The sequence below is a fragment of the Trichomycterus rosablanca genome, chromosome 14, assembly GCF_030014385.1.
Source record: "Trichomycterus rosablanca isolate fTriRos1 chromosome 14, fTriRos1.hap1, whole genome shotgun sequence".
Classification (NCBI taxonomy): domain Eukaryota; kingdom Metazoa; phylum Chordata; class Actinopteri; order Siluriformes; family Trichomycteridae; genus Trichomycterus; species Trichomycterus rosablanca.
Window position 1 is genome coordinate 2,100,865 of NC_086001.1, and position 71,730 is coordinate 2,172,594.

The 71,730-nt window shown below is 41.0% G+C and overlaps 3 protein-coding genes across 3 annotated transcripts; all 3 read right to left on the reverse strand.

The window, feature by feature from the left end:
* Positions 1-6,785: 6,785 nt before the first annotated feature.
* On the reverse strand, positions 6,786-11,367 carry LOC134327072 (integumentary mucin A.1-like). Its single transcript, XM_063009157.1, has 5 exons — positions 11,322-11,367; positions 10,192-10,695; positions 8,171-8,409; positions 7,941-8,005; positions 6,786-6,789 (listed from the first exon to the last, which is right to left on the reverse strand). Exons 1-5 carry the CDS (start codon positions 11,365-11,367, stop codon positions 6,786-6,788), a joined length of 858 nt encoding a protein of 285 aa, XP_062865227.1.
* Positions 11,368-13,996: 2,629 nt separating this feature from the next.
* Positions 13,997-16,910, reverse strand: LOC134327073 (mucin-2-like; the record flags this gene model as incomplete). The annotated part of the gene is made up of 4 exons (XM_063009158.1): positions 13,997-14,043; positions 15,259-15,632; positions 15,885-16,350; positions 16,511-16,910. Coding segments are annotated over 4 exons (1,287 nt in total), but the record flags the coding sequence as incomplete, so codon positions are not given.
* A 5-nt stretch (positions 16,911-16,915) lies between these two features.
* LOC134327074 (mucin-2-like) lies at positions 16,916-28,237 on the reverse strand (the record flags this gene model as incomplete). Its single annotated transcript, XM_063009159.1, has 5 exons — positions 28,204-28,237; positions 27,600-27,993; positions 26,278-27,344; positions 20,719-22,494; positions 16,916-18,672 (listed from the first exon to the last, which is right to left on the reverse strand). Coding segments are annotated over exons 1-5 (5,028 nt in total), but the record flags the coding sequence as incomplete, so codon positions are not given.
* Positions 28,238-71,730: the final 43,493 nt, after the last annotated feature.

Consider the following 71,730-nt stretch of genomic DNA (forward strand, 5'->3'; position numbering starts at 1 on the left):
CTCTTATGGTACGATATAGTGCTGGGCGGAATGCCGGTACGTTCAGTAAAATAATATGGGGAAGGGATTCCCATACTGCATACTGTACACCACCGTGGTCGTGTTAGTCTTATACTGGATGTTCGCCTGACGTCCCAAGGTTCTTTCGTCTCGTTTTCAGCCAATAAACGTCCAAAAATCAATAGAATTGCACAAACTGGTTCTGATTGAACAAACAACAATCAAATAGATTTTAAAATGATCTTTGTTCGCTTTTAGTTAACGTTATTTCTTAAATGCGAAGTTCATGAGGAAGAAAACGGTTTAAGGATGTGATTTCTTTATAGACAGTCGAGAAAAAAGGTTAGAAAAGCGGATTCGCTTTTATCGGATCGAGAAATAGTGTTTTTCGCACGTTATACCAACAACGCCAAAGTAAGCTGGAAGCGGAGCTCTATACAATCGCCCACTTTCCAACAACAGATCTGTGGTCACGTTGTACAAAAGAGCAACACCTCAGTATAACAGTATAACAATTGTACTGGGAAAACTAAGGGAATTGTTTAATACTTTGGCATCAACGTTTTGTTTTACTACGTTGCAGTTTGCACGATAAAAAGTCATTATGTACTCTTGAAAAAAGCATAAGCCAAAGACCTATATAAAATCCCAGTAATACAAAAAAACCTACCGTGAAACCGTCAGAATTTTGAAAAATACATTGATACAAATTTTTGGCCATACCGCCCAGCCCTAGAATGAAATGTCTCTGATCTGCACTAATCAGCTTTAACAAATAACACAGTAAGAAACCACGGGTGTCTAAACTTATGTCTAGTCCTCTCTCTCCCTCGTCACGGGTTGCCACAGTGGATCATTTGTCCACATATTTAATTATCTGGCATGCCGAATGCCCTTCCTGACACAACCCTTCTGTTAATCCAAGCTCAGAACCAGAACTAAGGACTGTACCCAGGGATTCGAACACTGGATCCCAGTGCTAGTGGGCTCACGTTATTTACCACTGTGCCACCCGAGCACCAAAATGACAGAAATTAGCGAATTAGTGAAATTAATAAATAAATAAGCGACTGGATGAGAAATGTAGGTCAGTGTTTCTAAACCACGTCCATGAAATGAATCCAAAATGTTTTCCCCATTTGATCTGAATAAAAATCCCAGTCAGTCTCCAATAGCGTGAATACACTGACATGAGCGTGACATGGTTGAGATCAGAGCTCTGTGTAAAGCAGCTGTAGGTCTTTTGCACACAGCTAGTCAAACCATGTCTGTATAGAAGGGCATAATCATACTGAAAGAGGAAAGGGACTTCCCCAAACTAAGAACTAAGGACACTAAGGACTGTACCCAGGGATTCGAACACTGGATCCCAGTGCTAGTGCGCTCACGTTATTTACCGCTGTGCCACCCGAGCTAGGGTTGCCAAGCGTCCCGTAAAATACGGAATCGTTCCTTATTTGGAAACTGAACGTGGTGTTCCGTATTGAACTGATACGGGACGCTCTTAGTTCCGTATTTTTATCAGTGGGAGAGAAATACAGCAGATTAGACTGAGACAGGCCGATATGTATGAAACAGAAGGAAACTGCTGCTACCGCGGGAATTAGAAAGCGTTTGGTTATTATTGTAAGTAGTTTTCACTTATAGGCTCAGTAACGCCGTGTGTGCGCAGGTACAGTCATGTGAAAAAGTTAGGACACCCCATGAGAACCTTTGTCTTTTTGAACATATTTAAACAAATGAACATTTGTGCTTCATTTGAACAGTATTGAGAGATGGAGCTTATAGAACTAAACAAATGAAACTGAAAAAATTACTTTTAAACACAAGTTGTAAAATGTAATAAACAAAAAAGAAAATTTATTGTGAGGAAAAAGTTAGGACACCCTATGCCCTAACAGCTGGTGTTTCCCCCTTTGGCTGAAATAACCTCAGTTAGACGTTTCCTATAACCATCTACCGTCTCTGACATAAACTGGAAGAAAGTTTTCCCCACTCCTCCATGCAGAATTTCTTCAGCTGTGTGAGGTTTGAGGGGTTTCTTGCATGTACAGCCCGTTTCAAATCACCCCACAGCATCTCAATAGGATTAAGATCCGGGCTTTTACTTGGCCATTCCAGAACTCTCCATTTCTTTCTTTTGAGCCATTCCTTGGTGGATTTACTGGGATGTTTTGTGTTGTTGGCATGTTGCATGGTCCACCTCCGCTTCAGCTTCAGTTTTTGGACAGATGGTCTTACATTTTTCTCAAGCACCCTCTGATACAGTGAAGAATTCATTGTGGGTTCTATAATGGAGAGCTTGCCAGGCCGTGCTGCTGCAAAACAGCCCCAAACCATGACATTTCCACCTCCATGCTTCACAGTTGGTATGAGGTTCTTGTTCCCAAATGCTGTGTTGGGTTTGCGCCAAACATGTCTTCTGTTATTGTGCCCAAATAATTCAGCTTTGGATTCATCTGTCCAAAGCACATTGTTCCAGAAGTCCTGGTCTTTGTCTAGGTGTTCTCTGGTAAACTTTAGTCTTGCCCTGATGTTTTTTTCACAGCAAGGGTTTCCTCCTTGCTCACCTCCCATGAAAATCAAACTTGTGCAGTCTCTTTCTGATGGTAGATGCATGAACCTTGACATCAACTGTGGCAAGAGCTAGCTGTAGGTCCCGTGATGACATTGTAGGATTATTGGAAATTTCTTTACGCATCTTGCTGTCTGCTCTTGGGCTGAACTTGCTAGGACGGCCTGACCTGGCCATGTTGGCAGTTGTTTTAAATGTTCTCCACTTGTAAATGATTTTCCGGACAGTGGAACGGCTGATTTCTAATTGTTTTAAGATCTTTTTAAATCCCTTCCCAGACTCATATGCATCTACAACCTTCTGTCTGAAGGCCTCAGAAAGCTCTTTAGATCTCACCATGGTGATATCACTTACTTCAACAATCAAGAGCAAACCAAACTAATGTCTGAGGTTTAAATAAAGCTCCAACGTCCTCTAACGATGCTCTAATCATTGCAGCTGATGTGGTGCACCGGATTTTAAACTAAAGTAACACAAGCAGGGCCGGCGCTATGGGGGCGCTATGGGGGCGCTATGGGGGCGCTGGGGTGGGCATTGCCCCTCCAGATTTTCCTACTGCTCCCTAAGTAACGCAGTCCTGAACCGGGGGTCCAGAAATGTCAGTGTGAAGATGGATTATGTAAAAATTTTATTTGCACTATTGAGAAAAAAGTTACATGATGTTCTTTATGTTGTTGTTGTTATTTTAAAATATGGTTCTGATTTATTATTATAAAGAATGAAAATAATAAATGTTAAACAGCCTAAATCAAACATTTTGATAATATTCCTATGACGGTGTAAGACCCGTTATATTTTTTATAGGTGCAACCCTAACCGCCTACGCCCCCCTCCCGCTCAGGTAAACACCCGCCATCCCACCCCCCACCATATGCCTTTCGCCAACCCACCAGCCCAGGGTGTTCCTTATTTCCAGTTCTGAAAGTTCTGGCAACCCTAACCCGAGCACCAAATCCAACTCAATAACTCAATAACTTATATATTACGCAATAAAAAGGCAGTAATGTGTATTTTTATCACTTTATTTGAAAGAGAAGGTCTATAATAAATATCTAATGTTACACTAAATGTTATAATGTTATAATGACATAGCAAATCCACTATGTATGTTACACAGCACTAGTAAATATATTAATTCCTTTTGTTTTACAAACATGTCAAACTAAAACTAGATACCCACTACAGTAAATATTTCATATAAATAGATTACAGGATACATGAAAGAAAATTAAATTAATAGGATTTTTTTATATATAAAGTGCATACGTCCCTGCTAGAATAGTGTGAAATAACACTATTAGTTAATGTTCTTTACATTAATACTTTCATTGTGTTAGCTATGTGTGCCACTCAGATCTAATGAGTGATTGTGGTGATGGGTAGCATGCCAATGCATGCATGGTAGACAGACTGGTAATTAATATTGGCATTTTTGCACATAACCATTTTTAGCTTTTTAATAAAAACTAACATAATCATAAGCAAAAACCAGCATATTTTTGGTACAGCACATTAAAACTAAAGGCGAGATGTCCAAAAATGATGTCTGAATGTCAGAATGCAAGGCAGTGTGATACCAGAATAAATGCCGGGGGATTACTGGGTAGACGAAATAATATGGTGCAAAATTGGCGCTTCTATTGCCTCAATTTTAGTAACTAACAGGGAATTTACAGGATTACCAGTAAGGCACCATTCCAACATCTTCACCTTTTTAAGGTTGACGTTCTGACATTCTATTTTTTGCGCCATTTGTCCTTGTTTGTGTATATATGAGAAAAAGAGGCAGTAATTTTATACATGAACTTAGCACATTTAGCCCTGAGTTTAAACTGGTTCACATGAAACTTACAGTAACTTCATTGTATTTATGCTAATAATGGACATTGTGATTATTGAATCAGTTCCTACAGTAAACTACAATGCTAAAAATTTGCCTTTACTATTCGAATACTATTTAACACTATTAAATTACTATTTACATACTATTTAATTTAATTTAATTTAACACACAGCTCAATCACATAAACAGGATTATTACTCATCAGTGTTCACATGCTTATTTCTGATTATCATTAATTAAATATCGAAAGAACAAGAGTGATTTCAAGACAGATAAAGTCATGATTAAAGAAGCTAGAGACACTTATCCATATATAGTAACTCCATATCGTAGTCTCATATAAAGCATCTGTGTAAAAACATCTGTGTTGATTAGTCAGCTTGTCAGATGCTTGCTTAAGATCCAGAGTCCAGGGCCTGATGAAGTCTTTCATTCTAAATGAAGTTTGTGGTTATTGTGAGTTGAACCACGTCATCAGAAGTGACAGAAGCACCGTGAAGCACAACATGGAGGCGTTTATCTGGTTGCTGACTCCTCCTGATATTGCTGCAGAAATAAAATAGGAATAAAGATGAATAAAAATATTTTAAGCGATAATTCAGTTACATTTACGACTATATTTTGTTTATGCATTTTCTCCCGACATTTTTTAGCGCGTCCAATTGCTCGAGTGCGTCACGCTTCCTCTCCACCAATGCCGATCCCCGAAGCTAACCCACGCCCCCTCCGACACGTGGGCAGCAGCCGTATGCATCTTGTCATCCACACTTTGACGAGTGCAGAGCGGATCAGCGTTGTGTAAGGAGACACACACCCTGACAGCACTCTTTTCCCGTCTCTGTGCAGGCACCATTAATCAGCCAGCAGAGATCGTAACTGCATTAGTTATGAGAGAGTTCCTATCCGGCTTAATATCCCACCCCTATATGAACAACAGGCCAACCGTTGTTCATGTGGCTGTTCGATACGATGTATTCGAGATCCCAGCTCTGGTTCCAGCGTGTGTTTTTACCGCTGCGCCACCTGAGCGGCCTAGAAACAATAACTTTAAGTAAACATTTCCTGTAGGAGTTTATTAGTCTCTTGTCTTGGAGATATTTCCGTTCACTCTTCTTGACAACATTGCTTCAGTTCACTGATATTTAAGGGCAATCGTTTATGCTTGACTTAGATTAAGCGATTCGAACCCTGTTTTTGGATGCTGATTTGCTGGTGCACTTTTTCATTTGTATTAGTTTTTCATTTGTAAACCATTTTAATTACTGAATTACTCGTAATGACTTTCAAGTTGTTTGGATATGGCCTTAAATCCCATTCCAATGCCTGCTTCACTGAGGTCATGGCTGATGTCCTTTCCTCTTGGCTAAACTAACAACATTTTTTGCTTTGATAGAGTCACACATCTTGCTGATAATATTGTCTTGTGCATTTGAGTAGTTCAGGGGAAATGGAACACAGTATAGTACAATTCTTTACTTGCCTAAAAGTCTCTGCATGGCAGAGTCTGGGATTAAATCCACAACCATCGAGTTGGAAACCCACAGCTCTTCCCACTAGGCTACCACTTTTTCTAACACCTTGTTTCAGCAGTAACTGCTAATCCTTTACTCAATGATTGTTGAACGGTGTACATAATTTGCCTGGTGTCTAAGTGTTGGTGTACTTTTACCTTGAGCTTATTTAAAACCATATAGTGCTGTAGCAAATTTTGTTGCTTTTAGTTTGAAAGAATATTTGTAGGTCAGGCACTGATGTTAGAACGAGAAGGTGTTTCATTTCATCCCAAAAATGTTCAATGGCAGTGAGTTTAGGGTCAGGGCTTCACACCCAATGTATCTAATTATTATGTCCTAATGGACTTTGCTTTGCGTACAGGGGAATAGTCTTATTGGAACTGAAAACCACGAATCTGGAAGCATATGATTCACCTGTTAGCGATGGGTGTGGCTGAAACACCTGAACTAATTATATTAACTTTGGCTATATAGTGATTTTACTTCCTTTATAATACTGTATATAAATGAAATACTTACGTGTGCCATTTACGATGATATCATTGAGGAAGATTTTGAATTTCAGACTGACAGTTTTTGCTGCTCTAAGAAGAGTTTCTCCAATCGCTTGGTCAGTGGGACGTGTTTTATTCACTGTAACAAACACCAGATTCACCGCGGTAAAGATCCTCTTTTCATTAGTAGCGCTGGTATTTCCATCTCTGGAGGAGAAAACATGGTTAGAAAAGAGAAAACAGACTGACGTGGATGTGACTGGATTATGATGTAAATAGATGCAAAGAAGGTCCTTACTTAAACTCAGTCAAGGTCAAGGTACTGAACACTCCAGGATAGTCGGTAAGGAAAAATTGCTCTAGCTGCAAAGAAATAAAAGGCGGTTAAAAAAAGTAACACAAACAAATATTTTATAGGTAACACAGCATGAGCTAATGTCACACTTACCTCATTTTTAATCAGCGATGCTCTGTTCTTGTATACAGCTGAAGTGTTGTCCCTGAGAGCCAATGAAAAAGTGCCGTTTGTTAGGAACGTCACAGGGACCTTCTGTGGCTCATCTAGAAAGATAAACAGGGTTAGACAGGGATTTAAATGTAGTGTTTAAAACATTATGGGTTGGTTTCACAGATAGGGATTAAGCCTAGTCCTAGACTACACAGCATTTTGAATGGAGATTCTCCATTTAAAAGCAAAATGTAGTCCTGGACTAGCCTTAACCCCTGTTTGGGAAACCAACCCTATAGGTTAAAGTTGATTTTATTCAGTTCTCTTGTAAAGGAGAACCATAACTCCCAAACAAAACAACATACTGAGTTATAAAATGTATTTCAGTAAGAAGGTTATCTCAGGCAGTAGGGCCACATTGGCATAGCTTTGTTGTTAAGGTTTAACTCACTAAGAACTTTGATGGATGAGGCGATCAGTGGCACTTCGAGACTTGTATTTGTTGCAGCTACTTTCAAAGCATCCAATACTTCTGGACTGGGTGGAATTGTTTCTGTGTTGTTTTCGTTGAATGTGAGGCGGAAATCTGCTTCGACATTCTGATCTGCTGCACGTGTACGAGCAATAGGTCTAAAGAAACAAACAACAAACAAACAACAAAAATACTTTTAATCATGAACAATAATCATTTTGAGCTTCAGTGTTTTAAACAAGTTATTAATCCAACATGGGTGAGGATTACAATAATATTGCCCGCGAGACAAAAAGACACTGGTTCACAGGTTGATGTCGATTAATTTTTCTCACACAAACATGACACAGTTGTTTTCCAAACTAACAGAGAGAAATTCTTGAAAGTTGTAAAACTTAAATTGTTTGATTGTCTCACAAGAGTAAGCAATTAAGCAAACAATATCCTCTCAAATAAAAAATAGTGTTAATACAGGTATATTCTGGTTTGCAAACATGATTCACAAACAACAGAGGAGTATTAACGCCATTTTAACACCCATTGAAATGTTTAAGAAATGAAAGTGAACATGCTGTTTTAGGTACTGATACTTACCTGAAGGCGAGAACAATGGCCTTGACAAAACGAACACCATACATTGCTTTGTAGATCCATTCTAACTGCAGGGATATAAGAGGGAGGTTACTGTAATTTACTATATCTAAAATAGTTCATTTTTTCTCATACTGCATAAAGTATGGAGCACTGAGTAATTTTGAATAGTATTGAATCTTACACAATATTCCAATAATTGTAAATCATTTAAAGGATGATCTCACACTTACCATTTTGACAAATCTGTCAGCCAATACTTTGAATTCTGTAGATGTGGGGTCCGCAAGTTGTGGCGTGTACACTACCACGATAACAACCACTAGGTCAAGAGTTGGGGGAGGACGTAAAGGAGTTGGTGCTGTGGTTGTAGTAGTTGTGGTTTTAGTAGTTGTTGTGGTGGTAGGAGTCGTAGTAGTAGTTGTTTTGCGAGTTGTGGTTGTAGTTGTTGTGGTGGTAGCGATGGGTGTGGCTGAAACAACCGAAACTAATTATATTAACTTTGGCTATATAGTGATTTTACTTTCTTTATAATACTGTATATAAATGAGATACTTACGTGTGCCATTTACGATGATATCATTGAGGAAGATTTTGAATTTCAGACTGACAGTTTTTGCTGCTCTAAGAAGAGTTTCTCCAATCACTTGGTCAGTGGGACGTGTTTTATTCACTGTAACAAACACCAGATTCACCGCGGTAAAGATCCTCTTTTCATTAGTAGCGCTGGTATTTCCATCTCTGGAGGAGAAAACATGGTTAGAAAAGAGAAAACAGACTGACATGGATGTGACTGGATTATGATGTAAATAGATGCAAAGAAGGTCCTTACTTAAACTCAGTCAAGGTCAAGGTACTGAACACTCCGGGATAGTCGTTAAGGAAAAATGGCTCTAGCTGCAAAGAAATAAAAGGCGGTTAAAAAAAGTAACACAAACAAATATTTTATAGGTAACTCAGCGTGAGCTAACGTCACACTTACCTCATTTTTAATCAGCGATGCTCTGTTCTTGTATACATCTGAAGTGTTGTTCTCAAGGGCAGATGAAAAAGTGCCGTTTGTTAGGAACGTCACAGGGACCTTCTGTGGCTCATCTAGAAAGATAAATGCAAAGTTTTAAATATAGTGTTTAAAACATTATAGGTTAAAGTTGATTTTATTCAGTTCTCTTGTAAAGGAGAACCATAACTTCTAAAGAAAACAACATACTGAGTTATAAAATGTATTTCAGTAAGAAGGTTATCTCAGGCAGTAGGGCCACATTGGCATAGCTTTGTTGTTAAGGTTTAACTCACTAAGAACTTTGATGGATGAGGCGACCAGTGGCACTTCAAGACTTGTATTTGTTGCAGCTACTTTCAAAGCATCCAATACTTCTGGACTGGGTGGAATTGTTTCTGTGTTGTTTTCGTTGAATGTGAGGCGGAAATCTGCTTCGACATTCTGATCTGCTGCACGTGTACGAGCAATAGGTCTAAAGAAACAAACAACAAACAAACAACAAAAATACTTTTAATCATGAACAATAATCATTTTGAGCTTCAGTGTTTTAAACAAGTTATTAATCCAACATGGGTGAGGATTACAATAATATTGCCCGCGAGACAAAAAGACACTGGTTCACAGGTTGATGTCGATTAATTTTTCTCACACAAACATGACACAGTTGTTTTCCAAACTAACAGAGAGAAATTCTTGAAAGTTGTAAAACTTAAATTGTTTGATTGTCTCACAAGAGTAAGCAATTAAGCAAACAATATCCTCTCAAATAAAAAATAGTGTTAATACAGGTATATTCTGGTTTGCAAACATGATTCACAAACAACAGAGGAGTATTAACGCCATTTTAACACCCATTAAAATGTTCAAGAAATGAAAGTGAACATGCTGTTTTAGGTACTGATACTTACCTGAAGGCGAGAACAATGGCCTTGACAAAACGAACACCATACATTGCTTTGTAGATCCTTTCTAACTGCAGGGATATAAGAGGGAGGTTACTGTAATTTACTATATCTAAAATAGTTCATTTTTTCTCATACTGCATAAAGTATGGAGCACTGAGTAATTTTGAATAGTATTGAATCTTACACAATATTCCAATAATTGTAAATCATTTAAAGGATGATCTCACACTTACCATTTTGACAAATCTGTCAGCCAATACTTTGAATTCTGTAGATGTGGGGTCCGCAAGTTGTGGCGTGTACACTACCACGATAACAACCACTAGGTCAAGAGTTGGGGGAGGACGTAAAGGAGTTGGTGCTGTGGTTGTAGTAGTTGTGGTTTTAGTAGTTGTTGTGGTGGTAGGAGTTGTAGTAGTAGTTGTTGGAGTAGTTGTTGTGGTGGTGGGAGTTGTAGTAGTAGTAGTTGTTGGAGTAGTTGTGGTGGTAGGAGTTGTTGTAGTAGTTGTTGTGGTAGAAGTTGTAGTAGTTGTTGTGTGAGTTGTGGGAGGGTGTGCTGAAGTTGTTTTAGCTGTGGTTGTTGTTTCTGTGGTAGTAGGAAGAGTAGTACTTGTCTGAGTGGGTGTAGTTGAAGCAGTGGTTGTTATAGCAGTAATAGAGGTGGTTAGTTGCTCTGGAGTTTTAGTTGTTGTTGGAGCAGTAGTTGAAATAGTTGTTGATGGCTCAGTAGTTGAAGCAATGGTTGTTGAAGCAGTGGTTGTTGAAGCAGTGGTTTCTGGAGCAGTAGTTGTTGAAGCAGTGGTTGTTGAAGCAGTGGTTTCTGGAGCAGTAGTTGTTGAAGCAGTGGTTTCTGGAGCAGTAGTTGTTGAAGCAGTGGTTTCTGGAGCAGTAGTTGTTGAAGTTGTGGTTGTTGGAGCAGTGGTAGAGGATGTTAGTTGCTCTGTAGTTTTTTGCTCTTTAGTTGTTGGAGCAGAAGTTGAAATAGTTGTTGTTGGAGCAGTAGTTAAAGTTGTTAATTGTTCTGTAGTTTTTTGCTTTGTGGTTGTTGGTTCAGTAGTTGAAGTTGTTGTTTGCTCTGTTGTTCTTGGCTCAGAAGTTATTGGAGCAGTAGTTGAAGTTATGACATGCTCTGTAGTTGATTGTTCTGTAGTTGATTGCTTAGTAGTTGTTAAAACAGTAGAAAAGACAGAAGTTGAGGAGACTGTTGACTCAGTAGTTGTTAAAAGATTATTTGAAGCAGTATTTACTGGACCAACTGTTTGCTCAGGAATTGTTGAAACAGAAGTAGAAGCAGTGGTTGCTGAAGCAGTAGTTGTTGAAGCAGTGGTTGCTGAAGCAGTAGTTGTTGAAGCAGTGGTTGCTGAAGCAGTAGTTGTTGAATCAGTGGTTGCTGGAGCAGTAGTAAAGGTAGCAAGTTGCTCTGTAGTTTTTTGCTCTTTAATTGTTGAAGCAGTAGTTGAAATAGTTGTTCTTTGCTCTGTTGTTGCTGGCGCTGTAGTTGAAGCAGTAGTTGTTGAAGCATTGGTTATTGGAACAGTAGTTGAAGTTGTTGGCTTTGTGGTTGGTTCAATAATTGGAACAGTTGTAGTTGAAGCAGTAGTTGTTAAAGCATTAATTATTGGAACAAAAGCTGAAGTTGTTTGCTCTGTAGTTGTTCGTTCAGTAGTTGAAACAGTTGTTGCTGGAGCAGTAGTTGTTGTTTGCTCTGTAGTTGTAGTTGTTGTTTGCTCTGTAGTTGTAGTTGTAGTTGTTGTTTGCTCTGTAGTTGTAGTTGTTGTTGGCTCTGTAGTTGTAGTTGTTGTTGGCTCTGTTGTAGTTGTTGTTGGCTCTGTTGTAGTTGTTGTTGGCTCTGTAGTTGTTGTTGTTGGCTCTGCAGTTGTAGTTGTAATTGGCTCTGTAGTTGTAGTTGTTGGCGGCTCTGTGGTTGTAGTTGTTGGCTCTGTAGTTGTAGTGGTTGTTGGCTCTGCAGTTGTGATTGTTGGCTCTGTAATTGTAGTTGTTGTTGGCTCTGTGGTTGTAGTTGTTGGCTCTGTAGTTGTAGTTGTTGTTGGCTCTGTGGTTGTAGTTGTTGGCTCTGTAGTTGTAGTTGGCTCTGTAGTTGTGATTGTTGGCTCTGTAGTTGTAGTTGTTGGCTCTGTAGTTGTAGTTTGCTCTGTAGTTGTAGTTGTTGGCTCTATTGTTGTAGTTGTTGTTGGCTCTGTAGTTGTAGTTTTTGGCTCTGTAGTTGTTGTTGGCTCTGTAGTTGTAGTTGTTGGCTCTGTTGTTGTAGTTGTTGTTGGCTCTGTAGTTGTAGTTGTTGTTGGCTCTGTAGTTGTGAATGTTGGCTCTGTAGTTGTAGTTGTTGTTGGCTCTGTAGTTGTGATTGTTGGCTCTGTAGTTGTAGTTGTTGTTGGCTCTTTTGTAGTTGTTGTTGGCTCTGTAGTTGTAGTTGTTGTTGGCTCTGCAGTTGTAGTTGTAATTGGCTCTGTAGTTGTAGGCGGCTCTGTGGTTGTAGTTGTTGGCTCTGTAGTTGTAGTGGTTGTTGGCTCTGTGGTTGTAGTTGTTGGCTCTGTAGTTGTTGTTGCCTCTGTGGTTGTAGTTGTTGGCTCTGTAGTTGTAGTTGTTGGCTCTTTAGTTGTAGTTGTTGTTGGCTCTGTAGTTGTGATTGTTGGCTCTGTAGTTGTAGTTGTTGGCTCTGTAGTTGTAGTTTGCTCTGTAGTTGTAGTTGTTGGCTCTGTTGTTGTTGGCTCTGTAGTTGTAGTTGTTGTTTGCTCTGTAGTTGTAGTTGTTGTTTGCTCTGTAGTTGTAGTTGTTGTTGGCTCTGTAGTTGTAGTTGTTGTTGGCTCTGTTGTAGTTGTTGTTGGCTCTGTTGTAGTTGTTGTTGGCTCTGTAGTTGTAGTTGGCTCTGCAGTTGTAGTTGTAATTGGCTCTGTAGTTGTAGTTGTTGGCGGCTCTGTGGTTGTAGTTGTTGGCTCTGTAGTTGTAGTGGTTGTTGGCTCTGCAGTTGTGATTGTTGGCTCTGTAATTGTAGTTGTTGTTGGCTCTGTGGTTGTAGTTGTTGGCTCTGTAGTTGTAGTTGTTGGCTCTGTGGTTGTAGTTGTTGGCTCTGTAGTTGTAGTTGGCTCTGTAGTTGTGATTGTTGGCTCTGTAGTTGTAGTTGTTGGCTCTGTAGTTGTAGTTGTTGTTTGCTCTGTAGTTGTAGTTGTTGGCTCTATTGTTGTAGTTGTTGTTGGCTCTGTAGTTGTAGTTTTTGGCTCTGTAGTCGTTGTTGGCTCTGTAGTTGTAGTTGTTGTTGGCTCTGTAGTTGTAGTTGTTGGCTCTGTTGTTGTAGTTGTTGTTGGCTCTGTAGTTGTAGTTGTTGTTGGCTCTGTAGTTGTGAATGTTGGCTCTGTAGTTGTAGTTGTTGTTGGCTCTGTAGTTATGATTGTTGGCTCTGTAGTTGTAGTTGTTGTTGGCTCTGTTGTAGTTGTTGTTGGCTCTGCAGTTGTAGTTGTTGTCTCTGTAGTTGTAATTGGCTCTGTAGTTGTAGGCGGCTCTGTGGTTGTAGTTGTTGGCTCTGTAGTTGTAGTGGTTGTTGGCTCTGTGGTTGTAGTTGTTGGCTCTGTAGTTGTTGTTGGCTCTGTGGTTGTAGTTGTTAGCTCTGTAGTTGTAGTTGTTGGCTCTGTAGTTGTAGTTGTTGTTGGCTCTGTAGTTGTGATTGTTGGCTCTGTAGTTGTAGTTGTTGGCTCTGTAGTTGTAGTTGTTGTTTGCTCTGTAGTTGTAGTTGTTGGCTCTGTTGTTGTTGGCTCTGTAGTTGTAGTTTTTGGCTCTGTAGTTGTAGTTGTTGTTTGCTCTGTAGTTGTAGTTGTTGGCTCTGTTGTTGTAGTTGTTGTTGGCTCTGTAGTTGTAGTTGTTGTTTGCTCTGTAGTTGTTGGTTCAGTAGTTGAAACAGTTGTTGCTGGAGCAGTAGTTGTTGTTTGCTCTGTTGTTGGTTTTGTAGTTGTTGGTTCAGTAGTTAAAACAGTTGCTGCAGTAGTTGAAGTTGTTATTTCAGAAGTTATTGTTGGTTTTGAAGTTGAAACAGTAGTTGTGAAAACAGTGGTTGTTGGCTCTGTAGTTGTTGTTGGCTCTGTAGTTGTAGTAGTTGGCTCTGTAGTTGTAGTTGTTGTTTGCTCTGTAGTTGTAGTTGTTGTTGGCTCTGTAGTTGTAGTTGTTGTTGGCTCTGTTGTAGTTGTTGTTGGCTCTGTTGTAGTTGTTGTTGGCTCTGTAGTTGTAGTTGGCTCTGCAGTTGTAGTTGTAATTGGCTCTGTAGTTGTAGTTGTTGGCGGCTCTGTGGTTGTAGTTGTTGGCTCTGTAGTTGTAGTGGTTGTTGGCTCTGCAGTTGTGATTGTTGGCTCTGTAATTGTAGTTGTTGTTGGCTCTGTGGTTGTAGTTGTTGGCTCTGTAGTTGTAGTTGTTGTTGGCTCTGTGGTTGTAGTTGTTGGCTCTGTAGTTGTAGTTGGCTCTGTAGTTGTGATTGTTGGCTCTGTAGTTGTAGTTGTTGGCTCTGTAGTTGTAGTTGTTGTTTGCTCTGTAGTTGTAGTTGTTGGCTCTATTGTTGTAGTTGTTGTTGGCTCTGTAGTTGTAGTTTTTGGCTCTGTAGTCGTTGTTGGCTCTGTAGTTGTAGTTGTTGTTGGCTCTGTAGTTGTAGTTGTTGGCTCTGTTGTTGTAGTTGTTGGCTCTGTAGTTGTAGTTGTTGTTGGCTCTGTAGTTGTGAATGTTGGCTCTGTAGTTGTAGTTGTTGTTGGCTCTGTAGTTGTGATTGTTGGCTTTGTAGTTGTTGTTGGCTCTGTAGTTGTAGTTGTTGTTGGCTCTGTTGTAGTTGTTGTTGGCTCTGTAGTTGTAGTTGTTGTTGGCTCTGCAGTTGTAGTTGTAATTGGCTCTGTAGTTGTAGGCGGCTCTGTGGTTGTAGTTGTTGGCTCTGTAGTTGTAGTGGTTGTTGGCTCTGTGGTTGTAGTTGTTGGCTCTGTAGTTGTTGTTGCCTCTGTGGTTGTAGTTGTTGGCTCTGTAGTTGTAGTTGTTGGCTCTGTAGTTGTAGTTGTTGTTGGCTCTGTAGTTGTGATTGTTGGCTCTGTAGTTGTAGTTGTTGGCTCTGTAGTTGTAGTTGTTGGCTCTGTTGTTGTTGGCTCTGTAGTTGTAGTTGTTGTTTGCTCTGTAGTTGTAGTTGTTGTTTGCTCTGTAGTTGTAGTTGTTGGCTCTGTTGTTGTAGTTGTTGTTTGCTCTGTAGTTGTAGTTGTTGTTGGCTCTGTAGTTGTGAATGTTGGCTCTGTAGTTGTAGTTGTAGTTGGCTCTGTAGTTGTGATTGTTGGCTCTGTAGTTGTAGTTGTTGTTGGCTCTGTTGTAGTTGTTGTTGGCTCTGCAGTTGTAGTTGTTGTCTCTGTAGTTGTAATTGGCTCTGTAGTTGTAGGCGGCTCTGTGGTTGTAGTTGTTGGCTCTGTAGTTGTAGTGGTTGTTGGCTCTGTGGTTGTAGTTGTTGGCTCTGTAGTTGTTGTTGGCTCTGTGGTTGTAGTTGTTGGCTCTGTAGTTGTAGTTGTTGGCTCTGTAGTTGTAGTTGTTGTTGGCTCTGTAGTTGTGATTGTTGGCTCTGTAGTTGTAGTTGTTGGCTCTGTAGTTGTAGTTGTTGTTTGCTCTGTAGTTGTAGTTGTTGGCTCTGTTGTTGTTTGCTCTGTAGTTGTAGTTTTTGGCTCTGTAGTTGTAGTTGTTGTTTGCTCTGTAGTTGTAGTTGTTGGCTCTGTTGTTGTAGTTGTTGTTGGCTCTGTAGTTGTAGTTGTTGTTGGCTCTGTAGTTGTGAATGTTGGCTCTGTAGTTGTAGTTGTTGTTGGCTCTGTAGTTGTGATTGTTGGCTCTGTAGTTGTAGTTGTTGTTGGCTCTGTTGTAGTTGTTGTTGGCTCTGCAGTTGTAGTTGTTTTTGGCTCTGTAGTTGTAATTGGCTCTGTAGTTGTAGGCGGCTCTGTGGTTGTAGTTGTTGGCTCTGTAGTTGTATTGGTTGTTGGCTCTGTAGTTGTGATTGTTGGCTCTGTAATTGTAGTTGTTGTTGGCTCTGTGGTTGTAGTTGTTGGCTCTGTAGTTGTTGTTGGCTCTGTAGTTGTAGTTGGCTCTGTGGTTATAGTTGTTGGCTCTGTGGTTGTAGTTGTTGGCTCTGTAGTTGTAGTTGTTGTTGGCTCTGTAGTTGTAGTTGTTTTTGGCTCTGTAGTTGTAGTAGTTGGCTCTGTAGTTGTAGTTGTTGTTGGCTCTGTATTTGTTGTAGTAGTTGGCTCTGTAGTTGTAGTAGTTGTTGGCTCTGTAGTTGTAGTAGTTGGCTCTGTAGTTGTAGTAGTTGGCTCTGTAGTTGTAGTTGTTGTTGGCTCTGTAGTTGTAGTAGTTGGCTCTGTAGTTGTAGTTGTTGTTGGCTCTGTAGTTGTAGTTGTTGTTGGCTCTGTAGTTGTAGTTGTTGTTGGCTCTGTAGTTGTGATTGTTGTCTCTGTAGTTGTTGTTGTTGGCTCTGTAGTTGTAGTTGTCTCTGTAGTTGTAGTTGTTGTTGGCTCTGCAGTTTTGATTGTTGGCTCTGTAGTTGTAGTGGTTGTTGGCTCTGTTGTTGTAGTTGTTGTTGGCTCTGCAGTTGTAGTTGTTGTTGTCTCTGTAGTTGTAATTGGCTCTGTAGTTGTAGTTGTTGGCTCTGTAGTTGTAGTGGTTGTTGGCTCTGTAGTTGTGATTGTTGGCTCTGTAATTGTAGTTGTTGTTGGCTCTGTGGTTGTAGTTGTTGGCTCTGTAGTTGTAGTTGTTGGCTCTGTGGTTGTAGTTGTTGGCTCTGTAGTTGTAGTTGGTTCTGTAGTTGTAGTTGTTGTTTGCTCTGTAGTTGTTGTGGGCTCTGTTGTAGTTCTTGTGGGCTCTGTAGTTGTAGTTGTTGGCTCTGTAGTTGAAGTTGTTGTTGGCTCTGTAGTTGTAGTTGTTGTGGGCTCTGTAGTTGTAGTTGTTGTGGGCTCTGTAGTTGTAGTGGTTGTTGGCTCTGTAGTTGTAGTTGGCTCTGTAGGTGTTGATGTAGTAGTCGGTATGGGGGTTGTAGTTGCAGTAGTTGTTGGGGTGGATGTAGTGGTTGGAGGAGGTGTTGATGTAGTAGTAGGGATGGGGGTTGTAGTTGCAGTAGTTGTTGGGGTGGATGTAGTGGTTGGAGGGGGTGTTGATGTAGTAGTCGGGATGGGGGTTGTAGTTGCAGTAGTTGTTGGGGTGGATGTAGTGGTTGGAGGGGGTGTTGATGTAGTAGTAGGGATGGGAGTTGTAGTTGCAGTAGTTGTTGGGGTGGTTGTAGTGGTTGGAGGGGGTGTTGATGTAGTAATAGGGATGGGGGTTGTAGTCGCAGTAGTTGTTGGGGTGGATGTAGTGGTTGGAGGTGTTGATGTAGTAGTCGGGATGGGGGTTGTAGTTGCAGTAGTTGTTGGGGTGGATGTAGTGGTTGGAGGGGGTGTTGATGTAGTAGTAGGGATGGGAGTTGTAGTTGCAGTAGTTGTTGGGGTGGATGTAGTGGTTGGAGGGGGTGTTGATGTAGTAATAGGGATGGGGGTTGTAGTTGCAGAAGTTGTTGGGGTGGATGTAGTGGTTGGAGGGGGTGTTGATGTAGTAGTAGGGATGGGGGTTGTAGTTGCAGAAGTTGTTGGGGTGGATGTAGTGGTTGGAGGGGTTGTTGATGTAGTAATAGGGATGGGGGTTGTAGTTTCAGTAGTTGTTGGGGTGGATGTAGTGGTTGGAGGGGGTGTTGATGTAGTAGTAGGGATGGGGGTTGTAGTTGCAGAAGTTGTTGGGGTGGATGTAGTGGTTGGAGGAGGTGTTGATGTAGTAGTAGGGATGGGGGTTGTAGTTGCAGAAGTTGTTGGGGTGGATGTAGTGGTTGGAGCGGGTGTTGATGTAGTAGTAGGGATGGGGGTTGTAGTTGCAGTAGTTGTTGGGGTGGATGTAGTGGTTGGAGGGGGTGTTGATGTAGTAGTAAGGATGGGGGTTGTAGTTGCAGTAGTTGTTGGGGTGGATGTAGTGGTTGGAGCGGGTGTTGATGTAGTAGTAGGGATGGGGGTTGTAGTTGCAGAAGTTGTTGGGGTCGATGTAGTGGTTGGAGGGGGTGTTGATGTAGTAGTAGGGATGGGGGTTGTAGTTGCAGCAGTTGTTGGGGTGGATGTAGTGGTTGGAGGGGGTGTTGATGTAGTAGTAGGGATGGGGGTTGTAGTTGCAGTAGTTGTTGGGGTGGATGTAGTGGTTGGAGGGGGTGTTGATGTAGTAGTAGGGATGGGGGTTGTAGTTGCAGTAGTTGTTGGGGTGGATGTAGTGGTTGGAGCGGGTGTTGATGTAGTAGTAGGGATGGGGGTTGTAGTTGTAGAAGTTGTTGGGGTCGATGTAGTGGTTGGAGGTGGTGTTGATGTAGTAGTAGGGATGGGGGTTGTAGTTGCAGTAGTTGTTGGGGTGGATGTAGTGGTTGGAGCGGGTGTTGATGTAGTAGTAGGGATGGGGGTTGTAGTTGCAGTAGTTGTTGGGGTGGATGTAGTGGTTGGAGGGGGTGTTGATGTAGTAGTAAGGATGGGGGTTGTAGTCGCAGTAGTTGTTGGGGTGGATGTAGTGGTTGGAGGTGCTGATGTAGTAGTAGGGATGGGGGTTGTAGTCGCAGTAGTTGTTGGGGTGGATGTAGTGGTTGGAGCGGGTGTTGATGAAGTAGGAGGGATGGAGGTTGTAGTTTCAGTAGTTGTTGGGGTGGATGTAGTGGTTGGAGGTGTTGATGTAGTAGTAGTGATGGAGGTTGTAGTCGCAGTAGTTGTTGGAACAGTTGGGGTGTAAGTTGTAGTTGGATTTGAGGTTGTTGTTGATGGTGTAACTTTAAAAACAAAAAGAACATTTGATGAAATGAATGTGAATAATGATGTTTGTTTTCTGATGAAATGAATGTTTTGGTGAGTTTTACATAATAAATCACTTTTACTGTGAACACAAGAGCAGCATTTTACATTTAGTTCTGAATGTTTTAACAGCTGTTAAATCTTTATTTTGCATGAGGTTTAAATCAACTTCTGTTCTTTCTACTTACCATAAATGTCTGTAATGTTGAGATTTTGTGCAGCCTTCATAGCTAACATAACATCAGTTACATTTGGAACTTCTCCTAATTTCGAAGATAAATCTATCTGTACATCTGTAGCATTTGATCCAGAACTAGACAACAAAAACAGATTGGAACATTTATTAGTTATTACTTATTTATTTATTATCGTAATCGTGCCAGTGCCTCAACCAGTTAGGTGTCGCTGTTGCAATGAAAGGACAGTGACTCTTAATTTGGGATTCTGAGATTCTAAGATTCCAGTTTTTACTCTCCAGGGCCAGTGCAGGGCCAGTGCATCAAACTGCAGCACCACCCAAATTTGGATAAAACTAACAAAATGTGCAGGTTCATTACCCACCTGAAATGAAGCACAAGCAGAATTGTAAAGGATTTGAAGTCTATTTGAAGAAAAACTTCAAGCTGCAACAAACAAGTAGAAACATTAGGTCCAACATTCAACCTCCCACACAAGTCACATGCAGCTTTAGTTCACAGTGAATAACATGGATTATTGTTCATGTTCATTTAAGAGCTTAACACATGACTAAAATATATTTAATGCTGAGTTCTAATCTGATCATTTTAGTTCCTAAAACAATGCATTTTTACAAACTTCATTTTCACAATAAAACAAGAATCAAAGAAAAATGTTAAAACTGTGTTAAGTGACAACGGTTTTCTGAAGTACTTCCAAAGTCCAAGTGTCATCCCACATCCATCAGTGGTTTCTGCCCTTGTCTTACATGGACTGAGATTTGAGATTGATGGTAGATGGTTGAATTCTTAATTTATTGCATTATTATGTTAAGAAATGTTTTGTTTGCACTGATTGACAGTCACAAAGTTTGGCACACAGTGGTGAGCCATGACCCATCTTTGTCTGCAATGACTTGGTAGATCATGATGATACCCTCACCTGTTATCAGTTTACCTGCTTATTATGAAATGATTCAAAACGATGTAACGTGAATACTGTGCAAACCTGTCACTTGTTATTTTGCCTCTGTCCCAACTTTTTTTTTTTAAGTTTGTTTAGGTATCTTATTAGATTTTGATTTACTTCTGACATTTAGCAGCCACTTTTATCCAAAAAAACTAATGTGTCAGTATTTTTTTATATATGGTTGAGGGGCTTGACCAACAGTGCCAACCTGGCAGAGTTGGGGCTTGAACCAGCGACCTTTCGATTACTAGTCCAGTACCTTAACCACTAAGCTACAACTACCCTGCAGGTTGTTCCTGCCTTGTGCCCAGTGTCTATGAATGAACCTGACCCACCTGTGACCCTGACCAGTATAAAGAGGCTGATCAGATTTGGTTGGTTAGCTCAAACAATAAAAAAATATATTTAATTCTTTCTCATATAAATACAGAGTCAACAGGATTATCCAATCACACATTGTATTGCATTTTTGAAAATTTGGGTTTGTACAGTGCATTAGATGGTTTTCATTAGCTGCATAATTATGGGGAATCAAATAGATTTTATTAAACCCATAAAAGTAATGAATTAATAATTGTTATTTTCTGTAATAAATCCAACATACCTGTGTTTTGTCGAAGGGTGCACTGGTGCTTATAAAGGTAATCCTGTAACTGATAGTTGTGGCTTCTGTTGTTGTGTCAGCTAGGAATCATGACAATAAAAAGTTTATATAAAAAGCAATAAAATGTAATAAATATCAATTATACAGCCACATGGGGTGTATAAATAATTAGCTTTGTTTTGAGTATATTTTGATCGATAGTTTGTGATTGCAGTATAATAATCATTAATTAAGCTGAGGAACTTATTTGGTTAGATTTTTATGTGATCGTTACCTGAAGTAGTTGTTGTAGTACTTTGCATTCGGGTAGTTGCTGAAGTTTCAGATGTAGCTGGTACAGTAGTTGTAGTTTCAGTAGTTGTTGGGGTGGATGTAGTGGTTGGTGCAGGTGTTGATGTAGTAGTAGGGATTGGGGTTGTAGTTGCAGTAGTTGTTGGGGTGGATGTAGTGGTTGGAGGGGGTGTTGATGTAGTAGTAGGGATGGGGGTTGTAGTTTCAGTAGTTGTTGGGGTGGATGTAGTGGTTGGAGCGGGTGTTGATGTAGTAGTAGGGATGGGGGTTGTAGTTGCAGTAGTGGTTGGGGTGGATGTAGTGGTTGGAGCGGGTGTTGATGTAGTAGTAGGGATGGAGGTTGTAGTTGCAGTAGTTGTTGGAGTGGATGTAGTGGTTGGTGCAGGTGTTGATGTAGTAGTAGGGATGGGGGTTGTAGTTTCAGTAGTTGTTGGGGTGGATGTAGTGGTTGGAGGAGGTGTTGATGTAGTAGTAGGGATGGGGGTTGTAGTTGCAGTAGTTGTTGGGGTGGATGTAGTGGTTGTAGGAGGTGTTGATGTAGTAGTAGGGATGGAGGTTGTAGTTGTAGTAGTTGTTGGGGTGGATGTAGTGGTTGGAGGTGCTGATGTAGTAGTAGGGATGGGGGTTGTAGTCGCAGTAGTTGTTGGGGTGGATGTAGTGGTTGGAGGTGTTGATGTAGTAGTAGGGATGGGGGTTGTAGTCGCAGTAGTTGTTGGGGTGGATGTAGTGGTTGGAGGTGCTGATGTAGTAGTAGGGATGGGGGTTGTAGTCGCAGTAGTTGTTGGGGTGGATGTAGTGGTTGGAGGTGTTGATGTAGTAGTAGGGATGGGGGTTGTAGTCGCAGTAGTTGTTGGGGTGGATGTAGTGGTTGGAGGTGCTGATGTAGTAGTAGGGATGGGGGTTGTAGTCGCAGTAGTTGTTGGGGTGGATGTAGTGGTTGGAGGTGCTGATGTAGTAGTAGGGATGGGGGTTGTAGTCGCAGTAGTTGTTGGGGTGGATGTAGTGGTTGGAGGTGCTGATGTAGTAGTAGGGATGGGGGTTGTAGTCGCAGTAGTTGTTGGGGTGGATGTAGTGGTTGGTGCAGGTCTTCTAGTAGTAGGGATGGGGGTTGTAGTCGCAGTAGTTGTTGGGGTGGATGTAGTGGTTGGTGCAGGTGTTGATGTAGTAGTAGGGATTGGGGTTGTAGTTGCAGTGGTTGTCGGGGTGGATGTAGTGGTTGGAGCGGGTGTTGATGTAGTAGTAGGGATGGAGGTTGTAGTCGCAGCAGTTGTTGGGGTGGATGTAGTGGTTGGAGCAGGTGTTGGTGTAGTAGTAGGGATGGAGGTTGTAGTTGCAGTAGTTGTTGGGGTGGATGTAGTGGTTGGAGCGGGTGTTGATGTAGTAGTAGGGATGGAGGTTGTAGTCGCAGCAGTTGTTGGGGTGGATGTAGTGGTTGGAGCAGGTGTTGGTGTAGTAGTAGGGATGGAGGTTGTAGTTTCAGTAGTTGTTGGGGTGGATGTAGTGGTTGGAGCAGGTGTTGGTGTAGTAGTAGGGATGGGGGTTGTAGTTGTAGTAGTTGTTGGGGTGGATGTAGTGGTTGTAGGAGGTGTTGATGTAGTAGTAGGGATGGAGGTTGTAGTTTCAGTAGTTGTTGGGGTGGATGTAGTGGTTGGAGCAGGTGTTGGTGTAGTAGTAGGGATGGAGGTTGTAGTTGCAGTAGTTGTTGGAACAGTTGGGGTGTAAGTTGTAGTTGGATTTGAGGTTGTTGTTGATGGTGTAACTTTAAAAACAAAAAGAACATTTGATGAAATGAATGTGAATAATGATGTTTGTTTTCTGATGAAATGAATGTTTTGGTGAGTTTTACATAATAAATCACTTTTACTGTGAACACAAGAGCAGCATTTTACATTTAGTTCTGAATGTTTTAACAGCTGTTACATATTTATTTTGCATGAGGTTTAAATCAACTTCTGTTCTTTCTACTTACCATAAGTGTCTGTAATGTTGAGATCTTCTGTCGTGTTCATAGCTGCAATAACATCAGATTCGTTTGGAGGCTCTGTATATTCTGACTGTGTTTCTGCACAAGTTGATCCAGGCCTAGACGACAAAAACAGATTTGAACATTTATTAAAGTTACACAAAACTGACGTCATCAGTGGGCGTGTCATAGTGTAGAGGTTTGGGTGCTTTCACATGAGAAGCTAGGAAACTGCTGGTGTCTCATATGGATAGGGTGACCATATTTTGGTTTTTAAAAAAGAGGACGCCTGGTTCGGGGAAGGGGGGTGGTGGTTATTTCATGTCGTTGGTGACACCATGGCAGTGTGTATGGGGTCGAGGTTTAAATAGTTGACAAATGAGTCAATAACCATCCAGCTGTGTTACTGAACTTTAATAAATGTACAGCTGCTCTTTAACACGGGCCTTTATGGTCAGATAATCTTATTCCTTCACATTCAGCGTTAAGCCCTAAACAATAATAACAACAAATTAAAAAACAGTTGTCACCTATGAATAAAAATCCCTTTATTTTGTAGTTTCTTTGATGTATTGTACAATCGTATCAGCCGACTTATTAGGAGTGTTTTTAACTTTAATTTGATTCACTTTAATTACTCGCTCCCATCAGTAGAAACCCAGCAGTAAGATGTGTCTTCTAGTGCTTGCTGAGCAATTTCCACAGAATGCAGGGCCATCACGGTGTTAACAAGAGCCTCTGTGTTAGTACGTGCACGTGAAAATCAGACTTATTTTAACAAAACAGATGCACTCCTATAAAGACCTAAAAACAAACCAACGCAAAAACATACACACAGAATAGCGAGTGCAGACTAGAAAAGCCGAATCCCGGACATTTTTGGTGATTTAAAAAAACCCGGCCGGAAGCATTTTTTAGGTCTCAAAAAGAGGACATGTCCGGGAAAAAGAGGACGTATGGTCACCCTACATATGGAGCTTGATGCTGCACTTCTATCTTTTAAAGTTCACCTGATTGAATTTTGATCCATATGACGCAGTAAAAGCGATCCGGACAGTACGAACATGAAGTTCTTAACGTGAAAAATAAAGCGTAACATGGCTTGATATAGTAAAACATCGACCGATGAATTTGGGCAGTACAGAGCACTAATAATCAGTAATAACGTAGAGAAATGTGGTGTTCCTATGTCAGACTTTTAGTGCATTCAGCCACGTTACACTTTATTTTTACGTGAAGCTTTTTTGACTCTCCTGAGAAGCAGATTCAGAACCCTATTCTGCAGAATCACCACACGTGAAATAAATACAGGTAAACGTAGATCTATGTATTTTCCTTTAGACTGGGTTTGATGGTTATTTCACACAGATGGAGGTTTGTCATCGAACTTTAGTGATGTTTCAGCTGAGTGCTGAGCAAATTGGCTATTTGCACAGAGGGTCGCGGTGAGAGCAAAGCGCTTCTCCCGTCAACACACTAAAGAAAGCAACAATGGCGACAACCACGTTTACGTCTTGATGCTTTTTGCATAAAAACGAACATCTGTAACAAAAGCACAAATGCTCACAGGTAATCTACACACTCCACCATCATGTTACTATTCTTTACTTTCATTGCGCAACGCCCACCGATGATAGAGCAGGCTTGGTTCCCAAAAGCTGGTGGAAACGCTGGTCGGTTCTCTAAAAAACACCAAGGTTCGAAAAAACCTGAACAGAACAGGTTCAAGAACCAGGGTTATTTTGGTGGAAAAGTGCTAATAGAGGAACATTTTAGACTCTTTGTATTACATCAAGAATCGTGCCAGTGCCTCGACCAGTTAGAAGTTGTCGCTGTTGCAATGGCAGGACGGTGACACCTAATTTGGGCCTCCATTCATCAGAGTGGGCTGGCTAACTGTGGAGTCCCTAACCAGTCCAGCAGCACCTCTGAGATTCCAGCTTTGACTCTGAGGTTCTTCGTGGTGCAGGGCTAGTGTATTAAACTGCTGCACCACCCACATTTAGATTTTTTTTTACTTTCTGTGGCTATCATTTTCCTGACCAGTAACCACACTTTTCACATTTAACTGTTTAACTGTGTAAATAACTTATAAAATTAACAGAATGTGCAGGTTCATTACCCACCTGAAACGCAGCACAAATAGTCGTAGAAAGAACGTGAAATGCTTCCGAAGAACAGCTTCAAGCTGCAACAAACAAGTAGAAACATTAGGTCCAAGATTCAACCTTCCACACAAGTCACATGCAGCTTTAGTTCACAGTGAATAACATGGATTATTGTTCATGTTCATTTACGAGCTTTACACATGACTAAAATGTATTTAATGCTGAGTTCTAATCTGATCATTTGGGTTCCTAAAACAATGCATTTTTACAAACCCCATTTTCACAATAAAACAAGAATCAAAGAAAAGTGTTAAAACTGTGTTAAGTGACAACGGTTTTCTGAAGTACTTCCAAAGTCCAAGTGTCTATACTCCTCATAGTCACAGGACGGTTTTTCATGCAGTGCTGTCTGACAGCTTGAAGGTCACCCACATCCATCAGTGGTTTCTGCCCTTGTCTTACATGGAGTGAGATTTGAGATTGATGGTAGATGGTTGAATTCCTAATTTAATTGCAATATTGTGTTAAGAATTGACAATCACAAAGTTTGGCACAAAGTGGCGAGCCATGACCCATCTTTGTTTGCAACGACTGAACCTTTGGTGGATCGTCCTCTTTTATCCGGTCACAATGGACTGAAGGGGAGATGGCCAAAACCTTGTGATGGATTTGCTTCCTCTCCAGGTTATTCCTGCCGTGTGCCCAGTGTCATGAACCCGACCCACCGTGACCCTGGTCAGTATAAATAGGTTGATAAGAAAACTAACAATTTGTTTGGTTAGCTAAAACATTAAATGATATTTTTGTCAATTCTTTTGCAGATGAATAGAGAGTAAATATGATTAACCAATCACACATTTGCAAACATTTCTTGGATATTTTTTCTGGATATTTGGGTTTGTACGATGCATTAGATTCTTTTCATTAAATGCGTGAACATACTGTATCATTATATTAAATAAATGTTATTAAATCCTTAAAGTAATGAGTTTACAGGGGTAACTTTTTACTTTTTATTTAATAAATCAAACATACCTTTTCTTTATAGAGAGCAGCTCGATTTATGTAGGTGTTGGAAGAACTGTTTCGTAGCTCCTCATCAAATGCAGTGAAGCTTTTAACAGTAATGTATAAGCAGTGAGGTTTGGATGCAGCAACTGTGAAGAATAAGAATAAAGAAATTATATTAAAAAGTAATTAATTTATGTATTAAATTACAGCTCTATAGCCAGATGTGGTGTTTCAATAATGAACTTTGTTTTTAGTATAATTTAATCTATAATTTTACCTGAAGTAGTTGTTGTAGTTGTAGTAGTTGTTGGGGTGGTTGTAGTGGTTGGAGGGGGTGTTGATGTAGTAGTAGGGATGGGGGTTGTAGTTGTAGTAGTTGTTGGGGTGGATGTAGTGGTTGGAGCAGGTGTTGATGTAGTAGTAGGGATGGGGGTTGTAGTTGTAGTAGTACATCTACTACAAGTTGTTGGTGTGGATGTAGTGGTTGTAGGGGGTGTTGATGTAGTAGTAGGGATGGGGGTTGTAGTTGTTGGGGTGGATGTAGTGGTTGGTGCAGGTGTTGATGTAGTAGTAGGGATGGGGGTTGTAGTTGTAGTAGTTGTTGGGGTGGATGTAGTGGTTGGAGCAGGTGTTGATGTAGTAGTAGGGATGGGGGTTGTAGTTGTAGTAGTACATCTACTACAAGTTGTTGGTGTGGATGTAGTGGTTGTAGGGGGTGTTGATGTAGTAGTAGGGATGGGGGTTGTAGTTGTAGTTGTTGGGGTGGATGTAGTGGTTGGTGCAGGTGTTGATGTAGTAGTAGGGATGGGGGTTGTAGTTGTAGTAGTTGTTGGGGTGGATGTAGTGGTTGGTGCAGGTGTTGATGTAGTAGTAGGGATGGGGGTTGTAGTTGTAGTAGTACATCTACTACAAGTTGTTGGTGTGGATGTAGTGGTTGTAGGGGGTGTTGATGTAGTAGTAGGGATGGGGGTTGTAGTTGTAGTAGTTGTTGGGGTGGATGTAGTGGTTGGAGCGGGTGTTGATGTAGTAGTAGGGATGGGGGTTGTAGTTGCAGCAGTTGTTGGGGTGGATGTAGTGGTTGGAGCGGGTGTTGATGTAGTAGTAGGGATGGGGGTTGTAGTTGTAGTAGTTGTTGGGGTGGATGTAGTGGTTGGAGCAGGTGTTGATGTAGTAGTAGGGATGGGGGTTGTAGTTGTAGTTGTTGGGGTGGATGTAGTGGTTGGTGCAGGTGTTGATGTAGTAGTAGGGATGGGGGTTGTAGTTGTAGTAGTTGTTGGGGTGGATGTAGTGGTTGGAGCAGGTGTTGATGTAGTAGTAGGGATGGGGGTTGTAGTGGCAGTAGTTGTTGGGGTGGATGTAGTTGTTGGTGCGGGTGTTGATGTAGTAGTAGGGATGGGGGTTGTAGTTGTAGTAGTTGGGGTGGATGTAGTTGTTGGAGCGGGTGTTGATGTAGTAGTAGGGATGGGGGTTGTAGTTGTAGTAGTTGTTGGGGTGGATGTAGTGGTTGGAGCGGGTGTTGATGTAGTAGTAGGGATGGGGGTTGTAGTTGTAGCAGTTGTTGAGGTGGATGTAGTGGTTGGAGCAGGTGTTGATGTAGTAGTAGGGATGTGGGTTGTAGTGGCAGTAGTTGTTGGGGTGAATGTAGTTGTTGGTGCGGGTGTTGATGTAGTAGTAGGGATGGGGGTTGTAGTTGTAGTAGTTGGGGTGGATGTAGTTGTTGGAGCGGGTGTTGATGTAGTAGTAGGGATGGAGGTTGTAGTTTCAGTAGTTGTTGGGGTGGATGTAGTGGTTGGTGCAGGTGTTGATGTAGTAGGGATGGGGGTTGTAGTTGTAGTAGTTGGGGTGGGTGTAGTTGTTGTTGGAGGTGTTGATGTAGTAGTAGGGATGGGGGTTGTAGTTGTAGTAGTTGGGGTGGGTGTAGTTGTTGTTGGAGGTGTTGATGAAGTAGGAGGGATGGAGGTTGTAGTTGCAGTAGTTGTTGGGGTGGATGTAGTGGTTGTAGGAGGTGTTGATGTAGTAGTAGGGATTGGGGTTGTAGTTGCAGTAGTTGTTGGGGTGGATGTAGTGGTTGGAGGTGTTGATGTAGTAGTAGGGATGGAGGTTGTAGTTGCAGCAGTTGTTGGAACAGTTGGGGTGTAAGTTGTAGTTGGATTTGAGGTTGTTGTTGATGGTGTAACTTTAAAAACAAAAAGAATATTTGATGAAATGAATGTGAATAATGATGTTTGTTTTCTGATGAAATGAATGTTTTGGTGAGTTTTACATAATAAATCACTTTTACTGTGAACACAAGAGCAGCATTTTACATTTAGTTCTGAATGTTTTAACAGCTGTTAAATCTTTATTTTGCATGAGGTTTAAATCAACTTCTGTTCTTTCTACTTACCATAAGTGTCTGTAATGTTGAGACCTTCTGTCATTTTCATAGCTGCAATAACTTCAGTTGCGTTTGGAGGCTCTGTATAGTCTGACTGTGTTTCTACAAGAGTTGATCCAAGCCTAAACAACAACAACAGATTGGAACATTTATTAAAGTTACACAAAACTGACGTCATCAGTGGGCGTGTCATAGTGTAGAGGTTTGAGTGCTTTCACATGAGAAGCTGTAAAACTGCTGGTGTCTCATATGGAGCTTGATGCTGCACTTCTATCTTTTAAAGTTCACCTGGTTGAATTTTGATCCATATGACACAGTAAAAGCGTTCCGGACAGTACGAACATGAAGTGTTTAACGTGAAAAATAAAGCGTAACATGGCTTGTTATACTAAAACATCGACAGATGAATTTGGGCAGTACAGAGCACTAATAATCAGTAATAACGTAGAGAAATGTGGTGTTCCTATGTCGTATTTTAAGTCAATTCAGCCACGTTACGCTTTATTTTTACATCCTCTGTAACAAAAGCACAAATGCTCACAGGTAATCTACACACTCCACCATCATGTTACTACTCTTTACTTTCATTGTGCAACGCCCACCGTCGATGGAGCAGGCTTGGTTCCCAAAAGCTGGTGGAAACGCTGGTCGGTTCTCCAAAAAACACCAAGGTTCGAAGAAACCAGAACAGAACAGGTTTAAGAACCAGAGTTATTTTGGTGGAGAAGTGCTAATAGAGGAACATTCCAGGTTCTTTGTATTACATCAAGAGTCATGCCAGTGCCTCAACCAGTTAGAAGTTGTCGCTGTTGCAATGGCAGGACGGTGACACCTAATTTGTGCCTCCATTCATCAGAGCGAGCTGGCTAACTGTGGAGTCCCTAACCAGTCCAGCAGCACCTCTGAGATTCCAGCTTTGACTCTGAGGTTCTTCATGGTGCAGGGCTAGTGTATTAAACTGCAGCACCACCCATCTTTAGATTTTTTTTTTACTTTCTGTACCTGTAATTTTCTTAACCAGTAACCACACTTTTCACATTTAACTGTTTAACTGTGTAAATAACTTAAAAATTAACAGAATGTGCAGGTTCATTACCCACCTGAAACGCAGCACAAATAGTCGTAGAAAGAACGTGAAATGCTTCCGAAGAACAGCTTCAAGCTGTAACAGACAAGTAGAAACATTAGGTCCAAGATTCAACCTTCCACACAAGTCACATGCAGCTTTAGTTCACAGTGAATAACATGGATTATTGTTCATGTTCATTTACGAGCTTAACACATGACTAAAATGTATTTAATGCTGAGTTCTAATCTGATCATTTGGGTTCCTAAAACAATGCATTTTTACAAACTCCATTTTCACAATAAAACAGCAATATTTGATTTGTTAATTCTCTTAAATCTTTATTTCACTGACGAAAGTACAAATAAAAGTGTTAAAACTGTGTTAAGTGAAAACGGTTTTCTGAAGTACTTCCAAAGTCCAAGTGTCTATACTCCTCATAGTCACAGGATGGTTTTTCATGCAGTGCTGTCTGACAGCTTGAAGGTCACCCACATCCATCAGTGGTTTCTGCCCTTGTCTTACATGGACTGAGATTTGTGATTGATGGTAGATGGTTGAATTCTTAATTTATTGCATTATTATGTTAAGAAATGTTCTGTTTGCACTGATTGACGTTTGGCACACAGTGGTGAGCCATGACCCATCTTTGTCTGCAATGACTTGGTAGATCATGATGATACCCTCACCTGTTATCAGTTTACCTGCTTATTATGAAATGATTCAAAACGATGTAAAGTGAATACTGTGCAAACCTGTCACTGTTATTTTGAGTTTGTTTTGGTGTCAGATTTTAAATGACTTTATGTTTCCAAAACACAATCTGGTTGGCACTGAGGTTACACTAGTCCACCACCACTTTGATCTGCGTTCTCTGCAGTGCTATTGGTCAGCCGAGCGTCTACACAGACTTGATTGGCTCTGTCTGAAGGGGAGATGGCCAAAGCCTTGTGATGGATTTGCTTCCTCTCCAGGTTATTCCTGCCATGTGCCCAGTGTCATGAACCCGACCCACCATGACCCTGGTCAGTATAAATAGGCTGATAAAAAAAACTAACAATTTGGTTGGTTAGCTAAAACATTAAACGTTCTTTTGCAGATAAATACAGAGTCAATATGATTAACCATTCACACATTTGCAAACATTTCTTGGATATTTTTTCTGGATATTTGGGTTTGTACGATGCATTAGATTCTTTTCATTAAAGGCATGAACATACTGTATCATTATATTAAATAGATTTTACTAAACCCTTAAAGTAATTAGTTTACAGGGGTAATTTTTTGCTTTATTTAATAAATCAAACATACCTTTGTTTTAAAGAGAGCAGCTCGAGTTTTGTGTGTGTCTGAAGAACTGTTTCGTAGATCATCATCAAATGGAGTGAAGCTTTTAACAGTAATGTATAAGCAGTGAGGTTTGGGTGCTTTTGTAGTAGCAGCTGTGAAGAATAAGAATAAAGAAATTATATTAAAAAGTAATTAGTTTAACATTTATTAAATATCAGCTCTATAGCCACATGTGGTGTTTCAATAATGAACTTTGTTTTTAGTATAATTTAATCTATAATTTTACCTGAAGTAGTTGTTGTAGTTGTAGTAGTTGTTGTGGTTGTAGTTGTTGGGGTGGATGTAGTGGTTGTAGGGGGTGTTGATGTAGTAGTAGGGATGGGGGTTGTAGTTGTAGTAGTTGTTGGTGTGGTTGTAGTGGTTGGTGGAGGTGTTGATGTAGTAGTAGGGATGGGGGTTGTAGTCGTAGTAGTTGTTGGTGTGGATGTAGTGGTTGTAGGAGGTGTTGATGTAGTAGTAGGGATGGGGGTTGTAGTTGTAGTAGTTGTTGGTGTGGTTGTAGTGGTTGGTGGAGGTGTTGATGTAGTAGTAGGGATGGGGGTTGTAGTTGCAGTAGTTGTTGTGGTGGATGTAGTGGTTGTAGGAGGTGTTGATGTAGTAGTAGGGATGGGGGTTGTAGTCGTAGTAGTTGTTGGTGTGGATGTAGTGGTTGTAGGAGGTGTTGATGTAGTAGTAGGGATGGGGGTTGTAGTTGTAGTAGTTGTTGGTGTGGTTGTAGTGGTTGGTGGAGGTGTTGATGTAGTAGTAGGGATGGGGGTTGTAGTTGCAGTAGTTGTTGTGGTGGATGTAGTGGTTGTAGGAGGTGTTGATGTAGTAGTAGGGATGGGGGTTGTAGTCGTAGTAGTTGTTGGGGTGGATGTAGAGGTTGGAGGGGGTGTTGATGTAGTAGTTGGGATGGGGGTTGTAGTCGTAGTAGTTGTTGGGGTGGATGTAGAGGTTGGAGGGGGTGTTGATGTAGTAGTTGGGATGGGGGTTGTAGTCGTAGTAGTTGTTGGGGTGGATGTAGAGGTTGGAGGGGGTGTTGATGTAGTAGTTGGGGTTGGTTGAGCAGTGGTTGTTGGAGTTGGTTGAGCAGTGGTTGTTGGGATTGGGGTTGTTTGAGCAGTAGTTGTTGGGGTTGGGGTTGGTTGAGCAGTGGTTGTTGGGGTTGGGGTTGGTTGAGCAGTGGTTGTTGGGGTTGGGGTTGGTTGAGCAGTGGTTGTTGGGATTGTGGTTGGTTGAGCAGTGGTTGTTGGGGTTGGTTGAGCAGTAGTTGTTGGGGTTGGGGTTGGTTGAGCAGTGGTTGTTGGGGTTGGGGTTGGTTGAGCAGTGGTTGTTGGGGTTGGGGTTGGTTGAGCAGTGGTTGTTGGGGTTGGTTGAGCAGTGGTTGTTGTGGTTGGTTGAGCAGTAGTTGTTGGGATTGGGGTTGGCTGAGCAGTGGTTGTTGGGGTTGGTTGAGTAGTGGCTGTTGGGGTTGGTTGAGTAGTGGTTGTTGGGGTTGGTTGAGTAGTGGTTGTTGGGGTTGGGGTTGGCTGAGCAGTGGTTGTTGGTGTTGGTTGAGTAGTGGCTGTTTGGGTTGGTTGAGCAGTGGTTGTTGGGGTTGGGGTTGGTTGAGCAGTAGTTGTTGGGGTTGGTTGAGCAGTGGTTGTTGGGGTTGGGGTTGGTTGAGCAGTAGTTGTTGGGGTTGGGGTTGGTTGAGCAGTGGTTGTTGGGGTTGGTTGAGCAGTGGTTGTTGGGATTGGGGTTGGTTGAGCAGTGGTTGTTGGGGTTGGTTGAGCAGTGGTTGTTGGGGTTGGTTGAGTAGTGGCTGTTGGGGTTGGTTTAGCAGTGGTTGTTGGGGTTGGGGTTGGTTGAGCAGTAGTTGTTGGGGTTGGTTGAGCAGTGGTTGTTGGGGTTGGGGTTGGTTGAGCAGTGGTTGTTGGGGTTGGGGTTGGTTGAGCAGTAGTTGTTGGGGTTGGGGTTGGTTGAGCAGTGGTTGTTGGGCTTGGTTGAGCAGTAGTTGTTGGGGTTGGTTGAGCAGTGGTTGTTGGGGTTGGTTGAGCAGTAGTTGTTGGGGTTGGTTGAGCAGTAGTTGTTGGGGTTGGGGTTGGTTGAGCAGTGGTTGTTGGGATTGGTTGAGCAGTGGTTGTTGGGATTGGTTGAGCAGTAGTTGTTGGGGTTGGTTGAGCAGTAGTTGTTTGGGTTGGTTGAACAGTGGTTGTTGGGGTTGGGGTTGGTTGAGCAGTGGTTGTTGGGGTTGGGGTTGGTTGAGCAGTGGTTGTTGGGGTTGGGGTTGGTTGAGCAGTAGTTGTTGGGGTTGGTTGAGCAGTGGTTGTTGGGGTTGGTTGAGCAGTAGTTGTTGGGGTTGGGGTTGGTTGAGCAGTGGTTGTTTGGATTGGTTGAGCAGTTGTTGTTGGGGTTGGTTGAGCAGTGGTTGTTGGGGTTGGGGTTGGTTGAGCAGTGGTTGTTGGGGTTGGGGTTGGTTGAGCAGTAGTTGTTGGGGTTGGGGTTGGTTGAGCAGTGGTTGTTGGGATTGGTTGAGCAGTTGTTGTTGGGGTTGGTTGAGCAGTAGTTGTTGGGGTTGGGGTTGGTTGAGCAGTAGTTGTTGGGGTTGGTTTAGCAGTGGTTGTTGGGGTTGGGGTTGGTTGAGCAGTGGTTGTTGGGGTTGGGGTTGGTTGAGCAGTGGTTGTTGGGGTTGGTTGAGCAGTGGTTGTTGGGATTGGTTGAGCAGTAGTTGTTGGGATTGGTTGAGCAGTAATTGTTGGGGTTGGTTGAGCAGTGGTTGTTGGGGTTGGGATTGGTTGAGCAGTGGTTGTTGGGGTTGGGGTTGGTTGAGCAGTGGTTGTTGGGGTTGGGGTTGGTTGAGCAGTGGTTGTTGGGGTTGGGGTTGGTTGAGCAGTGGTTGTTGGGGTTGGTTGAGCAGTGGTTGTTGGGATTGGTTGAGCAGTAGTTGTTGGGATTGGTTGAGCAGCAGTTGTTGGGGTTGGTTGAGCAGTGGTTGTTGGGGTTGGTTGAGCAGTGGTTGTTGGGGTTGGGGTTGGTTGAGCAGTGGTTGTTGGGGTTGGGGTTGGTTGAGCAGTGGTTGTTGGGGTTGGGATTGGTTGAGCAGTGGTTGTTGGAATTGGGGTTGGTTGAGCAGTGGTTGTTGGGGTTGGTTGAGCAGTGGTTGTTGGGGTTGGGATTGGTTGAGCAGTGGTTGTTGGAATTGGGGTTGGTTGAGTAGTGGTTGTTTGGGTTGGTTGAGCAGTAGTTGTTGGAGTTGGGGTTGGTTCAGCAGTAGTTGTTGGGGTGGATGTAGTGGTTGGAGGGGGTGTTGATGTAGTAGTAAGGATGGGGGTTGTAGTCGCAGTAGTTGTTGGAACAGTTGGGGTGTAAGTTGTAGTTGGATTTGAGGTTGTTGTTGATGGTGTAACTTTAAAAACAAAAAGAACATTTGATGAAATGAATGTGAATAATGATGTTTGTTTTCTGATGAAATGAATGTTTTGGTGAGTTTTACATAATAAATCACTTTTACTGTGAACACAAGAGCAGCATTTTACATTTAGTTCTGAATGTTTTAACAGCTGTTAAATCTTTATTTTGCATGAGGTTTAAATCAACTTCTGTTCTTTCTACTTACCATAAGTGCCTGTAATGTTGAGACCTTCTGTCGTGTTCACAGCTGTAAGCACTTCAGTCTGGTTTGGTAATTGTGTAAATTCTAACTGTGTTTCTGCAATAGTTGATCCACGCCTAGACGACAACAGATTGGAACATTTATTAAAGTTACACATAGTTGCACGAAACACATACAGGAACATTCCAGGTTTTTTTTTTCTTTGAATTTTGTACTTTTCCCACTTTTTTCCCCCAATTTTTCTTCCCTAATCTAGTCGCGTCCAATTACCCTGATTGCGTCCCCTTTACTGATTCGACCCTTGACCGCTGACTGAGGACGCCTCTAAACTGACATATGCCCCCTCAGTACAGTCAGTACAGACTGTATTTTTCACCTGCACGAGTCAAGTTCATATACTTGACGGGCAATGTGCACGGAGGGCCACACCCCCATCAGCATTATTCCTCAGCCCTGTGCAGGCGCCATCAGTCAGCCAGCAGGGGCTGCAGTCACACCAGTAATGAGGACCTATGTTCTGACTTTTTACCCTCTAACCCTGAACAACAGCCAATTGTTGTTCATGCTGCCGCCCAGCCCAGTTGGAAAGGCAGAGCTGAGATTCGATACGATGTATTCGAAACCCCAACTCTGGTGCGCTAGCGTACTTTACCACTGCGCCACCTGAGCGGCTACAGTCCAGGTACTTTGTATTACATCAAGAGTCGTGTCAGTGCCTCGACCAGTTAGAAGTTGTCGCTGTTGCAATGGCAGGACGGTGACTCTTCATTTGTCGTCAGAGTGGGCTGGCTAACTGTGGAGTCCCTAACCAGTCCAGCAGCACCTCTGAGATTCCAGCTTTGACTCCCACATTAGGGTTTTTTTTTTACCTTCTGTACCTAAAATTTTCCTGACCAGCAACCACACTTTTCACATTTAACTGTTTAATTATGTAAATTAAACAGAATGTGCAGGTTCATTACCCACCTGAAACGAAGCACAAATAGTTGTCGAAAGAAATTCAACTTCTTCAGAACAGCTTCAAGCTGTAACAGACAAGTAGAAACATTAGGTCCAACATTCAACCTCCCACACAAGTCACATGCAGCTTTAGTTCACAGTGAATAACATGGATTATTGTTCATGTTCATTTATGAGTTTAACAGCTTAACATTAGATGCATTTCATTAAAGGCATGAACATACTGTATTATTATATTAAAAAGATTTTACTAAATCCTTAAAGTAATTAGTTTACAAGGGTAATTTTTTAACTTTATTTAATAAATCAAACATACCAGTGATTTGAAGAGAGCAGCTCGAGCTTTGTAGGTGTTTGAAGAACTGTTTCGTAGATCATCATCAAATGGAGTGGAACATTTAACAGTAATGTATAAGCAGTGAGGTTTGGATGCTTTTGTAGTAGCAGCTGTGAAGAATAAGAATAAAGAAATTATATTAAAAAGTAATTAGTTTAACATGTATTAATTATCAGCTCTATAGCCACATGTGGTGTTTCAATAATGAACTTTGTTTTTAGTATAATTGAATCTAGAATTTTTTATTACAGTGTAATGATCGTTAATTAGGCTAATTGTTACCTGAAGTAGTTGTTGTAGTAGTGGTTGGAGTTTTTGTTGTTGTACTTTGTTTTTTAGTAGTTGTTGAAGTAGTTGTTGGGGTGGATGTAGTGGTTGATGTAGTAGTAGGGATGGGGGTTGTAGTTGCAGTAGTTGTTGGGGTGGATGTAGTGGTTGTAGGAGGTGTTGATGTAGTATTAGGGATGGGGGTTGTAGTCGTAGTAGTTGTTGGTGTGGTTGTAGGAGGTGTTGATGTAGTAGTAGGGATGGGGGTTGTAGTCGTAGTAGTTGTTGGTGTGGATGTAGTGGTTGTAGGGGGTGTTGATGTAGTAGTAGGGATGGGGGTTGTAGTCGTAGTAGTTGTTGGTGTGGATGTAGTGGTTGTAGGAGGTGTTGATGTAGTAGTAGGGATGGGGGTTGTAGTCGTAGTAGTTGTTGGGGTGGATGTAGTGGTTGTAGGAGGTGTTGATGTAGTAGTAGGGATGGGGGTTGTAGTCGTAGTAGTTGTTGGTGTGGATGTAGTGGTTGTAGGGGGTGTTGATGTAGTAGTAGGGATGGGGGTTGTAGTCGTAGTAGTTGTAGGGGTGGATGTAGTGGTTGTAGGGGGTGTTGATGTAGTAGTAGGGATGGGGGTTGTAGTCGTAGTAGTTGTTGGTGTGGATGTAGTGGTTGTAGGGGGTGTTGATGTAGTAGTAGGGATGGGGGTTGTAGTCGTAGTAGTTGTAGGGGTGGATGTAGAGGTTGTAGGAGGTGTTGTAGTAGTAGGGATGGGGGTTGTAGTCGTAGTAGTTGTAGGGGTGGATGTAGTGGTTGTAGGAGGTGTTGATGTAGTAGTAGGGATGGGGGTTGTAGTCGTAGTAGTTGTTGGGGTGGATGTAGTGGTTGTAGGGGGTGTTGATGTAGTAGTATGGATGGGGGTTGTAGTCGTTGTAGTTGTAGGGGTGGATGTAGTGGTTGTAGGAGGTGTTGATGTAGTAGTAGGGATGGGGGTTGTAGTCGTAGTAGTTGTTGGGGTGGATGTAGTGGTTGTAGGGGGTGTTGATGTAGTAGTAGGGATGGGGGTTGTAGTTGTAGTAGTTGTTGGTGTGGATGTAGTGGTTGTAGGGGGTGTTGATGTAGTAGTAGGGATGGGGGTTGTAGTCGTAGTAGTTGTAGGGGTGGATGTAGTGGTTGTAGGAGGTGTTGATGTAGTAGTAGGGATGGGGGTTGTAGTCGTAGTAGTTGTTGGGGTGGATGTAGTGGTTGTAGGGGGTGTTGATGTAGTAGTAGGGATGGGGGTTGTAGTTGTAGTAGTTGTTGGTGTGGATGTAGTGGTTGTAGGGGGTGTTGATGTAGTAGTAGGGATGGGGGTTGTAGTCGTAGTAGTTGTAGGGGTGGATGTAGTGGTTGTAGGGGGTGTTGATGTAGTAGCAGGGATGGAGGTTGTAGTTGTTGTTGGCTCTGTAGTTGTTGTTGGCTCTGTAGTTGTAGTTGTTGTTTGCTCTGCAGTTGTAGTTGTTGGCTCTGTAGTTGTAGTTGTTGTTGGCTCTGTAGTTGTAGTTGGCTTTGTAGTTGTAGTTGTTGTTGGCTCTGTAGTTGTAGTTGGCTTTGTAGTTGTAGTTGTTGTTGGCTCTGTAGTTGTAGTTGTAGTTGGCTCTGTAGTTGTAGTTGTTGTTGGCTCTGCAGTTGTAGTTGTTGGCTCTGTAGTTGTAGTTGTTGTTGGCTCTGTAGTTGTAGTTGGCTTTGTAGTTGTAGTTGTTGTTGGCTCTGTAGTTGTAGTTGGCTTTGTAGTTGTAGTTGTTGTTGGCTCTGTAGTTGTAGTTGTAGTTGGCTCTGTAGTTGTAGTTGGCTTTGTAGTTGTAGTCGTTGTTGGCTCAGTAGTTGTAGTTTTAGGCTCTGAAGTTGTAGTTGTTGGCTCTGTAGTTGTAGTTGTTGTTGGCTCTGTAGTTGTAGTAGTTGTTGACTCTGTAGTTGTAGTTGTTGTTGGCTCTGTAGTTGTAGTTGTTGGCTCTGTAGTTGTAGTTGGCTCTGTAGTTGTAGTTGGCTTTGTAGTTGTAGTCGTTGTTGGCTCAGTAGTTGTAGTTGTTGGCTCTGTAGTTGTAGTTGTTGGCTCTGTAGTTGAAGTTGTTTTTGGCTCTGTAGTTGTAGTTGTTGGCTCTGTAGTTGAAGTTGTTGTTGGCTCTGTAGTTGTTGTTGGCTCCGTAGTTGTAGTTGTTGTTGGCTCTGTAGTTGTAGTTGTTGTTGGCTCTGTAGTTGTTGTTGGCTCTGTAGTTGTTGTTGTTGTTGGCTCCGTAGTTGTAGTTGTTGTTGGCTCTGTAGTTGTTGTTGGCTCTGTAGTTGTAGTAGTTGTTGGCTCTGTCGTTGAAGTTGTTGTTGGCTCTGTAGTTGTTGTTGGCTCTGTAGTTGTTGTTGTTGTTGGCTCCGTAATTGTAGTTGTTGTTGGCTCTGTAGTTGTTGTTGGCTCTGTAGTTGTTGTTGTTGTTGGCTCCGTAGTTGTAGTTGTTGGCTCCGTAGTTGAAGTTGTTGTTGGCTCTGTAGTTGTTGTTGGCTCTGTAGTTGTTGTTGTTGTTGGCTCCGTAGTTGTAGTTGTTGTTGACTCTGTAGTTGTTGTTGGCTCTGTAGTTGTAGTAGTTGTTGGCTCTGTCGTTGTAGTTGCTGGCTCTGTAGTTGTAGTTGTCTCGGTCGTTGTAGTAGTTGTTGGCTCTGTCATAGTTGTTGTTGGCCCTGTAGTTGTAGTTGTTGTTGGCTCTGTAGTTGTAGTTGTTGGCTCTGTAGTTGTTGTTGGCTCTGTAGTTGTAGTTGTTGGCTCTGTAGTTGTTCGGGTGGATGTAGTGGTTGGTGTGGGTGTTGATGAAGTAGGAGGGATGGAGGTTGTAGTTTCAGTAGTTGTTGGGGTGGATGTAGTGGTTGGAGCGGGTGTTGATGAAGTAGGAGGGATGGAGGTTGTAGTTTCAGTAGTTGTTGGGGTGGATGTAGTGGTTGGAGGTGTTGATGTAGTAGTAGTGATGGAGGTTGTAGTCGCAGTAGTTGTTGGAACAGTTGGGGTGTAAGTTGTAGTTGGATTTGAGGTTGTTGTTGATGGTGTAACTTTAAAAACAAAAAGAACATTTGATGAAATGAATGTGAATAATGATGTTTGTTTTCTGATGAAATGAATGTTTTGGTGAGTTTTACATAATAAATCACTTTTACTGTGAACACAAGAGCAGCATTTTACATTTAGTTCTGAATGTTTTAACAGCTGTTAAACATTTATTTTGCATGAGGTTTAAATCAACTTCTGTTCTTTCTACTTACCATAAATGTCTGTAATGTTGAGATTTTGTGCAGCCTTCATAGCTAACATAACATCAGTTACATTTGGAACTTCTCCTAATTTCGAAGAGAAATCTATCTGTACATCTGTAGCATTTGATCCAGAACTAGACAACAAAAACAGATTGGAACATTTATTAGTTATTACTTATTTATTTATTATCGTAATCGTGCCAGTGCCTCAACCAGTTAGGTGTCGCTGTTGCAATGAAAGGACAGTGACTCTTAATTTGGGATTCTGAGATTCTAAGATTCCAGTTTTTACTCTCCAGGGCCAGTGCAGGGCCAGTGCATCAAACTGCAGCACCACCCAAATTTGGATAAAACTAACAAAATGTGCAGGTTCATTACCCACCTGAAATGAAGCACAAGCAGAATTGTAAAGGATTTGAAGTCTATTTGAAGAAAAACTTCAAGCTGCAACAAACAAGTAGAAACATTAGGTCCAACATTCAACCTCCCACACAAGTCACATGCAGCTTTAGTTCACAGTGAATAACATGGATTATTGTTCATGTTCATTTAAGAGCTTAACACATGACTAAAATATATTTAATGCTGAGTTCTAATCTGATCATTTTAGTTCCTAAAACAATGCATTTTTACAAACTTCATTTTCACAATAAAACAAGAATCAAAGAAAAATGTTAAAACTGTGTTAAGTGACAACGGTTTTCTGAAGTACTTCCAAAGTCCAAGTGTCATCCCACATCCATCAGTGGTTTCTGCCCTTGTCTTACATGGACTGAGATTTGAGATTGATGGTAGATGGTTGAATTCTTAATTTATTGCATTATTATGTTAAGAAATGTTTTGTTTGCACTGATTGACAATCACAAAGTTTGGCACACAGTGGTGAGCCATGACCCATCTTTGTCTGCAATGACTTGGTAGATCATGATGATACCCTCACCTGTTATCAGTTTACCTGCTTATTATGAAATGATTCAAAACGATGTAACGTGAATACTGTGCAAACCTGTCACTTGTTATTTTGCCTCTGTCCCAACTTTTTTTTTTTAAGTTTGTTTAGGTATCTTATTAGATTTTGATTTACTTCTGACATTTAGCAGCCACTTTTATCCAAAAAAACTAATGTGTCAGTATTTTTTTGTATATGGTTGAGGGGCTTGACCAACAGTGCCAACCTGGCAGAGTTGGGGCTTGAACCAGCGACCTTTCGATTACTAGTCCAGTACCTTAACCACTAAGCTACAACTACCCTGCAGGTTGTTCCTGCCTTGTGCCCAGTGTCTATGAATGAACCTGACCCACCTGTGACCCTGACCAGTATAAAGAGGCTGATCAGATTTGGTTGGTTAGCTCAAACAATAAAAAAATATATTTAATTCTTTCTCATATAAATACAGAGTCAACAGGATTATCCAATCACACATTGTATTGCATTTTTGAAAATTTGGGTTTGTACAGTGCATTAGATGGTTTTCATTAGCTGCATAATTATGGGGAATCAAATAGATTTTATTAAACCCTTAAAAGTAATGAATTAATAATTGTTATTTTCTGTAATAAATCCAACATACCTGTGTTTTGTCGAAGGGTGCACTGGTGCTTATAAAGGTAATCCTGTAACTGATAGTTGTGGCTTCTGTTGTTGTGTCAGCTAGGAATCATGACAATAAAAAGTTTATATAAAAAGCAATAAAATGTAATAAATATCAATTATAAAGCCACATAGGGTGTATAAATAATTAGCTTTGTTTTTAGTATATTTTGATCGATAGTTTGTGATTGCAGTATAATAATCATTAATTAAGCTGAGGAACTTATTTGGTTAGATTTTTATCTGATCGTTACCTGAAGTAGTTGTTGTAGTACTTTGCATTCGGGTAGTTGCTGAAGTTTCAGATGTAGCTGGTACAGTAGTTGTAGTTGCAGTAGTTGTTGGGGTGGATGTAGTGGTTGGAGGGGGTGTTGATGTAGTAGTAGGGATGGGGGTTGTAGTCACAGTAGTTGTTGGAGTGGATGTAGTGGTTGGTGCAGGTGTTGATGTAGTAGTAGGGATGGGGGTTGTAGTTGCAGTAGTTGTTGGGGTGGATGTAGTGGTTGGTGCGGGTGTTGATGTAGTAGTAGGGATGGGGGTTGTAGTTGCAGTAGTTGTTGGTGTGGATGTAGTGGTTGGAGCAGGTGTTGATGTAGTAGTAGGGATGGGGGTTGTAGTTGCAGTAGTTGTTGGGGTGGATGTAGTGGTTGGAGGAGGTGTTGATGTAGTAGTAGGGATTGGGGTTGTAGTTGCAGTAGTTGTTGGGGTGGATGTAGAGGTTGGAGGGGGTGTTGATGTAGTAGTAGGGATGGGGGTTGTAGTTTCAGTAGTTGTTGGGGTGGATGTAGTGGTTGGAGCGGGTGTTGATGTAGTAGTAGGGATGGGGGTTGTAGTTTCAGTAGTTGTTGGGGTGGATGTAGTGGTTGGAGCGGGTGTTGATGTAGTAGTAGGGATGGGGGTTGTAGTTTCAGTAGTTGTTGGGGTGGATGTAGTGGTTGGAGCGGGTGTTGATGTAGTAGTAGGGATGGGGGTTGTAGTTGCAGTAGTTGTTGGGGTGGATGTAGTGGTTGGAGGGGTTGTTGATGTAGTAGTAGGGATGGGGGTTGTAGTTGCAGTAGTTGTTGGGGTGGATGTAGTGGTTGGAGGGGGTGTTGATGTAGTAGTAGGGATGGGGGTTGTAGTTGCAGTAGTTGTTGGGGTGGATGTAGTGGTTGGAGCGGGTGTTGATGTAGTAGTAGGGATGGGGGTTGTAGTTGCAGTAGTTGTTGGTGTGGATGTAGTGGTTGGAGCAGGTGTTGATGTAGTAGTAGGGATTGGGGTTGTAGTTTCAGTAGTTGTTGGGGTGGATGTAGTGGTTGGAGCAGGTGTTGATGTAGTTGTAGGGATGGGGGTTGTAGTTTCAGTAGTTGTTGGGGTGGATGTAGAGGTTGGAGGGGGTGTTGATGTAGTAGTAGGGATGGAGGTTGTAGTTTCAGTAGTTGTTGGGGTGGATGTAGTGGTTGGAGGGGGTGTTGATGTAGTAGTAGGGATGGGGGTTGTAGTTGCAGTAGTTGTTGGGGTGGATGTAGTGGTTGGAGCGGGTGTTGATGTAGTAGTAGGGATGGGAGTTGTAGTTGCAGTAGTTGTTGGGGTGGATGTAGTGGTTGGTGCAGGTGTTGATGTAGTAGTAGGGATTGGGGTTGTAGTTTCAGTAGTTGTTGGGGTGGATGTAGTGGTTGGAGCAGGTGTTGATGTAGTTGTAGGGATGGGGGTTGTAGTTTCAGTAGTTGTTGGGGTGGATGTAGAGGTTGGTGCAGGTGTTGATGTAGTTGTAGGGATGGGGGTTGTAGGTGCAGTAGTTGTTGGGTGGGATGTAGGTGTTGATGGTTGTGCTGGTGTAGTAACAGGGGTGGAGGTTTTGATTGGGTTAGTTGTCAGGTGGGATGTAGGTGTTGGTGGTTGTGCTGGTGTTGTAGCAGGGGTGGAGGTTTTGGTTGGATTAATTGGTGGGTGGGATGTAGGTGTTGGAGGTGGTGTTGGTGTAGTAGCAGTGGTGGAGGTTGTAGTCGCAGTAGTTACTGGAGGTTGTGCTGGTGTAGTAGCAGGGGTGGAGGTTTTGGTTGGAGTAGTTGAGGTGGATGTAGAGGCCGGCGTTTGTGTTGTAGTTTCTGTAATTAGGGTAAAATAATGTGAGGATCATGATGTGATGGATCTGTTTGTTTTATATTGTAAATAATCTGCTCACACAGATTCACCCGTCAATCCAACAACACTGAACCAGAGACTGAGGGTCTGTCTGAAAACCCAGTGAGCTGCCCTGCTGCCTACCTGATCAGCTGCCTCAGTAGAGAGGATTCTAATGAGACCTCGAACTTATCTTGCCATTCACAGTTAGCATCTTGCCATTCAAACCAAGGGGATACCTTGGTCAAATAACATCTTCCTCCGTGTACCGAAAACGCTTACATTCGCTGAATTACAAGCTCGAATTTGCAAATAAACGACACTTGTACAAGTTTATACAAATTAAACATCAATAATAATTTATTAACATTTGAAAATAACTCTTCGCACCGTCCGCCATGTTTTTTTAAAAAATTCTTCTGTGAGAAAAGTTGTGCCGCATTGAATGCTGGAATTGCCTTGATCACTAAGGCAGCGTTGGATGTTCACTCATTCTTGAGTCAAAATAACGTTAAAATCTTAAGATGCCTAACTAGTGAGGATATTAAGACATCTAGGATTTCGAACAGCCTCATTCTCGGGAGCGCGTGTAGGATGACGTAAAATGCATTTATGTAGCGAGCGCACTAGGTTTTCAGACAGACCCCATATGTGCATCAGATGCAGAAGTGAACTGAAGCATGTTTGCAAATATGTAAGAAATATCTCTTCTCTATTCTCTATTTTAAGGTGGTATTTACTCAATTTGCTTTCTTTAATGGTACCTGTAGTTTCTGTAATCGCTGATGAAACTGTTGTGTGTGTTGTAGTTGAACTCTGTATTGTTACCGTCCATGTGCCTGGTAAAAGATCAAAATTATTAGCATGTTTAGAAAAATGACCACATTAAATATGATTACGTAATGAAATCATTAATAAGCTGTATGACTTACTCAGGAACACGCAGACACCCAAAAATACTTTTCTCTTCATCTTGATCATTTTCATAGGTAACAGCTATAAATCTTTATAGGTGACAGCACCTATAAAGAATAATATTATAAAGAATAATATACACTCAAGTTAATCAATTGAAGTAGAAAAGTTAAGTATTCTTTCATATATAAAAGCAATCTGTTATATATTTTATATTCTTTACATGAAAAAACTGACACATTTTAAGCTTTGCTTAAAAAATAGGATCAAACAGCAAATACTGTGCAGAAATTTCCAACTACTGACAGTTTTTACACCTTTTACTTGGTTTGGGCTCCTTTACCAAAAAACTGCAAACTACTGAAATACTGCTGCACATGCTGAGGTGTCATTGAAGTCCAGGTTGCTGTGATAGTGGCCTTCAGATCATCTGTATTGCTGGCTCGGTTGTTTATCATCTTCTTTTTGACAATGGCCCATAAATTCTTTATCAGTTAACCAACATTTAACCATACAACCATTTAACATCCAACCATACAGCAATTTAACATCCAACCATACAGCCATTTAACATCCAACCATACAGCAATTTAACATCCAACCATACAGCCATTTAACATCCAACCATACAGCAATTTAACATCCAACCATACAGCCATTTAACATCCAACCATACAGCAATTTAACATCCAACCATACAGCCATTTAACATCCAACCATACAGCAATTTAACATTTATTAATAAAAACTTAACCATACTCCTCCACACACACACTTTTCTATTTCTGATGTCAACTATGACCAGGAGTTGTAACGAGGTGGGCCATGTGTCGCAACAGAAGCGCAAGGTAAAGTCCCACAGGAAGAACTGACCATGAAAACCGAATATCACAATACTGTGGTTAAAAAGTCATGAACAGAAATGGGATGAGCGCGAATAAATGCAGTGGACAAAATAACAAAACATTCACAGCTTGCAACAGAGAAAGTAGATAGAAAAGGGAAAGAGCGGAACTGAGAACTGGTTATCACAATATGACAAGTTCCTCAGAAAAAGAGGATAGGAAATCGATAAAATAGAAAAGCATTATTTAAAAAAACTAGTTTTAATAACTTTAGAGACTGACAAAGAGTATGTAAGTTATTACATTTATTCTTGATTCTAATTTGTGTTAAACTAAAAAAAAAAAAAAACTAGCTTTTTAAAAAAAACAAGCTTTAGATTTATGGACGTTAATGTGCAGAAGTAAACGCCTGAGTTATATGATATTTATCCTTTTTTAAAGTTTTTCTGCAGTTAGTTCTCGGTTTTACAAATGACCATGTGGAATTTGAAGACCAGTTAATGGACCTCATGTTTGACATCCCATGTTTGACAATTTATTCTTTCATACTAAATGTCATATTAAAAACTAACTAAAGGTTTTATTCATTGTTTAATTGTTTATGGTATAACAATGCTAATTAAATATGTATACCATTTATGAATGAAAATGCATCTAATTAAAAGCAAGATTTAAAGCTAACATTGTAAAAAAGAGCAAGAGCCAAGGAAATAATAATAAAAAATGAGAAAAACGTTTTTCTTAAAGCAGGTTTTACAGTAAGAAATACAATTTTATAGTTATTCCATGCAAACATATTATTAACATATTATTATTATAAATAATGAACATTTGCACAATAAAATCATTTTAAAGCTTCATGCAAGAATTTGTCCTGACTACATTCAGTAAGTGGTTTTAATTTAAAATAAAATGAACATGAAAAAAGATAAAGGAAGATGTACCCTGTTTCTCTGTGTAGTTTGGTTTAAATAGTCCTGTCTTCTCTTTATCGATGCACCATCCTCAGGTTAATGTTATAGTTCCTTGATGCAACTTGGTAAAGTGATGCTCAAATTCACTTCAGCTTTTTATAACCTGAATTCGAAGCGTAACATGACGTAGGTGATTTCTGACTCTGACCCTAATGATTGCCAATCCACATTCCTTAGGTCATCAAAGCCTAAAGTCATTTACCTGTTTGTCTTCTAGCTTGTTGAAATATGCATTGTTGGTGGGTGCATTGTGAGCAACATTCCAATGTCAAACCAGAAAGCAATTGATCCAAATGGCTTCAGATGGCATTTCTAAATGTGTCGCAGACTTTTGTGTAAATTTGCAAGTAAGACAGACATGCAATATTTAAAATTTTTTGTACAGTAAAAAATTTAAACATACTAATCAGCCATAACATTAAAACCACCTCCTTGTTTCTACACTCACTGTCCATTTTATTGGCTCCACTTACCATATAGAAGCACTTTGTAGTTCTACAATTACTGACTGTAGTCCATCTGTTTCTCTGCATACTTTTTTAGCCCCCTTTCACCCTGTTCTTCAATGGTCAGGACCCCCACAGGACCACCACAGAGCAGGTATTATTTAGGTGGTGGATCATTCTCAGCACTGCAGTGACACTGACATGGTGCTGGTGTGTTAGTGTGTGTTGTGCTGGTATGAGTGGATCAGACACAGCAGCGCTGCTGGAGTTTTTAAATCCTGTGTCCACTCACTGTCCACTCTATTAGACACTCCTACCTAGTCGGTCCACCTTGTAGATGTAAAGTCAGAGACGATCACTCATCTATTGCTGCTGTTTGAGTCGCTCATCTTCTAGACCTTCATCAGTGGTCACAGGACGCTGCACACGGGGCGCTGTTGGCTGGATATATATTAGGTTGGTGGACGATTCTCAGTCCAGCAGTGACAGTGAGGTGTTTAAAAACTCCAGCAGCGCTGCTGTGTCTGATCCACTCATACCAGCACAACACACACTAACACACCACCACCATGTCAGTGTCACTGCAGTGCTGAGAATCATCCACCACCTAAATAATACCTGCTCTGTGGGGGTCCTGACCATTGAAGAACAGGGTGAAAGGGGGTAACAAAGCATGCAGAGAAACAGATGGACTACAGTCAGTAATTGTAGAGCTACAAAGTGCTTCTATATGGTAAGTGGAGCTGATAAAATGGACAGTGAATGTCATGGCTGATTGGTGTATGTATATATATTTAAATTAAAAGCCTGATTTATTTTAGTTGTAGTGGGGTTGTAACTTTTTTCTTTGACATTTTCCTGATTTGCATTAAATCTTTTAAAGACACATGGCAGGGTGAAGGATTTATGTCTGTCATGAATCCATTGTTTCTGTTTTTATTTCTCAACCTTTTTATTCAAACATGTTGAAGTAAGGTATGCAACCAGCAGCCAATAGTCTATTATTATATTATAGTTAACTCATCCGACTGCTATTAGGGTTTACAATAAAACTGGCAGGTACATGTGGACAATTACAGACCCAGGTATAAACTTCTTACATATTTGTTTGTAATTCTGCATTGTAGGACCATTTTGTCAGATATAATTCATGTTTTAAAGGCTTTCCATACATATGTCTGAATTGTAGCTATGATTAATTTAATAAATGTAATCAGTAAATGATGATTACGTTAAGTGATGAAATAAAATTAATACTGAGGGCTTCTGGTTTGCTTTAGGGCGTGGGCTTTATTTTGTTGGTATATTTATGCTTTATTTATCAGTTGGTTGTATGGCTGAACGTTGAATGGCATCAAATACCTCCTCCTTTTGTGGCTAGATTATTAAAACACAATGAGCACAAAGGAGATCAGGCATTCATGCTGGATGAGATATACACCGATCAGCCATAACATTAAAACCACCTCCTTGTTTCTACACTCACTGTCCATGTTATCAGCTCCACTTACCATATAGAAGCACTTTGTAGTTCTACAATTACTGACCCCCACAGGACCACCACAGAGCAGGTATTATTTGAGTGGTGGATCATTCTCAGCACTGCAGTGACATTGACATGGTGGTGGTGTGTTAGTGTGTGTTGTGTTGGTATGAGTGGATCAGACACAGCAGCACTGCTGGACCTCACTGTCACTGCTGGACTGAGAATCGTCCACCAACCAAAAATATATCCAGCCAACAGCGCCCCGTGTGCAGCGTCCTGTGACCACTGATGAAGGTCTAGAAGATGAGCGACTCAAACAGCTGCAATAGATGAGCGATCGTCTCTGACTTTACATCTACAAGGTGGAGCAACTAGGTAGGAGTGTCTAGTAGAGTGGACAGTGAGTGGACACGGTATTTAAAAACTCCAGCAGCTATCTGACCACCATGACAAAAGAGACCACTATTCCATGTACTATGAATGTTTACACCTCCAAATAGATCATCAGTATGCATATTTAACCCATACAATGTTCACATATCTTTAGAAAACCCAGTACGATTTTTTGGAGGACTCAGATCCATAAATGTTGTGGACAGAAGAGTATGTGTTCTAGTTATTCATTCACAACAGAAAAAACAGTTGCAGAAATCAATAAATTCCAAGACTGCCCTGGCATACTAGTGTCTATAAACCTTTGACTTAAATTGTGTTCACCTGTTATCTCAACAGTGTTTGTTTCTGTGATTTCACACTGTAGCTACTGTTACTCAAGTTACTTTTCATTGACTGAATTTAGTTTAACATGAACTGTAATGTGTGATCAGACCAGTAAAATTTTCATTGATATTATGGTGACTCAGTAAGATCACAGTATAGGGTGTGGAACAGTGGTACTCAAAAAACATCTCAGAGCAACTTAAAGAGCCACATCTGCATTTATGAGAAGGTTTTGATTGGGACAAATATCATAAACAACCCTATATACAACTATATAGTATACACTATATATCTAAATAAATATAACAACATCTGTACAACTATATAACTAACTAAATATAACTATAGTATACAACTATATAACTAACTAAATATAACTACATATATACAACTATATAACTAACTAAATATAACTACATACTGTATATACAACTATATATCTAAATATATCTATATAGTATACAACTATATATCTAACTAAATATAACTACATATATACAACTATAACTAACTAAATATAACTACATATATACAACTATATATCTAAATATATCTATATAGTATACAACTATATAACTAACTAAATATATCTATATAATATACAACTATATAACTAACTAAATATAACTACATATATACAACTATATATCTAAATATATCTATATAGTATACAACTATATATCTAACTAAATATAGCTACATATATACAACTATATATCTAAATATATCTATATAGTATACAACTATATATCTAACTAAATATATCTATATAGTATACAACTATATATCTAACTAAATATATCTATATAGTATACAACTATATAACTAACTAAATATAACTACATATATACAACTATATAACTAAATATATATACTGGCAATTATATCCATACAAAATAAATAAATTGTGCAAAAACTCAAACAGTTTTAAATACAATATCAGTTTTTCATGGCACTAGACGTATGCCAGGCAAATTACAGATTTTGCACCTGAAAGCCCAGATCAAAGAGAAAATTAGCCGTATTCTTCACTGATACTATAGCAAGAATGTAGATTAGCATCATAAAATTATGTAAACCATTTACATTAAAGGAACTGAGTAACGTAATACACACTTCCTGTTTAGGTGTAGCTCTGTTAGAAAACCAGTGCACCCATAAATAAAACAATATTACGAACGTATCACCAGATCTGATGAATTGTTCTCATTATTGATGTGATTATTGAATGTAATACTTTTTTTTTACCAATCATTTCTGTTATGTTGAAGCTCATATGCAGTAAAGCTCATCAGTAAGTGGAATGAGGTGGAACCTGCAGGACGAGAAGCGACTCTAAAGTGACTCTAAAGTGATTTTTGTCAGACAGACAATGCTCTTTGCTTTTGTTGATAAATATAGAACATGGATCTTTATAAACAAATCAGCGTGTCTGCAGGAAAAACAGTAAATGACCATGCAAATTACCATGTTTTAACATGTCACTGCTTCTTTGTTCATTTAGATTAGGTTTTATGATTAGAGTTAGGACTAGGGTTAGAGTTATGGTTAGGACTAGGGTTAAGGTTAGGGCTAGGGTTAGAGTTATGGTTAGGACTAGTGTTAAAGTATAGACTAGGGTTAAGGTTAGAGTTATGGTTAGGACTAGGGTTAATGTTAGGACTAAGGTTAAGGTTAGCGTTATGGTTAGGACTAGGGTTAATGTCAGGACTAGGGTTAAAATTAGAGTTATGGTTAAGACTAGGGTTAATGTTAGTTATGGTTAGGACTAGGGCTAATGTTAGAGTTAAGGTTAGAACTAGAGTTTATTTTAGTTATGGTTAGGACTAGGGCTAATGTTAGGGCTAGGGTTAATGTTAGAGTTATGGTTAAGACTAGGGTTAATGTTAGTTATGGTTAGGACTAGGGCTAATGTTAGAGTTAAGGTTAGAACTAGAGTTTATTTTAGTTATGGTTAGGACTAGGGCTAATGTTAGGGCTAGGGTTAATGTTAGAGTTATGGTTAGGACTAGGGTTAAGGTTAGGGCTAGGGTTAGAGTTATGGTTAGGACTAGTGTTAAAGTATAGACTAGGGTTAAGGTTAGAGTTATGGTTAGGACTAGGGTTAATGTTAGGACTAAGGTTAAGGTTAGCGTTATGGTTAGGACTAGGGTTAATGTCAGGACTAGGGTTAAAATTAGAGTTATGGTTAAGACTAGGGTTAATGTTAGTTATGGTTAGGACTAGGGCTAATGTTAGAGTTAAGGTTAGAACTAGAGTTTATTTTAGTTATGGTTAGGACTAGGGCTAATGTTAGGGCTAGGGTTAATGTTAGAGTTATGGTTAAGACTAGGGTTAAGGTTAGAGTTATGGTTAAGACTAGGGTTAATGTTAGGACTAGGGTTAAGGTTAGAGTTATGGTTAAGACTAGGGTTAAGGTTAGTTATGGTTAAGACTAGGGTTAATGTTAGGACTAGGGTTAAGGTTAGAGTTATGGTTAAGACTAGGGTTAAGGTTAGTTATGGTTAGAACTAGGGTTAATGTTAGGGCTAGGGTTAATGTTAGAGTTATGGTTAAGACTAGGGTTAAGGTTAGAGTTATGGTTAAGACTAGGGTTAATGTTAGGGCTAGGGTTAATGTTAGAGTTATGGTTAAGACTAGGGTTAAGGTTAGAGTTATGGTTAAGACTAGGGTTAATGTTAGGACTAGGGTTAAGGTTAGAGTTATGGTTAAGACTAGGGTTAAGGTTAGTTATGGTTAAGACTAGGGTTAATGTTAGGACTAGGGTTAAGGTTAGAGTTATGGTTAAGACTAGGGTTAAGGTTAGTTATGGTTAGAACTAGGGTTAATGTTAGGGCTAGGGTTAATGTTAGAGTTATGGTTAAGACTAGGGTTAAGGTTAGAGTTATGGTTAAGACTAGGGCTAATGTTAGGGCTAGGGTTAATGTTAGAGTTATGGTTAAGACTAGGGTTAAGGTTAGAGTTATGGTTAAGACTAGGGTTAATGTTAGGACTAGGGTTAAGGTTAGAGTTATGGTTAAGACTAGGGTTAAGGTTAGTTATGGTTAGAACTAGGGTTAATGTTAGTTATGGTTAGGACTAGGGCTAATGTTAGGGCTAGGGTTAAGGTTAGATTTATGGTTTGTACTAGGATTGGAGTTAGATTTATGGTTAGGACTAGGCTTAGTTGTGGTTAAGACTAGGGTTAGAGTTATGGTTACAGTTAAGACTATGGTTAGGGTTAAGAGTTATGGTGAGGACCAGGGTCACAGTTATGGTTAGGGTTAGAGTTATTGTTAAGACTGAGATTAGGCTTAGAGTTAGTATTTATAAACCTTTTATAACAGAACCACCACATCACCCATGTGAACCAGTGCAGACTCTAAATGTCACAGTATCATCATGGATTCAGATCATCAGTGAAAGACTTAGTTTGCTACGTCGAATCATCAGTATTACCAGGTTCATCAGTTCAAAGTGGTTAAATGTTTAGTATTAAATTCTTTTTTATTAGGGGCCCTTGGGTGGCACAGGCATCTGTTGTGCTAGTCCAACACCACTGAGATCTGTGAGGTGCTATCGGCTGGCTGGGTGCCTGCACAGACATGAAAGCCCTGCGATTGATTGCATTCTGCCTTGACCCTGACCAGGATGAAGTGGCTGATGAAATGAAAAGATTTTTTTTTTTTGTAATGGCAATTCGTCCTATTCTAAAGATGCATCAGATTAAGATACTAGACTAGTTATTGGAAGGTTGCTAGTTCAAACCCTACCACTGCCAATTTGCTACTGAGCAAGACCCTTCACTGTCACATGCTTGCACTTTAACTGGTCACAACTGTAAATCTCTTTGGATAGCAGCGTCGGCTAAATGCTGTTAATGTAAATGAAAAAGGTGTGAACGTAAAGAAAAGACGTTACCATTAGCTGATTAGCTCCGTGCTTCAACTGAATTGTTCTTAAGTTGTGAAAGACCTCAGCTAATGCACATGTTGTTACAACAATGGAGAAAGCAACTCCTCAACAATGCAGTTAAATTAGGTTCAGCTTTAATTAATTTCTGTGGCGAGTCAAATTCCATTTTAGGTTCATGTCGTACACAGCCTTTCTAAAACCAGTCTTCCAGAACCACCTGAAGACCGACATTCTTGCTCATTGACAACACCTAATACGTCTTTACCCGTGAGTGTGCATTCTTGATTGATTGATGTATGTGTTTCTCAGAGCTGGGCAACAGCAGTAATAAATGTTTTCGAACCCCGAGGCTGAGATTGCAAAACACTCAAAGGTCTTACAAAATAGCTTCAGAGTCACGGCTTCACAAGAGGGGTGTGGGGGACGTCTAGCCCTGTCTCAACCCCTAATGAAAAGCTTTGGGATGAACTGGAACATCGGTTGCTAGCCAGTCCCTCACTTAACACTTCATAGTTTCCAATCACAGAAGCACTAGACTTGTAAGACCAGCAGGACTCTCACACACACACATACATACATGATGGGACTCTGACACACACACACACACATACATACATGACAGGACTCTGATATACACACACATACATACATGACAGGACTCACACACACACATACATACATGATGGATGCTGACACACACACACACACACATACATACATGATGAATGCTGACACACACACATACACACATACATACATGATGGATGCTGACACACACACACACACACATACATACATGATGGATGCTGACACACACACACACACATACATACATGATGGATGCTGACACACACACATACACACATACATACATGACAGGACTCTGACACACACACATACATACATGACAGAACTCTGACACACACACACATACATACATGATGGACTGACACACACACACACACATACATACATGACAGGACTCTGACACACACACACACACACACACACATACATGATGGACTCTGACACACACACACATACATGATGGACTCTGACACACACACACATACATACATGACAGGACTCACACACACACATACATACATGATGGATGCTGACACACACACACACACACACATACATACATGATGAATGCTGACACACACACACATACATACATACACACATGATGAACTCTGACACACACACATACATACATACATACATGACAGGACTCTGACACACACACATACATACATGACAGAACTCTGACACACACACACATACATACATGATGGACTGACACACACACACACACACATACATACATGACAGGACTCTGACACACACACACACACACACACATACATGATGGACTCTGACACACACACACACACACACACACATACATGATGGACTCTGACACACACACACATACATACATGACAGGACTCTGATATACACACACATACATACATGACAGGACTCACACACACACATACATACATGATGGATGCTGACACACACACACACACACACATACATACATGATGAATGCTGACACACACACACATACATACATACACACATGATGAACTCTGACACACACACATACATACATACATACATGACAGGACTCTGACACACACACATACATACATACATACATGACAGGACTCTGACACACACACATACATACATGACAGAACTCTGACACACACACACATACATACATGATGGACTGACACACACACACACACACACACACATACATACATGACAGGACTCTGACACACACACACACACACACACACACATACATGATGGACTCTGACACACACACACATACATACATGATGGACTCTGACACACACACAACTTAAATACATACAACTACTGTATTGTACTACTGTGACTGTATTACTTGTATCTTTGCAAGTTTTTGCATTTTTGCACCTAATTCTTTTATCTCTTATCTCTGCTCCTATAAAACCCCTACAGCAGATCTTGGTGGTCTTGGTGCACCATTATTCACTTTCACGCCCTCTACAGATGTTTCCTCCAATGCTGCAGTGCAGGCTGCACGTTCTAACCTGTAATACCTATAAAATCTCAATATCTACATGAACCGCATTGTTCTCATTAGAGAGGAACGACGTTACGCTTGTTATCTGGTGATTTTTACTCATGCGCTCAGTTTTTACTAGTGATTTCCTGGTGATTTCTGCAGCGCTACATAACGTGTTCATGCTTCACGGTGCAGTAGTTCATCACTCGCCCGTTCAGCTGCCATCCTCACTCTAATACCTGTCCTTTAAAAGTGAGTTCATTTCTGCCGCGATGACACTTTGACGGAACTCTTCAGACAATCTCAGAGATAAATCGCTCCCAGCGTGTATGAGGAAGCACCGGCGACAGCAGATCTCACCAATCTGAAGCATATTTACTTGAAATTCCTTTCAAGTCATTTCATCCAAAGCCGGTTCTTATGTGTCAAACCTCAGAGCTCTACTTACACCACTCTGTTAGATTCCCAGTTATGACTTAACTGATTAAAATCATTTAACATTAATATGTGAAACTTCTACACTTCTACATTACATATGCGCACGAACACTGTATAACCTATATACACTGATCAGCCATAACATTAAAATCACACTTACTGTCCATTTTATCAGCTCCACTTACCATATAGAAGCACTTTGTAGTTCTACAATTACTGACTGTAGTCCATCTGTTTCTCTACATACTGTTTTAGCCTGCTTTCAGCCTGTTCTTTAATGGTCAGGACCACCACAGAGTAGGTATTATTTAGGTGGTGGATCATTCTCAGCACTGCAGTGACACTGAGGTGTTTAAAAACTCTCATCCACTCATACCAGCACAACACACACTAACACACCACCACCATGTCAGTATCACTGCAGTGCTGAGAATGATCCACCAAGCATGTAGAGAAACATATGGACTACAGTCAGTAATTGTAGAACTACAAAGTGCTTCTATATGGTAAGTGGAGCTGATAAAATAGACAGTGAGTGTAGAAACAAGGAGGTGGTTTTAATGTTATGGCTGATCCCACTTCTTCAGAGTGTAATTCAGTATGTTTACAGTATGTTCTGAAATTATGTTCTGAGTTAATGATTTTTATGCTGCACTATGTATCATCGTAAGTCATTATACACGACAGTGAAAACATATACTGTGTAAATAAACAATAAATCATTACAATACGATTCATCGAGTTATTTCAGCTTTCAGGCGCCGATCGACTGGCTTTGCGTCAGCCTCTTTCTCATTGTTTGCTTGAGCTTTTGTTCTATTGTTTCTTTGTAATTGTGCTCAATTCCATGCATTTCACTTGTATTGTTATCGTTATTGTAAGTGTTTATGTGCTTAGACTGTCTGACTTAAACCGTATTATTTTCTCAGAAACAAAACCTGTAGACCAGACCTGGGCATTGTACGGCCCGCGGGCCACATCCGGCCCGCGAGACATCCCCAACCGGCCCGCGTGTGTGTGAGGTTCGTGGCAATTAAAAATTAGATGTAAATAAATGTACATCAAACATGCAATATAACAGGATTGATTTTGACGAGAGCGCCGTGTCTTTAAATATCCGTACGTTTCGATTTGCGTATGCGCGTGTGTGCGCGAGTGTATCAGCTTCACTGTAATGCGAACAGAACTGAGTGTGATTGACGGTGGAGTTTTTAACAAGACACGAACTTCTGAATTGTTTATTTACTAAAGTCAGATGTAACGCTGGTTAAGGATCAGAATTTAGGCTCTAAATCTCTGTTGCGGTACTAAACAGAAATACAAGCATATGAACGATGCGGAGCGTCACACCTGAAGCTTCTCTAACTAAACTGCACAAGCAACAAAGACTGTTTTATAAAGTTTAACACGTCCAGAACTGAAGCAGTCCAGGACCAGCTCAGTGATTTTAAAAATAATATTAAACAATAACAAAGGACTGAAAAACAAATGAGGTAATTAGACTCAAAACAAAATAGTGTAAAGTTTAAAAACCTGCACATTTTGTTCACATTTGTTTTTGCATTTGTTTGTTTAAATAGTGAAATAATGTTGATGTTTTTACTCTGCATACTTCTAATTTTCTAAATGTAACATCAAAACATTAACAGCTTATTAGAACTGTACAATTCACTGCTTTTCATAAAGAGTGGACAGTTGTAGCCTAGTGGTTAAGGTACTGGACTAGTAATCAGAAGGCTGCTGGTTCAAGCCCCACCACTGCCAGGTTGCTGCTGTTGGGCCCTTGAGCAAGTTCCATAACCCTTAATTGCTCAGACTGTATACTGTAACTATTGTAAATCGCTTTGGATAAATGCGTCTGATAAATGCTGAAAATGTAATGTAATTGTAAATAAAAAGATAAAATGAATATTGAGCAGAATTAAGTTCACCTTATTGGTCCGGCCCTCCACAACAGTCCGAGTTTCTTATGTGGCCCCTTGGAAAATTTAATTGCCCACCCCTGCTGTAGACAGATCAGGTCCTCACCTGCTTTTGTTAGTGAGATTGCTGAAATGAATCCCCTGCTGAAGGTGTCACACAGATCAATCTGAACTGAATTATCAGGCAGAACAATAACATCAAACATAAACAACAGTGAGAACAATAACTACATGCCGTCTGACAACAGCTACACTTCCCATGTGATATTACCATAACATTCACCATAACATTTACACCGACTAGGCATAACATCATGACCACCTTTCTAATATTGTGTTGGTCCCCCTTTTGCTGCCAAAACAGCCCTGCAACTGTGATGCTCTGTGAATTCTGACATCTTTCTGTCAGAACCAGCATGAACTTCTTCAGCAGTTTGAGCTACAGTAGCTCGTCTGTTGGATCAGACCACACGGGCATCAGTGAGCCTTGGATGCTCTGACCCAGTCGTCTAGCCATCACAATTTGTTGTTAGTTATATAACAACTTTTATTAGTTATATAAAATACAGTTTGGTGAAGGTTCATGTGCTCATTTTACATTTGCAGCATTTAGCAGACACTTTTATCCAACTTTGACTGATAACGGTTTAAGCAACTGAGGGTTAAGTAAGTAAGTAAGTAAGTTTATTTTTCTATAGCACATTTAACACGACAAGTCGACCAAAGTGCTGTACACAATGATAAAATAAAGGAAAAAGAAAATCATTTACAACATAAACCACATAAACATACAGCATAAAAAATTTAAAAAGCTAAAGTAAAAAGATAGGTTTTAAGTCTGGACTTAAAAGTTGTAAGGGACGGGGCAGATCTAATGTCAAAGGGAAGACTGTTTCATAGTCTAGGAGCTGCAACTGAAAAAGCTCGATCACCTCTCAGCTTCAGCCGAGAACGAGGAACCGCCAGCAATAATTGGTCAGAAGATCTCAGAGACCGTGGAGCTGAATAAGGGCAGAGTAAGTCATTTATATAAGATGGTGCTTTCCCATGTAATGCTTTAAAAACAAATAATAGAATTTTAAAATGTATTCTGAAATAGACAGGAAGCCAATGCAGTGAGGCTAAGATCGGAGTGATGTGGTCCCTTTTCTTAGTGCCTGTCAGCATTCTCGCCGCTGCATTTTGTACCAACTGTAGTCGAGCCAAAGAGGTTCTATTTATGCCCAAGTACAATGAATTACAGTAATCTAAACGTGATGATATAAAAGCGTGAATAATTTGTTCCTGGGCCTGAAAAGAGAGAAAAGTGCCTTGCTCAAGGGCGCAACAGTGGCAACTTGGCGGTGGTGGGGGTTTCTTTTGATTACTCCAGCCAATCCAGCATGCTCCCCTGTGCACAAACTGAGCTCCATCAGTAACAGGTGTACTAATTAATATTATTTAAATTATTAAAATAAACAATATGCTTCTGACCTGTCTGGGTTTCCCACCTTTTGCCCAGTGAATTGTACCCATTGTGACCCTAAATAAGATAAAGCAGCCAATGAATGAATGAATGAGCGAATATGCTTTCAACATTGTGGCGACAGTTTGTAAGAACGTGATGGTTCATCTGTTCCAGGATGGCTTTGCCCCTGTGCACAGATCCAAGTCCATAAAGCCATGGTTGGACGTTAGGTGTGGGGGCACTCCAGTGGCTTCCACAGAGCCCTGAGCGGAACCCTACTGAAGACCTACAGGATGAATTAAAATGCAATTTGTGAGCCAGCCCAAAACAGCAAGGGGTGTAACAGGCAGTGTTGAGTACCCACCAACAGTGACCTGAATGTGCCAGAGGACATGAAGGCTGAGGCGTCTGGTAGGGACAAACAGAAGGCCACTAAAAGAACCCTGACCTCAGCCCCACTCATCGGAACATCGGCTGAAGCTTTCTTGATCAACATCAGGGCCAGCCTTACTATTTCTGTCATAAATTGATGGAATGGGCACAAATTCATACAGACATACATCTGATACGTCTTGATAATGGAAGACATTTTCAGGTCTGTATAAGCAAGTCAGAATATGACACATGAACTTTAGGGTTTTTGTCGTCTTTTTCATGTCAGTCTTGTTTCATTTGTGTTGTCGCTCACAGTTTGAGTACGATTGTTCTCTGTTCTCTGTTCAAATGTTAAGACGTTCGATTGTTTTTCGTCTCGTCTGCTCACACCCCGTCATTACAGCCTGACTGACACATCAGGATTAAAACTCTAGCAAACGCTTCATTTAGCTCATAACGAAGCTAATAATCCACCTTTGCATTCAGTGTGATGACAAAAGCACAGTCTTACTAGTTCAGAAATCTAGCACTCTGCACAAAATGTTTAAAAGGTTAGATTTAGGGTGGAGTTTGGGGTTCAAGTTCCTAAAACCAGTCGAAATTCCTTGTTTACTTCGATTGATAAAAATTCTTCATAATATCTGAAATCGTCATAATATCTGAAAACTGTCCACTCTATTAGACACTCCTACCTAGTTGGTCCACCTTGTAGATGTAAAGTCAGAGACGATCGCTCATCTATTGCTGCTGTTTGAGTCGGTTATCTTGGTGGACGATTCTCAGTCCAGCAGTGACAGTGAGGTGTTTAAAAACTCCAGCAGCGCTGCTGTGTCTGATCCACTCATACCAGCACAACACACACTAACACACCACCACCATGTCAGTGTCACTGCAGTGCTGAGAATGATCCACCACCTAAATAATACCTGCTCTGTGGGGGTCCTGACCATTGAAGAACAGCATGAAAGGAGGCTAACAAAGCATGTAGAGAAACAGATGGACTACAGTCAGTAATTGTAGAACTACAAAGTGCTTCTATATGGTAAGTTGGGCTGATAAAATGGATAAATTGGGCAAACAGTAGCCTAGTGGTTAAGGTGCTGGACTAGTAATCCGAAAGTCGCTTGTTCAAGCGTTACTACTGCCAGGTTGCTGCTGTTGGGCCCTTGAGCAAGGCCCTACAGCTCAGACTGTACAGTATATTGTAACTGTAATGTACGTCACTTTGGATAAAAGCGTCTGCTTAATGCCGAAAATATAATATTAAATATATTATATTATATATACAGTGTATCACAAAAGTGAGTACACCCCTCACATTTCTGCAGATATTTAAGTATATCTTTTCATGGGACAACACTGACAAAATGACACTTTGACACAATGAAAAGTAGTCTGTGTGCAGCTTATATAACAGTGTAAATTTATTCTTCCCTCAAAATAACTCGATATACAGCCATTAATGTCTAAACCACCGGCAACAAAAGTGAGTACACCCCTAAGAGACTACACCCCTAAATGTCCAAATTGAGCACTGCTTGTCATTTTCCCTCCAAAATGTCATGTGATTTGTTAGTGTTACTAGGTCTCAGGTGTGCATAGGGAGCAGGTGTGTTCAATTTAGTAGTACAGCTCTCACACTCTCTCATACTGGTCACTGAAAGTTCCAACATGGCACCTCATGGCAAAGAACTCTCTGAGGATCTTAAAAGACGAATTGTTGCGCTACATGAAGATGGCCAAGGCTACAAGAAGATTGCCAACACCCTGAAACTGAGCTGCAGCACAGTTGCCAAGATCATCCAGCGTTTTAAAAGAGCAGGGTCCACTCAGAACAGACCTTGCGTTGGTCGTCCAAAGAAGCTGAGTGCACGTGCTCAGCGTCACATCCAACTGCTGTCTTTGAAAGATAGGCACAGGAGTGCTGTCAGCATTGCTGCAGAGATTGAAAAGGTGGGGGGTCAGCCCGTCAGTGCTCAGACCATACGCCGCACACTACATCAAATTGGTCTGCATGGCTGTCACCCCAGTAGGAAGACTCTTCTGAAGTCTCTACACAAGAAAGCCCGCAAACAGTTTGCTGAAGACATGTCAACAAAGGACATGGATTACTGGAACCATGTCCTATGGTCTGATGAGACCAAGATTAATTTGTTTGGTTCAGATGGTCTCAAGCATGTGTGGCGGCAATCAGGTGAGGAGTACAAAGATAAGTGTGTCATGCCTACAGTCAAGCATGGTGGTGGGAATGCCATGGTCTGGGGCTGCATGAGTGCAGCAGGTGTTGGGGAGTTACATTTCATTGAGGGACACATGAACTCCAATATGTACTGTGAAATACTGAAGCAGAGCATGATCCCCTCCCTCCGGAAACTGGGTCGCAGGGCAGTGTTCCAGCATGATAATGACCCCAAACACACCTCTAAGACGACCACTGCTTTATTGAAGAGGCTGAGGGTAAAGGTGATGGACTGGCCAAGCATGTCTCCAGACCTAAACCCAATAGAACATCTTTGGGGCATCCTCAAGCGGAAGGTGGAGGAGCACAAAGTCTCGAATATCCGCCAGCTCCGTGATGTCGTCATGGAGGAGTGGAAAAGCATTCCAGTGGCAACCTGTGAAGCTCTGGTAAACTCCATGCCCAGGAGAGTTAAGGCAGTTCTGGGAAATAATGGTGGCCACACAAAATATTGACACTTCAGGAACTTTCACTAAGGGGTGTACTCACTTTTGTTGCCGGTGGTTTAGACATTAATGGCTGTATATTGAGTTATTTTGAGGGAAGAATAAATTTACACTGTTATATAAGCTGCACACAGACTACTTTTCATTGTGTCAAAGTGTCATTTTGTCAGTGTTGTCCCATGAAAAGATATACTTAAATATCTGCAGAAATGTGAGGGGTGTACTCACTTTTGTGATACACTGTATATAAAAAAGGTCTGGCTTAAAAAAGGTCCCAGGACAACATTTTGTCTCACTTTGGATAGAGTCGATGTTTATGACTTATATTAAACAATATTAAAGAGACTAGGCAAAATTGGGGACAAATAATGGTTGCAGATTTCAAACGTGCAGTCCGGGGCGCTCGGGTTAGCCCAAAAACAGCTGAGACTTAGGTTTGAATAACATCTACTGAAGCATTGTTGGCTATTCCTTGAGAAGGCGGGTTTGGGGAGTGGTGAAGGCCTGTGATGGCGTTTTCCAGTAGGACCAGGATAAAGTGGTGGAGTAAAATGAAATGAAAATGAAAACACGTCTGTGAACCTTGACACATCTCTACTCTAATCTTCGCACACTGAAGGTTTCCACGCGACGTTCTAGGTGAAACGCCAGAGTAAAGCTGCCTCTGTTTTCCATTCACGAGCATCTATTAATTAGAAGTTTGATTTTAAGACAACATGTTATTAATGGCTTCAGAAATAAAGAAACAGTAACCAGCAGAACGAGCTGTAGGTGCTGACAGGATTTGTTTTTGAGATTCACGCCTGTTCATTGTGAGAACAGAGCAGACATGCGGCCCTTGTTGTTTTTGTAATTATCATCGGCACTGAAAGATGTGGGTGTGTGTGTGTGTAGGTGTGTGTAGGTGTGTGTTATAGTGATAATATGTAGAAAAATGTAAATCAAAACGTTTGCATACTGTTGTAGGGACAGGTACACTATATTGTCAAAAGTATTGGGACACCGGTTCTAATTTCTGAATGTATGTGCTTCAGCTACAATAATTGCTAACAGGTGTAATAAGTCAATTATACTGTATAATGGAGACATTCTTTCAACTTTGCAGCAACGGTTTAGGGAAGGCCCGTTCCTGTTCCAGTATGAGTCGACCTCTTCTGGCCAGGACTCTGTGGTTTACACTCACCTGCAAGCCAGCGGCCACTCATTTAATGATGACGATGTGCAGATCCTTGACAAGGAGTAAAGCTGGTTTGAACGGGAAGTCAAAGAGGCCATCTATGTGAAGAGGGAACGACCATCTCTGAACCGAGGGGGGGCTGAGAGTACATCTCTCACCATCTTACAACGCTGTGATAGGAGCTATACCCCAATCATGTGTAAAAGACACAATTGTAATTAATGCTCGTTGTGATTTGCATATGGACCTGATCACCGTTCTATTGTTATGTAATGGGCGGTGATCGGTCGTTATGCAAATCGTCTGCATATAAGGTCGGGGTATTCACCACCAGCTCAGACTGAAGAAGTCACTTGGATTAGTGACGAAACGTACACTATATTGCCAAAAGTATTCGCTCGTCTGCCTTCGCACACATATGAACTTGAGTGACTCCCATTCTTAATCCATAGGGTTTAATATAATGTGGGCCCACTCTTTGCAGCTATAACAGCTTCAACTCTTTTGGGGAAGGCTTTCCACAAGGTTTAGGAGTGTGTTTATGGGAATGTTTGACCATTCTTCCAGAAGCGCATTTGTGAGGTCAGACACTAATGTTGGACGAGAAGGCCTGGCTCACAGTCTCCGCTCTAATTCATCCCGAAGGTGTTCTATCAGGTTGAGGTCAGGACTCTGTGCAGGCCAGTCAAGTTCTTCTACACCAAACTGGCTGATCCTGCTTTCAATTGCTTTAAAACCCCTCCATGTCCTGGGGGAGGAGGTGGAGTTGTTGGAAAGTTACAAATACCTTGGTGTCCATCTTGATGACAGACTGGACTGGTGCAACACCGAGGCTGTCTACAGAATGGGCCAGAGCAGACTTTATTTTTTAAGGAGGCTCTGGTCCTTCAATGTATGCAGCAAGATGCTACACATATTTTTTACCAGTCTGTAGTGGAAAGTGCAATTTTCTATGCAGCTATCTGCTGGGGAAGCAGCATAAGAGCCAAAGACTCGAAAAAGCTTAACAAGCTTATCAGGAAGGCTGGTTCTGTGCTGGGTTTTGCTCTGGAGCCCCTAGAGCTGGTTATTGAGCAGAGAATTTTGCACAAGCTGCTCAACGTAATGGACAACACCTCACACCTGTTACACGACCTACTGATTAAACAGCAAAGTACTTTCAGTGGAAGGTTCAGCCAACTCCGCTGCAACAAAGAGCGCTATAGGAAGTCATTTCTGCCCACAGCGGTGGCAACCTATAATAACTCTCACTGGTCCTAGAGAAGGACGCAGAACCTATAACACCCACGGAAGACAATTAAACGTACAATTTGCACATGGTACTGATTTATTTGCACAGTTTTAAACGTCTGTAACTGCACCTTTAGGCTCCCCCCTTTTTAGATTTTCATTTCTTTTGTTCTTGTCCTGTTAGATGTTATTATTATATTTTATTTTATTATATATATATATATATATATATATATATATATATATATATATATTTAGATTTTATATCTTACTTGTATTTACATTGTCTCAATTTTTTTATTCTTGTATTTACCTCATTGTAATGTCATTGTGTGATGTTTTTTGTAATAATTGTTATTACTGCTGCGACACCACAATTTCCCTTCTGGGATTAATAAAGCACTCAATCAATCAATCAATCCACGTCTTTATGGACCTTGTGCTTTGTGCACTGGTGCACAGTCATGTTGGAGCAGGAAGGGGCCATCCCCAAACTGTTCCCACAAAGTTGGGAGCATGAAATTGTCCAAAATCTCTTGGTGTGCTGAAGCATTAAGAGTTCCTTTCACTGGAACTAAGGGGCCGAGCCCGACTCCTGAAAAACACCCCCACACCATAATCCCCCCTCCACCACACTTTACATTCGGCACAATGCAGTCAGACAGGTACCGTTCTCCTGGCAACCGCCAAACCCAGACTCGTCCATCGGATCGCCAGACGGAGAACGGTGATTCGTCTCCAGAGAACACGTCTCAACTGCTCTAGAGTCCAGAGTCCTGAGCTAATCTGAAGGCCACATGAAGTTTGGAGGTCTGTAGTGATCGACTGCAGAAAGTTGGTGACCTCTGTGCACTATGTTCCTCAGCATCCGCTGACCCGCCCTGTTATTTTATGTGGTAACACTTGGTGGCTGAGTCGCTGTCGTTCCCCACGGAATTCACTGAGCTCCTGAGAGCGACCCGTTCTTTCACTAATGTGTGTAGAAGCGTCTGCATGCCGAGGTGCTTGGTTTTATACACCTGTGGTCATGGGAATGATTGTAACACCTGAATTCAATGATTTGGATGGGTGAGTGAATACTTTTGGCAATATAGTGTATCTCTATAACAAACAGCCCTTGAAAGGTTTGTGTGTTTTCTCTCTTCTAACAGACCGAAATGAGCCCCAAATGAAAACCTTGCTAATCAGCTAATTTGCTCGACACCCCTGGTTCGGATCATACACATTGACGAAAGAAACACGCTTAATGGTTTTACAATAACAGAGACAACAGCGTGTTAATGTGCTTCAGGTTAAAACAAATGTAGCGTGAGCAAAGTGATTGCCAGGGTAAATGTTTGACACCTTCAGTATGTTTTGAGGCAGCAGGAATGCGTGGTTTGTTTTTTTAACTTTGACGCAAGCGGGTGGCTAAAGAAAGAAATCCTCACGGTTGTTTGTTTTGCACATTACGTTTAAATCTTATTAACTTTCATTCACGCATCCAAAAATAAATCACACCCACGTTAAGATAATTGTTCAAGTATCAATCGTTTGAATCATTTGTTTACAAAGTGAACACAGCAATAATGGGCCAGAGAGTGATAAGTAAAACAACAACAACAACAAAAACCCTACGGTGTTGTGTTACACGTGATCAGATTTAAACTCTAAATTAAATGTCACATACCAATCGTGGGCTCGGCTCACGGTCAGTGTTCAAATTCATGCCAGAAATGTTCAGTGGGGTTGAGTTCAGGACTTCAGGACACAGTTACAATTGGACAACATGGTCATCCCCAAACCGCTGCCACAAAAGTAAAAGCATATCATTTATTTATTTAAAAAAAAAAAAAATTTATTTATGCATTTTCTCCCCTTTTTAGCACGTCCAATTGCCCGATTGCATCATGCTTCCTCTCCACCAATGACGATTCCCGCTCTGACTGATGAGAACGAAGCGAACCCACGCCCCCTCCGGCACGTGGGCAGCAGCCATATGCATCTTATCACCTACACTTTGACGAGTGCATTGCAGCTCAGCGTTGTGTATGGAGAGACACACCCTGACAGCACTCTTTTCTCGTCTCTGTGCAGGCGCCATCAATCAGCCAGCAGAGTCATAATTGCACCAGTCGGGAGAGAGAGACCCCATCCGGCTTAGTCCCGCCCATATCTGAACAACAGTCCAATTGTTGTTCATGTGGCCGCTCAGCCTTAGCCGGCAGGCAGAGCTGAGACTCGATACGATATATTCGAGATCTCAGCTCTGGTTCCAGCATGTGTTTTTACCGCTGCGCCACCTGAGCGGCCTATATCATTTATTTTATATTTTATTTATTTATTAGGATTTTAATGTCATGTTTTACACTTTGCATTTACAGATTTACATTTTCAGCATTTAGCGACTTACAGTATACAGTCTAAGTGAACCAGCAACCTTCTGCTTACTAGTCTAGTACACTAACCATTAGGCTACAACTGTCACACTTTGGTTACAATCATGACAGGAACGGTAGTTACTCGTTACACAAGATTCATCAGTTCAAGTTTTATATCGAACACAGTCATGGACAATTTAGTGTCTCCAATTCACCTCACTTGCATGTTTTTGGATTGTTGGAGGAAACCGTAGCACCCGGAGGAAACCCACGCAGACACGGGGAGAACATGCAAACTCCACACAGAAAGGACCCGGACAGATGCTCGATTGGACTGAGATCTGGGGAATTTGGAGGCCAAGTCAACACCTCAAACTGGTTGTTGTGCTCCTCAAATCGTTCCTGAACCACTTCAGCTTTGTGGCAGGGAGCATCATCCTGCTAGAAGAGGCCACAGCCATCAGTGAATATGGAAAGGGAACCTCCATGAAAGGGTGGACATGGTCTGCAACAATGCTTAGGTAGGTGGTAGGATAAAATGTTCACTTGCTGCCTAATATGCCTAATATTCACCTGTCAGTGGTCATAATGTTATGCCTAGTCGGTGTATAAACAAATGTAATTTTTCTAGTGTAAATTCTATAGAATATTCAGTTTAAACCATTGAAAACATTCCACATTAAACAGGTTATCTGGTAACAGGTGAGGGAATCATGATTGTGTAGAAAATGAGGATCCACCAAATCCACTAAAACTCATTTAAACCAAACATATTAAAAATACATTTAATAAAATAATTAATATTAACGTAAATGAATCGTAGCCTGTTTAAATGTATTCTACTGTCTCAGACCAGGTGGATTTTTACCATGTTCATCACCATTAATGAAATCTTAAACATGGTATTAAACAGGTTCTTCATGTTGGACGGATGTGGGCGGTGTGTTTATGCATTCCTTTACAATACTTCAAGAGCGAAAGTTTCAATGCACAGCAATAAAGCAAAAGAATTTAAAACTTAAATAAACATATATGGTGAAGGACTGTTACGGTCCGGAGATCTGAACTGTTTTTCTGAAACTGCATTATTGTAACATATACGAGACTTTTGGGTTCTTAAATAAATTGAATGTGTTTTTTTAAAATAATTTGCTGGTTTAATATACAGTACACTGATCAGCCATAACATTAAAACCACCTCCTTGTTTCTACACTCACTGTCCATTTCATCAGCTCCACTTACCATATAGAAGCACTTTGTAGTTCTACAATTACTGACTGTAGTCCATCTGTTTCTATGCATGCTTTGTTACCCCTTTTCATGCTGTTCTTCAGTGGTCAGGACCCCCACAGGACCCCCACAGAGCAGATATTATTTAGGTGGTGGATGAATCTCAGCACTGCAGGAATGCATAAACACACCGCCCACATCCGTCCAACGTGAAGAACCTGTTTAATACCATGTTTAAGATTTCATTAATGGTGACGACCATGTAAAGAATCCACCTGGTCTGAGACAGTAAAAACTGCAGTGACACTGACATGGTGGTGGTGTGTTAGTGTGTGTTGTTCTGGTATGACTGGATTAAACACAGCAGCGCTGCTGGAGGGCAATGGATCATCATTAGAAGGGGGTCAAAATTTTCGGGAATGTCACTTGATATTATTAACAAGCAGCTTTAGGTTTACCGTATAAACAATAACAGTCCAGAAAGTACAAAGTACATTCAGTTTGACCAAAAGATCAAAAATCTGCCTCTGTTTGTTTGTTTATTAGGATTTTAAGGTGTTGTTTGACAATTCGGTTCCATTCATGACAGGACAGGTAGTTACAGGTTACCCATGATTCAGCAGTCATGGACAATTTTGTGTGTTTATTGTGTGTGTGTTATCTCATTTACATGTCTTTTTACTGTGGGAGGAAATGGAGCTCCAAACATTCATACAGAAAACACCCAGACTGCTCCACCTGGGAATCGAACCCAGGACCTTCTCGCTGTGAAGAATATATGAATATATATGAGTGAACTAACCGAACTCGCTAAGGAATACGGTATTCTAGGATCTCCACGATTAAGAAGCGTAATGAAACAATACAGACGTGCAACATGGCGCTGGTGCTGCTGTGGTACCATCAAAGCTCTGCACAGGGAACAAACCACCTCTTAGTTTTGTGCCAGTTTTAATGATCACCAAACTTTGGATGATTTGGGTCTTGAGAAACTTTGAGCTTTTCTTTGAAAGCTCTACAATCAACTCTGACTGCTGCAGACGGTGTTTTTTAAGACGGCGCTGAATGCCGCCAACCAGTGACTGGACCAAATGCGGCAAGTAGTGCTGAGGGAATCATATGAACAATTACGGGTCATTCCTGGGATTTGGTGCCTTTTGGACCTTAAAACTTTTTGAAAATGAAACAGTTTTAATTTGTTTTTCATATTTTATTATAAAAAGAACGTGTTATACTTTTCCAAACTAATAATGGTTCAAGCTAAATTACACATGCACCTCATATACACTGTGGCGTCCAGCCTGTTATGTATTAGGTTGTAACAGGGTGGACCATAACAGGGTGGACATTCTGACATGAAATGAGCCATTATCTAGCGAGTGAGCAAAACCGTGCTAGCATAAAAGTGAATTCAGATAAAGAATTATCTGCTCTTTAGTGTGATTATTTTTACAATGATCAAATCGTTTTGCTTGTTCTCATAAATCCCATAACAGGGTGGACATGTTATGGTTGACCATATAAGGCTTTTAGGATAAAATGTGGAAAAAACAACATTAAAATGAGGAGTTTAATAAGCCGCTCATCTTCCACAGTTGTTTTCCCTTCAGAAAGATCATGTGAGCTCCAGGAAATGATGACAGTATGTAAAACAGCTCTTCATTATAAGAGACAGTAGTAAGAAATAACAGGGTGGACTTGAGGGCTCATAAAGAAAATAAATCCAGGGTTTAGAGGGACTTAATCAAAACCTTTTAAACAGTATTGAAAGACTGAGATATTTTCATGATTACACCTCTTATGTCATCACTAAATCAGAATGTACAGCACTGGGGATCATGGGAAAACCTCTGCTATCTAAGAGATAAAAGCAGTATGTATACAGTCCTTTTATTTATTTATTTTTTGGGGGGGGGGGGGGGGGTAAAAAACATTGTGTTTATTATTTCAGTAAGATGTTTAGAAATTGTATTGTTTAAAATGTACTTAATAAATACAATGATCTGTACTGGGGACACAAAAGGCACCGAATTGTAGGAATGGATACGTTATATGAATGGAAACGTTGTAGAAATGAAAAAGAATCATTTATAAACATACTTTCAAAAATGATGCATCGACTTAAAATATTGACGTTGACGCATTTGTAGCGTCAACACCATTGGCTAGGTTGACCAATCGCGGCAGCCCCAAAAGGTTTTTCCAAAAAAACTGAAATGAAAACGAACCTGCACTGACTCTGGATGCCTCTATGTACGTCTTTAAAAACAAGCATTTTGTTTTTTCATGGAAATCACAGCGGAACTTTGCATTGTTAAAGACGGGTTTTGTTACATCAAATCTCATTGACATGAACACAATTACACACGAATGGACCGGTGTGAACAAAAAATCTGGTATTACCAGAGCTTTAGTGTTCCAGGAATGAATGTTCTTTGTAATGCAGCAGAAAAACCACTTGTATGAGTAAGTTTCTCTGCTATAAATAGATGTTAAATAAATAAATAAATAGTGTCTGAGTAGCTACTACAGAATGACTCAAGTAGTAGAAGATGACAGTTCCAACTTATTATATATACACCGATCAGCCATAACATTAAAACCTCCTCCTTGTTTCTACACTCACTGTCCATTTAATCATCTATTTACCATATAGAAGCACTTTGTAGTTCTACAATTACTGACTGTAGTCCATCTGTTACTCTGCATGCAGGACCACCACAGAGCAGGTATTATTTAGGTGGTGGATCATTCTCAGCACTGCAGTGACACTGACATGGTGGTGGTGTGTTAGTGTGTGTTGTGCTGGTATGACTGGATCAGACACAGCAGCGCTGCTGAAGTTTTTAAACACCGTGTCCACTCACTGTCCACTCTTTTAGACACTCCTACCTAGTTGCTCCACCTTGTAGATCGTCAGAGACGATCGCTCATCTATTGCTGCTGTTTGAGTCGGTCATCTTCTAGACCTTCATCAGTGGTCACAGGATGCTGCCCATGAGGCGCTGTTGGCTGGATATTTTTGGTTGGTGGACTATTCTTAGTCCAGCAGTGACAGTGAGGTGTTTAAAAACTCCAGCAGCGCTGCTGTGTCTGATCCACTCATACCAGCACAACACACACTAACACACCACCACCATGTCAGTGTCACTGCAGTGCTGAGAATGATCCACCACCTAAATAATACCTGCTCTGTAGTGGTCCTGTGGGGGTCCTGACCATCGAAGAACAGCATGAAAGGGGGCTAACAAAGCATGCACAGACACAGATGGACTACAGTCAGTAATTGTAAAACTACGAAGTGCTTATATATGGTAAGTGGAGCTGATAAAATGGACAGTGAGTGTGGTTTTAATTTTATGGCTGATCAGTGTTTTGAAATGGAATGTTTAACAAGCTTATGTTCAGGTGTACCAATACTTTTAGACATATGAACATTAGCTATTGTTTTCTCTGAACAAATTCAGTTCTCTGGAGGTTTAATTCCACCTGTATATAAAAATCTCAGAACGTCTGTGGGAATCCTCTCAGGTTCAGAAGGTTCTGTTTAGACGTCACTGCTGATGGAACAGCTTCCATCTGAGTTCCACCGAAGTGAAGCTGTAAGGAAAGGTATGAGCGGAAAGCCGTGACCCTGAACTCAGCCTTTCATAACTTCTCATGAGTCAGCTCAGTGTAAATCTCACTCGTTTTCAGACAGGAGAAACCAGTTAAATGTTTACATTTTAAGCGACAATTATATTCTTTTCTTTCTTTAGTTGGAGACACTGTTCATTCTTGTAAAAAGCGTGTCTGCATCCATCTGTTCATCTCCGCCCCTTCTATCTGATAGATTTATAGACTATTTAGAAATGCGATGGAGCTGTGTATCATTCCTGTCGCACGTCTGCGTACATACAGTCCACCCACATCGTAGAGTTTTGCTTTCTGCAACGTCATAAATCTCTTTTACAAATTTCCCTCCCAATCTAGTCGTATCAAATTACCAGATTTGTATTTCCTCCTCTACTGGTGCAGACCTCCAGTCCTGGACTGACACACGCCCCCTCCGACATTTTAGCAGTCCAACCACTACCAATGGTTTACACGTCCTGTATTTTACATTTACATTTTCAGCATTTAGCAGACGCTTTTATCTAAAGCCACTTACAGTCTAATGAACTACAATTATACATAGCACACACAATGTACAGCCATAACATTAAAACCTCCTTGTTTCTACACTCACTGTCCATGTTATCAGCTCCACTTACCATATAGAAGCACTTTGTAGTTCTACAATTACTGACTGTAGTCCATCTGTTTCTCTACATGCTTTGTTACCCCCTTTCATGCTGTTCCTAAGTGGTCAGGACCCCCACAGAGCAGGTATTATTTAAGTGGTGGATCATTCTCAGCACTGCAGTGACACTGACATGGTGGTGGTGTGTTAGTGTGTGTTGTGCTGGTATGAGTGTATCGGACACAGCAGTGCTGCTGGAGATTTTAAACACCTCACTGTCACTGCTGGACTGAGAATCATCCAGCCAACAGCGCCCCGTGTGCAGCGTCCTGTGACCACTGATGAAGGTCTAGAAGATGAGCGACTCAAACAGCAGCAATAGATGAGCGATCGTCTCTGACTTTACATCTACAAGGTGGAGCAACTAGGTAGGAGTGTCTAATAGAGTGGACAGTGAGTGGACACGGTGTTTAAAAACTCCAGCAGCGCTGCTGTGTCTGATCCACTCATACCAGCACAACACACACTAACACACCACCACCATGTCAGTGTCACTGCAGTGCTGATAATCATCCACCACCTAAAT

Excerpts from the sequence above, each read along its gene's own strand:
- LOC134327072 (XM_063009157.1), bottom strand. The coding sequence starts at position 11,367 with ATGCTTCAACAACTACTGCTTCAACTACAGCGCCAGCAACAACAGA. Across the intron at positions 10,696-11,321 it reads ACAGCGCCAGCAACAACAGA|AAACCACTGCTTCAACAACT; the intron begins GCAAAGAACAAC and ends CTACTGCTCCAG. Across the intron at positions 8,006-8,170 it reads CTGACAGATTTGTCAAAATG|TTAGAATGGATCTACAAAGC; the intron begins GTAAGTGTGAGA and ends ATATCCCTGCAG.